Source organism: Grus americana, chromosome 22 (genome assembly GCF_028858705.1).
Source record: "Grus americana isolate bGruAme1 chromosome 22, bGruAme1.mat, whole genome shotgun sequence".
Lineage (NCBI taxonomy): Eukaryota > Metazoa > Chordata > Aves > Gruiformes > Gruidae > Grus > Grus americana.
The window spans coordinates 7713985-7782761 of record NC_072873.1 but is presented as its reverse complement, the minus strand read 5'-3'; the positions used below and the strand labels follow the sequence as shown (position 1 = coordinate 7782761).

The window sequence follows — 68777 nt, the reverse complement described above, 5'->3', positions numbered from 1 at the left end:
TGAGTGGCATTCCTCAGGGGTTGGTACTGGGACTGGCACTCTTTAACATCTTTGCTGGTGACATGGACTGTGGAATCAAGTGCACCCTCAGCAAGTTTGCCAATGACACCAAGCTGTGCGGTGCAGGTGACACGCTGGAGGGAAGGGATGCCATCCAGAGGGACCTTGGCAGGCTTGAGAGGTGGGCTTATGAGAACCACATGAAGTTCAACAAGGCCAAGTGCAAGGTCCTGCACATGGGTTGTCTTGATTGACGAAAAGGTCAACATGAGCTGGCAGTGTGCTCTTGCAGCCCAGAAAGCCAACCGTGTCCTGGGCTGCATCAAAAGAAGTGTGGCCAGCAGGTCAGTGGAGGTGACTCTGCCCCTCTACTCCATGCTCGTGAGACCCCACCTGGAGTACTGCATCCAGCTCTGGAGACCCTGCTACAAGAGAGACATTGAGCTGTTGTAACAAGTCCAGAGGAAGGCCATGAAGCTGATCAGAGGGCTGGAGCACCTCTCCTATGAGGACAGGCTGAGGGAGTTGGGCTGGTTCAGCCTGGAGAAAAGAAGGCTCCGGCGAGATCTGACTGCACCTTTCCAGTATCTGAAGGGGCCTACAGGAAAGATGGTGAGGGACTGTTTATCAGGGAGTGTAGTGATAGGACAAGGGGTAGTGGGTTTAAGCTGAAGGAGGGTCGATTTAGATTAGATGTTAGGAGGAAATTCTTCCCTGTGAGGGTGGTGAGGCACTGGCACAGGTTGCCCAGAGAGGTTGTGGATGCCCCATCCCTGGAAGTGTTGAAGGCCAGGTTGGATGAGGCTTTGGGCAACGTGGTCTAGTGAAGAGTGTCCCTGCCCATGTGTAAAAGAAATCTACCAGACATGAGTTACCCTAGGTTTGCTTTATTGCAGTGCTGGATGCACGGGGGAAACAGCTCCACCCAACGTGCATACAGGTGATTACCAACACACAGGTTATATAGAATCAGAACATACATATTCATCATTTTTCTCCGAAAAGGCAGTCCTAAGATGATAATTTCTTAGAATCCATCTCCATATTCTCCTCCCTGTCACGCATGCTCAGTGATTTGAGTTGGTGGTCCTCAAGGGGTCTCTGGTGGTCGTCAGTGGTCGCACACCTGTGTCCGCTGGATGACCCTCTTCTTGCAGGCATGCGCAGTATCCTTGCTGTGGATACACCCATCCATAACAACTCTCTTCAGATTAATATTACTTCAGATTAAGATTAATATTCCCAGGCCTATTTTCCGGTTGGGTAGGGACTGTACATGGAACGTAGCAGCGTTGTACATTGCCATGGTCAGTTAGCTTCATTACCTATTACCTTGGTTACAAACTCCTTTCCCATGATTATAGGCTTTGAAACAGTTCTAGGCCTTAAGCAGCATTCTAGTTAACATGAGTTTTCTTATAGCTAAGCTTCTATATTTTCTACACCATGGCAGAGGGGTTGGAACTAGATGATCTGGGAAGCAGCACTGCAGAGAAAGACCTGGGAGTCCTGGTGGACAAGAAGCTCTCCATCAGCCAGAAAAGTGCCCTTGTGGCCAAGAAGGCCAATGGTACCTGGGGAGCATTGAGAAGAGCGTGGCCAGCAGGTTGAGGGAGGTTATCCTCCCCCTCTACTCTGCCCTGGTGAGGTCACATCTGGAATATTGTGTCCAGTTCTGGGCTCCGCAGTTCAAGAAAGAGAAAGAACTACTGGAGAGAGTCCAGCGGAGTGCTACAAAGATGATTAAGGGACTTGAGTATCTCTCTTACGAGGAAAGGCTGAGAGAGCTGGGTCTGTTTAGCCTGGAGAAGAGAAGACGGAGAGGGGATCTTATTAATGCTTCTAAATACCTAAAGGGTGGATATCTAGAGGAAGGGGCCAGACTCTTCTCAATAGTGCCCAGGGACAGGACAAGGGGCAACAAGCACAAACTGGAACACAGTAAGTTCCATCTGAATATGAGGAAAAACTTTTTTACTTTGAGGGTGACTGAGCACTGGAACAGGCTGCCTAGCGAGGTTGTGGAGCCTCCTTCTTCTGGAGATATTCAAAACCTGCCTGAGCGCAAGCCTGTGCAATATGCTCTAAGTGATCCTGCTTTAGCAGGGGGGTTGGACTAGATTATCTCTAGACATCCCTCCCAAACCCTACCAATCTGTGAATCTGTGAATTTTTGAGATCCCTTCCAACCCAAACCATTCTATGATTCTATGATTCTATGAAAAAGAATTTGTAAATGCTATCAATAACAGGGAAGGCAAGTACCTTAACAGAGCATTGGTGAAACTGGATTGTAGAAATGAGGTAGGTGCAGCTGTAAAATGGTTTGAATCTGCTGTGTTATTGGTGGGGAAGCAGGGGGTCATGGGACCCTGGCCAGACCAAATTGCTGTGGGGATCTCTGTTTCTCACTGACATCAGCCCACCATCAACAATCTATAAAGCGTGAAGTGATGGTCCAAAATGACAACATTCCTGCACCTATTTGCAGTGAGCAGATGTTTTGGGATTCCAAAGAACTGCAAAGCACAGCTTATATGGTTACTGGGTGACCATCTAGAGCGCTAGCACTTGGGAGGATTTGGGTTTGATTTGTGGGTATTGAATTATTGATGGAGCCACAGAGATGACTCTGAATAGCCAGGTTCAAATTCAGAGAAATAATATGTAATATTATTTGTTTCCCCATGAATTACCTGATTCTACACACTTTGGGTGACATTACGATTAAACCTTTGGTTCCTGGAAGATCTGCGTGGCTTTGTGATTGTGTCTTGAGGGTCTGTTCACCATACTGCCCACAAACCCTGAGATACTTGGAACCGTTCTTCTGTCCTTCGTGCTGAGGTTAGACCTCTCTTGTTGTTTTCCAGTGGGACCTGACTCCAAGGTCTTAGTGGAGATCTCAAACTAGGAACGTACCATCAGGCAGATGTGGGCAGCTTCCCATGAGAAGGATGTTTCTACCACAGGAAGTTGCATCACTGAAGACTTTCCGTCCAGTATGGAGGACCAGGATAGGCTGAACAGACACATGTCCTGGCTGAACATAGTAACCACCCAATTACCCATGAGGAGAAAGTAATTTCCAAACCTGCAGATCTGATCTGTCACATTCTCCATCTGGAGCTTTTCCTTGAAATAACCCCCAACATGCTGGGGCCTATAAGACTAAGCCATAGGGAGAGTGGCCCTCCTGAAGCAAGAGCCGCCCACCAGGGAGGGCTGACAGGTGCTGATGGATGCAGAACCAGCTCCCAGTGCCACCACCACCAGCCAGAGGGGCCGAGAAGATGGACTCCTCGCTCGGGCAGTGATTGGGCTTCCCAAGCCCAAGCATGGCATGCTCAAAGGCTGAGGAGGGCATTAGTGTGCAGGGATGCAGCAAGACAGGCCCTGAGGGCTGCTGGCCCTGCAGGAGCCAGGGACATCTTCCTCAGTTGAGAGAGACAGTGTCTTGAAAGATGCCCACTGCCTGTGTCTCACCCTCCCCTTCCTCCAGGAATGCCAATGGCTCTCCTTTACGCCTGCAAGATCTCCCCAGAGCGACGCCTTTCTCTCGGGAAGAGAGAAGGACCACACAGAGGCCCAGGCTGGGATGCAGCAAAACTTTAATGAGTTGAAAGAGGGAAAGGAGGTCCTCTGAGTGGGGGCCACACTACAGGGAGCACCAGGGGTAGCTAGGAGTCTTTGCCCCTTGGCCGAGGAAGTGTTTGCACTGGGTGTCTCTCTGCCCACCTGCCTGCCTGCCCCCGAGAGGGAGAGAGGCAGCAGGTCCTTCCTCGGATGGTGCTTAGCAGGTGCTCACAGCCCAGGGGAGCAGAAGGCAGCACAGAAAGAAGAGAGAGAAAAGAGAGTGAGAAACAGGCAAGTTAGGCAAGGGCCATGATTTCAGAGAGCCCAGGCGTGCCTCTTCCTGCCTTTCTTTGCAGCTGGAGGCATGGAGGCTCAGTCCCTCTGAAAGTGATGGCCAGGATCTCCATGCTGAGTCCATTACCGTCCTCTGGGTTCCCGGGGGGCCTTCTGCAGCAGCTTTAGCAGGGGAGGCACGTTCTCCCGCAGTAGCGGCTGGAAATGCCAGAGAGGTCACAGCACCCAGAGTTGATGGGCACTCCCTGACAGCTGAGGATGCTGCCAACGGCAGCGGAGGTGGAGGACCCCACAACGGTGTTCTGCGGGAAGGAGCTGAGGATGGGTCCGGGCAGGGTCACCACCACGGGGGAGGGCTCAATGACAACGGTGGAGTTCTGGCACTGCCTGACACAGGGCTCGTTGCAGCTGTTGGCCAGCGGGGTCGGGCCGCAGGGCTGGCAGGGCAGGCACTGGCTGTAGCAGGACATGTTGCGGGGATGGAGGTGCACCTGGAGAGAGAGGGCGGGGAGGAGCATGAGGAGTGCGTGAGGAGCAGCCTGTCACCCCACCATGAGGGAGCCGAGGCACGTGCTGGGTGAGGACCTAGAGGCTGTGCAGGGGGACCCACGCGCCGCTTTGCCTGTCCCCTTGGGCACTGTGCAAAGAGAGCCAGGCCCAGGCAAGCTCTTTCCTAACCAAGAACCCCAGAGTCCCCTCAGCTCAGCCCAGCCCCAGCCCCTCTCCCCGCCAGACCTTCTCCCCGCCAGACCTTCTCCCCGCTTCCCCTCCCAGGACAGGCAGCCCCCAGCCCCGGTGTAGGACCGAGCTTCCAACTCACTTGCTTCCGAAGGAGAAGAAGAGGAGCGAAGCGAATGAGAGAGTGAAGAGCTGGGATGGCTTTTATACTGGTCCTGCACTGCCCCAGGTCCAGAGGAAGCCTCTGTGGAAGTAATAATTTTCTGAGAAGCTCATCTCAAATGCAAAACATCCCAGCTAATGATACGGGCTGTGTTTTGGTTTCCTGATGCCTTTTCATTTCCTGACCCACTCCCCCTTGAAGGCTCCTTTTCAGTGCTGAGGTGGGAGGCCCAAGGATTCCCGGGACAGGAGCACATTGGTGCCAGCAGAAGATGAGTCCCAAGTGCCTGAGGGGTCGCGTGCAGGACATTGGCCCGGGGCACTTGTGTGGCCTTGTTTGCAGCCCCACTGGCGGGAAGGGCCCTGCTGCTCTTGGCCCTGCAATCCTCACCTGGATGCCAAAGGGCTGCTGGGCGGGATGATGTGTCGCGTCCTCTTGCTCCCACCCTCCAAGCTCTCTTGAAGATCACTGCTCATTGCTTCTACAGGTGGGTGGTCAATGATGCTGCTTTTGACTCTTTTTCTCCCTAAGGTGCATTAAGAAGAGTGTTGCCAGCAGGTTGAGTGAGGTTATATGGCCGTAGTGAGGCCATATCTGCAGTAATGTGTACAATTCTGGGTTCCTCAGTTCAAGAAAGAAAAAGAACTACTGGAGAGGGTCCAGTGGAAGGCTACAAAGATGAACTGGAGTTCTGGAGCACCTCTCTTGTGAGGAAAGGCTGAGAGAGCTTGGTCTGTTAAGCCTAAGGAAGACAGAGAGGGGATCTGATCAATGCTTATAAATATCTAAATATTAGACCCATGGGAAGGATGAATAAACAGATGAGTAGCAGATGCCGTTGATTTCTTATGAGCTTTAAAGATGGGCTTCTGAATATGCTCTTTTTAGCCCAGATCTGGTTTTGTCCCAACTAAAGACATGCATTTAAATGAAGCGACTCAGTTCAGAGTGTAATTATGTAACCTTCTACAACCTGGAGTCAGGTGAGATGGGTCAGGTCCTCTGGTGTGGCCTCTCATGATTCCTTTCATTTTTCCAGCTTTCCAAGGGCTTAATCCTCCTTCAGGGTCCCAATGCAGTTCCCTTCTGCAGTGTTCATTCAGTTCTATGCTCATTTAACTTCAGAAAACAAAGCAGGGGTGAACCTTCAGGATGTCTGACTTGCTGCCCCTGGACCATTTCTCCACCACTATCCTAGGAGACTGAGTACACCCGCCCCACCCCTTTGCGTCCCACCCAGCACGCGGAAATACGCCTTGAGCACCAAGCTACAGAAACCTCTCTCTGATAGGCACTGCACATGACCAAAGGAAAATGCTTCATGCTACATCCTCTGGAGGGTGTTCTCCACCCACTAACAAGTCCTTTCCTGTGGTTGGGGGCTGGAATAGGTAGTTCCTGGAAGGAAAATGTTCTCCTTCCACCCCCAACCTAGATGCAGTGCCTTAGTCATCAGGTCCAACTTGTGATGACTGCTACTAGAAAGAATCCCAGCTAAAGAAGAATGGGGAATTGTTGAGACCACTTCTGGGGCAGGATCTCCAAAATGGTGAGGTAAAGGAAAGTTCCAGCTGACACGCTTTCCAGGATGACTCCTCCTAGCACGCTGATGTCCTTGTCAGATCAAGTGACCCTAGCGACCACAAAAATGCAGGTGGGGGACATGAAGACAAACAGTGCTGTGTAGAGGAGTTATCTCTGTGATCTAGTTCCCCTCTGGCTTAGCTTGAAGGCCAAGCTGGACGTGACCTACGTGGCTAAGATCCCTTGAAGAGCTGCAACACTTGCTGTTAAGGGGTACCAAATCTGGTAGCCCAGTAGAAATTCTTCTATCGTTCCATGTGTCTACAGCCAACCAGTAAGAAGGCTCAGAATGTATTCCAAGTAAGCACACGCGCGCACGCGCACATGCACACACAAGAAAACCACATGGCTGAACACAGGCAGGCACACTTAGCATTCATATTAAAAGAAAAGAGTACTAAGGGCATAATCCTGTTCCTCTCTCTGGCTGATAAGAGGTTCCTTTAGTGGGAACTATGTCTCTGTATATCTGGAGTAGCTTAGCTTAGACACTCAGTCTACCCACTAGCTGTCCTTTGGATCCACCAGCAGACGCAAACACCCCAGACATGTGCGCCCTCTTACCCAAGGTCACACTCCAGTTGCTGGCACCTAGACCTCCATACATATGAACTTACACAGAACAGAGAGTTCCTTATGGTGAGAAATAAGTAGAATTTTAATTAATAAGAAGATAGGAGACACTGCAATTATCAGGCTCAGGTGGTGGCCAGACAAGTTTACTGAGGATCCACCTGTTCACATGTGACTGGTCCTGTACATCCCTTTATTCCTCTGTTTTGCCACATTTAGTCCTGTCCAAATCACCTGGATCTTTCCCTTTCCCCACCTTTGGTCCCTTCCATAAACATCCCATTGTAAGTCTTGAGCAATCCCCACATGCTTTCACAGTGCATCCCATAATGTGTCCCATATTGCTGAGGAGTAATCCCCCTTCAATTTGAGCCAACCCCACTAAATCATCTTGCCTCGCTTTCCCCTCCCTTCCCTTCCCTTCCCTTCCCTTCCCTTCCCTTCCCTTCCCTTCCCTTCCCTTCCCTTCCCTTCCCTTCCCTTCCCTTCCCTTCCCTTCCCTTCCCTTCCCTTCCCTTCCCTTCCCTTCCCTTCCCTTCCCTTCCCTTCCCTTCCCTTCCCTTCCCTTCCCTTCCCCTCCCTTCCCCTCCCTTCCCCTCCCTTCCCCTCCCTTCCCCTCCCTTCCCTTCCCTTCCCTTCCCTTCCCTTCCCTTCCCTTCCCTTCCCTTCCCTTCCCTTCCCTTCCCTTCCCTTCCCTTCCCTTCCCTTCCCTTCCCTTCCCTTCCCTTCCCTTCCCTTCCCTTCCCTTCCCTTCCCTTCCCTTCCCTCCTCTGCATGTTTCCCATCCAGTGTGTGGATCCTTCTCCAGTGTTGTTGCAACATCTCCTTCTCCATCCCACTTCTCCTGCTCCAGAAAGCAGCTTGCCCCGCTTCGATGCTCCCAGTCCTTCACCGTCCTTGCACATCGTGGTGAATAGCACTCTCTTTCCAACTTTCTCACCGCTTCCCTCATCTTGTGTTTCTTTGGGCTCTAGATCAGTGACTTGAGGAGAGGCAGCACCAGCACTGTTGAAGACGGACACTCCTCTGTCCCAGGTGAGGCTGGTAGTGAGGCGGGTGAAGATCAGGGACCATGGACTGGAGCACAGCACAACCACAGCTGGGTGGCAAGTGCCTTGCGTCTCTCTTCCCATCTCTGCTGCCATGGAGGAGAGCTGAATCGGCCCACAGGAGCCCAACAAGGAGAGGAAGCACATGAGGGAATTGGTGCCACATTTGGAGACGAGGAGCACACTAGTCCAGCAGCTCTCAGCACAGGCCAGCACGGGTGGTGCCTCAGAGAAGAAGCAGTCAATGACACTGGGCATGCGGCTGGGCAAACAAAAGTGAGTGCCGCTGGTGCCAACAAGGGGAGAGTGACCCCAGTCCTCAGGCCTGCCGCTGCAATGGCACAGGTCTTCCCTGGCATGGGCTACGACATGGCCACAGTTCAGTCGTAGGCCATGACTGTGAGCTGGAAGAGCTGGGACACACAGCTGCCCAAGAAGATTTTCCTCTGCACAGATAGGAAGTTCAGTGGCTTCTTGAGCATCATGGCCAATGAGTAGCCAATCACCGAGGCCCTGAATCCCACAGTTGTTGAGATTGGAAGGTGCCTCTGGAGATGATCAGGGTCAGAGCAGGGTCAGCAAGAGCAGGTGGATCAGAACCCTGCCCCATGTGGTCCTGATGGTCTCCAGGGATGGACAGTTCACAAGCAGCCTGTGGAACATCTCCTGGGCTTGGCCCCGCTCACAGCAGGAGAGTTTTTCCTCATGCCTGTGTGGAATTTCCTTGCACACTGCACCACGATGCACACAAGGGCAAGTCAGCAAGCACCCCTACCTACGCATGAGCAACTGTGAAGTCACCGAGGATCCACAGGGGAGGTCCTTGGCAAGGCAGGACTGGAGGACCCTGGGGCAGAACGAGACCCCAGACACACTGGTGGTGGTGGTGGTGGTGGTACGGAACACCCAGAGAGAGCCCAGAGAGCGGAGGAGGCCCAAGAGATGCACCAAGGCCTCCCCAGAGCAGTATTAGGAGGAAGAGAGTCAAAAGCAGCATCATTGACCACCCACCTGTAGAAGCAATGAGCAGTGATCTTCAAGAGAGCTTGGAGGGTGGGAGCAAGAGGACGCGACACATCATCCCGCCCAGCAGCCCTTTGGCATCCAGGTGAGGATTGCAGGGCCAAGAGCAGCAGGGCCCTTCCCGCCAGTGGGGCTGCAAACAAGGCCACACAAGTGCCCCGGGCCAATGTCCTGCACGTGACCCCTCAGGCACTTGGGACTCATCTTCTGCTGGCACCAATGTGCTCCTGTCCCGGGAATCCTTGGGCCTCCCACCTCAGCACTGAAAAGGAGCCTTCAAGGGGGAGTGGGTCAGGAAATGAAAAGGCATCAGGAAACCAAAACACAGCCCGTATCATTAGCTGGGATGTTTTGCATTTGAGATGAGCTTCTCAGAAAATTATTACTTCCACAGAGGCTTCCTCTGGACCTGGGGCAGTGCAGGACCAGTATAAAAGCCATCCCAGCTCTTCACTCTCTCATTCGCTTCGCTCCTCTTCTTCTCCTTCGGAAGCAAGTGAGTTGGAAGCTCGGTCCTACACCGGGGCTGGGGGCTGCCTGTCCTGGGAGGGGAAGCGGGGAGAAGGTCTGGTGGGGAGAAGGTCTGGCGGGGAGAGGGGCTGGGGCTGGGCTGAGCTGAGGGGACTCTGGGGTTCTTGGTTAGGAAAGAGCTTGCCTGGGCCTGGCTCTCTTTGCACAGTGCCCAAGGGGACAGGCAAAGCGGCGCGTGGGTCCCCCTGCACAGCCTCTAGGTCCTCACCCAGCACGTGCCTCGGCTCCCTCATGGTGGGGTGACAGGCTGCTCCTCACGCACTCCTCATGCTCCTCCCCGCCCTCTCTCTCCAGGTGCACCTCCATCCCCGCAACATGTCCTGCTACAGCCAGTGCCTGCCCTGCCAGCCCTGCGGCCCGACCCCGCTGGCCAACAGCTGCAACGAGCCCTGTGTCAGGCAGTGCCAGAACTCCACCGTCGTCATTGAGCCCTCCCCCGTGGTGGTGACCCTGCCCGGACCCATCCTCAGCTCCTTCCCGCAGAACACCGTTGTGGGGTCCTCCACCTCCGCTGCCGTTGGCAGCATCCTCAGCTGTCAGGGAGTGCCCATCAACTCTGGGTGCTGTGACCTCTCTGGCATTTCCAGCCGCTACTGCGGGAGAACGTGCCTCCCCTGCTAAAGCTGCTGCAGAAGGCCCCCCGGGAACCCAGAGGACGGTAATGGACTCAGCATGGAGATCCTGGCCATCACTTTCAGAGGGACTGAGCCTCCATGCCTCCAGCTGCAAAGAAAGGCAGGAAGAGGCACGCCTGGGCTCTCTGAAATCATGGCCCTTGCCTAACTTGCCTGTTTCTCACTCTCTTTTCTCTCTCTTCTTTCTGTGCTGCCTTCTGCTCCCCTGGGCTGTGAGCACCTGCTAAGCACCATCCGAGGAAGGACCTGCTGCCTCTCTCCCTCTCGGGGGCAGGCAGGCAGGTGGGCAGAGAGACACCCAGTGCAAACACTTCCTCGGCCAAGGGGCAAAGACTCCTAGCTACCCCTGGTGCTCCCTGTAGTGTGGCCCCCACTCAGAGGACCTCCTTTCCCTCTTTCAACTCATTAAAGTTTTGCTGCATCCCAGCCTGGGCCTCTGTGTGGTCCTTCTCTCTTCCCGAGAGAAAGGCGTCGCTCTGGGGAGATCTTGCAGGCGTAAAGGAGAGCCATTGGCATTCCTGGAGGAAGGGGAGGGTGAGACACAGGCAGTGGGCATCTTTCAAGACACTGTCTCTCTCAACTGAGGAAGATGTCCCTGGCTCCTGCAGGGCCAGCAGCCCTCAGGGCCTGTCTTGCTGCATCCCTGCACACTAATGCCCTCCTCAGCCTTTGAGCATGCCGTGCTTGGGCTTGGGAAGCCCAATCACTGCCCGAGCGAGGAGTCCATCTTCTCGGCCCCTCTGGCTGGTGGTGGTGGCACTGGGAGCTGGTTCTGCATCCATCAGCACCTGTCAGCCCTCCCTGGTGGGCGGCTCTTGCTTCAGGAGGGCCACTCTCCCTGTGGCAGGTGTGGTAGCGGTTGTGTGACGGGTTTCTCCTCACATGCCCCTGTGCTCCTCCCTGCCATCTCTCCCCAGTGCACTTCTGGCCATAAGACATCTCTAGCTCCAATCTCTCTGTCTCTCAACCGATGAAGAGAGGTGGACTATTCCTCGCCCACCTCCCTTTGTGGTTTCCAGCTACAAGCCGGTGCTTCTGCAGCGTTTCAGTTCTCCTTGCATTGACTTAGCCTTCCTTGTAGGTCTTGCAGGGATCTTGTGTATCCCCAGACAGGCAGCCAGCATTTCCTCCAGCACAACTAGAAAAGGCAGACTAATTTTTCTTGATGTGTCTGACATCTACACAATGGGAATGAGGCCTAGAGTATCCATTCCTCTCAGTACCTTATTTTGTGTTCGCCACCTGCCATTGTGCCTCTGGGCTTCTGGAGCCTTTAATGGGCTGACCACTGTCCTGTTATGGTCCTGGAACTAACTGGCTGAGGGCATTAATAGGGTTTCCCCACTTGTCATTGTCTCTTTTTTTTCTTTGTGGGTGTGCAGCCTGGGATTTTACTACATAATCTAACACCTCCAATTCTACTCCGTTGCATCCCCATTTGCCAATCCTTCAAAGCCTGTTTGGAGGAAGGGGAAGAGCACAAAGTCCCGGAATAAGTTGGACAAAGTTGTCTAGTCTCCCCTTGATGGAGGCTTTCTGGGAGCATGTATCCAAGGGGCAGAAGGAAGCCTTGGCTTCAGTTTTAGCTGCCAGCTGGGTTAAACCACTAGAGTCTCACCAGAGCAGAATAGAGGGGGAGAATCACCTCACTTCAGGTGGGGAGAAATTGTGCTGTTCATCAGTTGTTTTGTCTATTTTTTATTATTATTATTATTATTATCCTTTTCTGTCCTATTAAACTGTCTTTATCTCAACCCATGAGTTTTAATTTTGTTTCCTTTTTGATTCTGTCCCCATCCCACTAGGAGGGGGGGAGTAAGCAAATGGCTCTGTGGTTGTTTCAGCTGCCAGACAGGTTAAACTACAACAGAGCAGAACAGAGGGGGAGAATTACCTCATCCAGCCAATTCCTTATCCACTGAGTGGTCCATCCATCAAATCCATGTCTCTTCAATTTGGAGATAAAGATGTTGTACGGGACAGCGTCAAATTCTTATGTGGTGAGTTGACCCCTGCCGGCTAGAGGCCAGGTGCCCACCAGAGCCGCTCTATCACTCCCCCTCCTTAACTAGACAGGGGAGAAAAGGTATAATGAAAGGCTCGTGGGTCGAGATAAGGACAGGGAGAGATCACTCAACAATCATTGTCATGGGCAAAACAGACTTAACTTAAAGAAAAATTCATCTAATATATTACCAAGCAAAACAGAGCAGAGCAATGAGAAATAAAATCAAATCTCAGAACACCCCCCACACACCCCTCCCATCTTCCCAGGCTTAACTTCACTCCCGGTTTTCAACCTACTCCCCCCTCAGTGGCACAGGGGGACAGGGAATAGGGGTTGCGGTCAGTTGATCACACATTGTTTCTGCCGCTCCTTCCTCCTCAGGGGGAGGACTCCTCACATTCTTCCCCTGCTCCAGCGTGGGGTCCCTCTCACACAAGACAGTCCTCCACTAACTTCTCCAATCTGAGTCCTTCCCAGGGGCTACAGTTCTTCACGAACCGCTCCCGCGTGGGTCTCTCCCATGGGGTACAGACCTTCAGGAGCAAACTGCTCCAGCGTGGGTCCCCCATGGGGTCACAAGTCCTGCCAGCAAACCTGCTCCAGCGTGGGCTCCTCTCTCCATGGGCCCACAGGTCCTGCCAGGAGCTTGCTCCAGCGTGGGCTTCCCACGGGCCACAGCGTCCTTCAGGTGTCTCCACCTGCTCTGGCGTGGGGTCCTCCACGGGCTGCAGGTGGAATCTCTACACCCCCTCATCCTTCCTCCATGGGCTGCAGGGGGACAGCCTGCTTCACCATGGTCTTCACCACGGGCTGCAGGGGGATCTCTGCTCTGGCGCCTGGAGCACCTCCTCCCCCTCCTTCTGCACTGACCTTGGTGTCTGCAGAGTTTCTCACATCTTCTCACTCCTCTTTCCGGCTGCAAAAAGCTCTCTCTCTAACTTGTTTTTTCCCTTCTTAAATATGTTATCACAGAGGCGCCGATTGGCTTGGCCTTGGCCAGCGGTGGGTCTGTCTTGGAGCCGGCTGGAATTGGCTTTGTTGGACATGGAGGAAGCTTCTAGCAGCTTCTCGCAGAAACCACTCCTGTAGTCCCCCACTACCAAAATCTTGCCACACAAACCAAATACATCTTTGCACAATCCAGCTAGATGACATAATTTGCTCTCCCCTTATAGAATTATAGAATCACAGAATCACAGAATGGTTTGGGTTGGAAGGGACCTCAAAGATCACCTAGTTCCAACCCCCTGCCATGGGCAGGGACACCCCCACTAGCCCAGGTTGCCCGAAGTCCCATCCAACCTGGCCTTCAACACTTCCAGGGAGGGGGGAATTCACAACTCTAGGCAACCTGTTCCAGTGCCTCAACACCCTCACAGTAAAGAATTTCTTTCTAACATCTAATCTAAATCGACCCTCCTTCAGCTTAAACCCTCTACCCCTTGTCCTGTCACTACACTCCCTGATAAACAGTCCCTCACCATCTTTCCTGTAGGCCCCCTTCAGATACTGGAAAGGCGCAGTCAGATCTCCCCGGAACCTTCTTTTCTCCAGGCTGAACCAGCCCAACTCTCTCAGCCTGTCCTCACAGGAGAGGTGCTCCAGCCCTCTGATCAGCTTCATGGCCTCCTCTGGACTCACTCCAACAGCTCAATGTCTCTCCTGTACTGGGGCCCCCAGAGCTGGACACAGTACTCCAGGTGGGGTCTCGCAAGAGCGGAGTCGAGGGGCAGGATCACCTCCTTCAACCTGCTGGTCATACCTCTTTTGATGCAGCCCAGGACACGGTTGGCTTTCTGGGCTGCAAGCGCACACTGCCGGCTCATGTTGAGCTTCTCATCAATCAATACCCCCAAGTCCTTCTTCTCAGGGCTGCTTTCAATCCATTCCCCGCCTAGCCTATAGTCGTGCTTGGGATTGCGCTCACCCACGTGCAGGACCTTGCACTTGGCCTTGTTGAACTTCATGCGGTTCACACGGGCCCACCTCTCCAGCCTGTCAAGGTCCCTCTGGATGGCATCCCTTCCCTCCACCGTGTCGACCACACCACACAGCTTAGTGTTGTTGGCAAATTTGCTGAGGGTGCACTCATTAATTGTGATGCACTCAACCTCTACTGTGTGGGAACAGCTTGGTTGTTCCATTTTTATTTAAAACCAGTATGTTTTAAAACTAAGACTAGTGCAGTACCAGAATTAGGGCATGGACATAGCTTTTTAGCTACCTGTTCTACCCCTTATGCGTTCATTTCTCTTTCCTTTATGGTAAACCTCCCCTGCCATACCTAATTCAGGGTTCTCCTCTCTTTGTTAACATGTCAGACTGCAAAGATGCTGTTGCATGACTTTGTCAAATATTTCCCATCCATGATCAGTAGTCCTCATACATCAAAGACAGTTCTCTGGCAATCAAAACCAAAGATCTGCCTGCAACACAAAGCATGCAGCCAGGTGTTGAACCACTGGATGAGTTCTTTTCTACTCAAGCCTTTCCAGTTTGGGCCCTCACACCCTTACTTCACCCCAGAGCTCTGTAATCACTCTAGAAACACTTTGGGCATTATCATTGGTGCCCACATCAAAGAACAGCAAAGGGCAATATTCCAAAGGCAGGGCAAGCCCGGTAGTCCCTCTGCAATCTGTTGCATCTGCGCTCTGGCAAACAAGAAACCTCCTGAGACATCAGGTCAGGTTAGCAGACTGGTGCTTAAGATTACTAAGGGAAGGAGTCTCCTAAAGATGTCACAGGTCTTTTCTCCATGGAGGAAAAATGATTTGAGCACAGCTCGCTCTGATGAATTCCCTAATGCATCTTTTTGTACTCACCAGTTTCCAGATGACAGCACCTGGTCTGAAGTTAAAGTCTGCTAGTGTAGCAGGAGCCTTTTTTCTATTACCACAAGCAACCAACTTCCAGCCTTGGCTTCCCACCTTGACTGCCTCCCTCTGATACATGGATGGCCATGGTGTCCATCTGTCCTACCTTCCCTACTCTGTGTAGCTTAGTGTCTTGTCTCCACAGAGACAGGCACCACCAACATAGCACCAGAAGCAGATCCACTAAAGGTTTCCCTGCACAAGGTGGGCAGGATTTCTTGGCATTTCTCCCTGGACACAAAGCTACTGTTCTTTTGAGCTCCTTAACACTGAGGAGGGGAGAGGCAACCTAGCCTGCAGGGACAGGCAGTGCTGAGGAGCTCCAAACATTGGTATGTTGCATTATACAGAATTTTCAAACTGGAGTGAAACAGCCCTTTTTGGTCTCTGAAATCTGCAGTAGCAGAGCATGATCTTTTGAGGGTCAGGAAACAAAGGGCACAGGAAACAGGATCCCAGTGCCTGCTGTGGGGCACCTCTCCACCTGGAAGCTGTCACTGCTCTCCTGAAGTTAGGCCCTTTCTGGCCTGAGGAATCTGCAGTTCTATGATGCTCATGGACAGAGAAGTGGAAAGGGCCTCTGCCATGACCACCACATCTTGTTGTGATCAGACCCAGATATGTACAGACTTGTTCATGCTCACCTGCATGGAATTGCATGCAAATTTGTCCACACCATACATTCGAAGAAATTTATCATACACTTAAGTGAACCCATCAAACAAAAATGCCTACATATGATCACTTACAGATTCAACTAGGCACAATCCTGGCATGGCTGGAGCACCCCAGGGCACTTCAAAGCCCAAGACATGGATTGGCTGGCAATCCCCAGACATGGCCTAGAGAGTGGAGGAAGCCAAGCAGCCTGGAAAATCCCTCCCAAGGTTGGTGTTAGAAGGAGAAATATTGAAACTCATCAGTGCAGTGCACCGGCCTGGGAAGAGAAAGACCAGAAACAATTAGAAAGGGCTGGGAGTGAGAGAGGGAAAAGGACAGGTCAATGATTGCAGGGCTGAGAGGAGCTTGGTCTTTCCTGCCAATGGGGCTGAAAATAATCCCCCTAGGAATGCCCCAGGCCAGTGTCCCTAGTAGGTACAGGACACTTCCAGCAATTGGTATGAGTGTTCAGTCTTCAATCACATGTTCCTGTCCCAGAAATTTTAGGAACTCTCATTCCAACATTCAAAACAAACATCCATGAGGGAATGAGCATGACATAAACAAGGGAATGAAAAGGCACCAGGAAAGTGAAACACAGCCTGTATCATTAGCTGGGATGTCTTACATTTCAGAAGAGCTTGTCAGAAAATTATTAATCATGCTAAGGCTACCTCTGGGCGTGGGGCAGTGCAGGACCAGTATAAAAGCCAACGCAGGTCCTTGGTCTCTCATCCACTTCACTATTCTTCTTCTTGAGAACCAGGTGAGGCTGAAGTCCCTTCTCCTTCTCCTGTTCCTAAAGAATGAAGCCATGTCTCAGTGGATATGTGAGATAATTCCTGTCCTCTGCTGTGGGCTACCTGTCCTGGGAGGGGAAGCGGGGAGAAGGTCTGGCGGGGAGAAGGTCTGGCGGGGAGAGGGGCTGGGGCTGGGCTGAGCTGAGGGGACTCTGGGGTTCTTGGTTAGGAAAGAGCTTGCCTGGGCCTGGCTCTCTTTGCACAGTGCCCAAGGGGACAGGCAAAGCGGCGCGTGGGTCCCCCTGCACAGCCTCTAGGTCCTCACCCAGCACGTGCCTCGGCTCCCTCATGGTGGGGTGACAGGCTGCTCCTCACGCACTCCTCATGCTCCTCCCCGCCCTCTCTCTCCAGGTGCACCTCCATCCCCGCAACATGTCCTGCTACAGCCAGTGCCTGCCCTGCCAGCCCTGCGGCCCGACCCCGCTGGCCAACAGCTGCAACGAGCCCTGTGTCAGGCAGTGCCAGAACTCCACCGTTGTCATTGAGCCCTCCCCCGTGGTGGTGACCCTGCCCGGACCCATCCTCAGCTCCTTCCCGCAGAACACCGTTGTGGGGTCCTCCACCTCCGCTGCCGTTGGCAGCATCCTCAGCTGTCAGGGAGTGCCCATCAACTCTGGGTGCTGTGACCTCTCTGGCATTTCCAGCCGCTACTGCGGGAGAACGTGCCTCCCCTGCTAAAGCTGCTGCAGAAGGCCCCCCGGGAACCCAGAGGACGGTAATGGACTCAGCATGGAGATCCTGGCCATCACTTTCAGAGGGACTGAGCCTCCATGCCTCCAGCTGCAAAGAAAGGCAGGAAGAGGCACGCCTGGGCTCTCTGAAAACACGGCCCATGTGTAACTTGCTTTCTTCTTACTCTTCTTTCTCTCTCTTCTCTCTGTTTTCTGCTACCCAAGGCCATGGGGTTTTACAAAGCCAGACCTGGAGCAATCTGCTGCCCCCCTCCCTTTGTGGTGTAGGCAGTTGGACACTTTTTGGGAATTCCACCTTGGCCTCAGGGCACAGGCTCTTGGATGATCTGGCACTCCTTGCATCAAATTCTCCGCTTGTTTATCTCATTTCCCTCTTTTAAATCATTAAAATTCTGCTGCAACCCGACCTGTGGTTCTGTGTGGTTCTTACCTCTCAAGATATTCTCACAAGCTACCTAGGAACAAAAGCATTGTTCTGGTCAAATCAACATGATGTAAGAGTACATGGGCGCCCTTTACTCTTCTGGGGTACACTACACTGGGAAGCTTTGTGCAGTGTCTCTTGGACCTGAAGAAGATGTTGCCAGGTGCCCAAATAACAGTGGCCACCAGGGAATGCCTTACTGCATCTCTGCCCAGGTATGTTTCCTCAGGCTTGGAGTATGTCCTGCAGATGAGAAGCCTGTCTTCGGCTGACCTCTAGTGGGGATCTGGGGGCCTGCAGGAGGCCATGGAGTAGATCAGCAGCTACACCAGCTGTTGGGGAAGAAAGTTCCTCCTGCTCTGAGTGGAGTTGTATTGGAGGAGTAAGCTCAGAAAAGTAGCCCTGAAGTACAGCAGGAATGGAATTGAGTGAACAGCCTCAGGAACAGCCCCCAGGTACGAGCATGGCCAATTCCTGTGGGCACAGATAGTAGGGACAAGGCCCCCATGGAACACCATGACTACTTGGAGCAGTGCCTGGCTTCACCCAGCCATTGCACAGACAGGCAGGGCTGAGGTAAGTCACAAGTTAGTTATGGCCAGGCTACAGTAAACAACACTCTCAAGTCCCAATTCCATGTGAACCCAACAACCCCATGGGTCAGGGCAGATACAGGACCACAACCAGCTCCCAAACTCCCACAGTTGCTCTGTGGTACCTGATGCTCCCCAAGTATAGACTAGCTCTCCTTAGGAACAGGACCTCTAAGGCTTCCTCAGTACCAGGACTTAGTTCTGATCCTGAAAGGCTCTATGTGAGAGTAGATGCCCCTACCTCACCTTGGGATGTGATGGTTACACTGGGACATTCTTTTGCACTCAGCAGCATCTGTGAGCTATCTCTTTCGGGCAGCTCTAGGTTCAAAAGTGGTCTCACTAGCTTTGACTGATATTCTTGGGCACTGTTTGGAACAGCAGCCCTAGCACATCAGAGTAATTGAACTGGAGGAGTCTCAGAGGGAAGACTGTACCTACCCAGGTCTGGGACTGTGGAAATCAACTTACCCCAGACAGAAAGTTGATACCAAGCCAGAAGGTCTTTTCCTCTGCATGAAGGTCCCTTATCTACATCCTGGCCTATCCTGTGGACAGCAAGTTGTTTCTCACTGCCCAAGGACAAAGAGTTAATGACCCTCTCGGGGGCACAAAGTTGCCAGCGGTTCCCATTCTGCTTCCTATCTACCCTTTTTCAATACTATGCCTTTCCTTGGCAGAGCTGTGCCTCACTCCACAACACATTCAAGGCCAACGGCAGGAGTGATTCCTACAGCTGAGCCTGGTAATGTGCACATCCAATGTCTCCTGTCTGTCCACAGCACCAGCAAATCAACCTATGGTCAGGGGCTGCAGGATGAGTCCAAACATTACCGTAAAATGTTCCATCTGGTTAATTCATAAGGAGTAACATGGCCAGCAATAGATGTTTTTTTCTCTGAATTTGAATTTCATAGAATCATAGAAAGGTTTGGGTCAGAAAGGACTTTAACGATAACCTAGTCCCAACCCCCTTTCCATGGGCAGGGACACCCTCCACTAGATCAGGTTGCCCAAAGCCCCATCTAACCCGGTCTTGAACACTACCAGGGATGGAGCATCTACAGCCTGTCTGGGCAATCTATTTCAGTGTCTCACCTCCCTCACAGGAAAGAATTTTTCCTTATATCTGATCTAAATCTACCCTCTTTTATTTTAAAGCCTTTCCCCCTTGTCCTTGTCTCACTTCTGTTGTTCAGGTTCATGTCACTCTATCTGGCTCACTTCTGTTTTTCATGTCCACTGAGTTTGTGGTAAGTTCATATGGCTTCATTATTAATCCCAACATATAGGTATTCTTTCATATAATACTTGAAAATTTCTTTCTAGACCTGCCCCCTCATCTCACAGAGATGATTAAAATGCTGGCACTCCTGAAGCATCCACAGTCCTGTGGGTGTAGACAAAGAACTCCTGAAGACACAGTTGTGTTTGAAATAGGGGCTCAGGAACACCAGGGCCCATTGGACCAGATGACATTCCCCTCACACCATCTCCATTGCCCTGCCACTTAATACCCTTTTGCCTTCAAGTCACAAATGTGAAAAATGGGCATGAAAGGGGGAAGAAGACTCTACACATCCATTTTGCAGATAACACAAATCCTCCTATGCACTGCTTCTACATGCATGCCCAGGGAGACAGAGAGTGAGCTGTCAGGAAACAGACCACATCTGCACTTCGAAACTCCACCTCTTCTAGTTGTGCTGGAGGAAATGTTGGCTGCCTGTCTGGGGATACACAAGATCCCTGCAAGACCTACAAGGAAGGCTAAGTCAATGCAAGGAGAGCTGAAACGCTGCAGAAGCACCGGCTTGTAGCTGGAAACCACAAAGGGAGGTGGGCGAGGAATAGTCCACCTCTCTTCATCGGTTGAGAGACAGAGAGATTGGAGCTAGAGATGTCTTATGGCCAGAAGTGCACTGGGGAGAGATGGCAGGGAGGAGCACAGGGGCATGTGAGGAGAAACCCGTCACACAACCGCTACCACACCTGCCACAGGGAGAGTGGCCCTCCTGAAGCAAGAGCCGCCCACCAGGGAGGGCTGACAGGTGCTGATGGATGCAGAACCAGCTCCCAGTGCCACCACCACCAGCCAGAGGGGCCGAGAAGATGGACTCCTCGCTCGGGCAGTGATTGGGCTTCCCAAGCCCAAGCACGGCATGCTCAAAGGCTGAGGAGGGCATTAGTGTGCAGGGATGCAGCAAGACAGGCCCTGAGGGCTGCTGGCCCTGCAGGAGCCAGGGACATCTTCCTCAGTTGAGAGAGACAGTGTCTTGAAAGATGCCCACTGCCTGTGTCTCACCCTCCCCTTCCTCCAGGAATGCCAATGGCTCTCCTTTACGCCTGCAAGATCTCCCCAGAGCGACGCCTTTCTCTCGGGAAGAGAGAAGGACCACACAGAGGCCCAGGCTGGGATGCAGCAAAACTTTAATGAGTTGAAAGAGGGAAAGGAGGTCCTCTGAGTGGGGGCCACACTACAGGGAGCACCAGGGGTAGCTAGGAGTCTTTGCCCCTTGGCCGAGGAAGTGTTTGCACTGGGTGTCTCTCTGCCCACCTGCCTGCCTGCCCCCGAGAGGGAGAGAGGCAGCAGGTCCTTCCTCGGATGGTGCTTAGCAGGTGCTCACAGCCCAGGGGAGCAGAAGGCAGCACAGAAAGAAGAGAGAGAAAAGAGAGTGAGAAACAGGCAAGTTAGGCAAGGGCCATGATTTCAGAGAGCCCAGGCGTGCCTCTTCCTGCCTTTCTTTGCAGCTGGAGGCATGGAGGCTCAGTCCCTCTGAAAGTGATGGCCAGGATCTCCATGCTGAGTCCATTACCGTCCTCTGGGTTCCCGGGGGGCCTTCTGCAGCAGCTTTAGCAGGGGAGGCACGTTCTCCCGCAGTAGCGGCTGGAAATGCCAGAGAGGTCACAGCACCCAGAGTTGATGGGCACTCCCTGACAGCTGAGGATGCTGCCAACGGCAGCGGAGGTGGAGGACCCCACAACGGTGTTCTGCGGGAAGGAGCTGAGGATGGGTCCGGGCAGGGTCACCACCACGGGGGAGGGCTCAATGACAACGGTGGAGTTCTGGCACTGCCTGACACAGGGCTCGTTGCAGCTGTTGGCCAGCGGGGTCGGGCCGCAGGGCTGGCAGGGCAGGCACTGGCTGTAGCAGGACATGTTGCGGGGATGGAGGTGCACCTGGAGAGAGAGGGCGGGGAGGAGCATGAGGAGTGCGTGAGGAGCAGCCTGTCACCCCACCATGAGGGAGCCGAGGCACGTGCTGGGTGAGGACCTAGAGGCTGTGCAGGGGGACCCACGCGCCGCTTTGCCTGTCCCCTTGGGCACTGTGCAAAGAGAGCCAGGCCCAGGCAAGCTCTTTCCTAACCAAGAACCCCAGAGTCCCCTCAGCTCAGCCCAGCCCCAGCCCCTCTCCCCGCCAGACCTTCTCCCCGCCAGACCTTCTCCCCGCTTCCCCTCCCAGGACAGGCAGCCCCCAGCCCCGGTGTAGGACCGAGCTTCCAACTCACTTGCTTCCGAAGGAGAAGAAGAGGAGCGAAGCGAATGAGAGAGTGAAGAGCTGGGATGGCTTTTATACTGGTCCTGCACTGCCCCAGGTCCAGAGGAAGCCTCTGTGGAAGTAATAATTTTCTGAGAAGCTCATCTCAAATGCAAAACATCCCAGCTAATGATACGGGCTGTGTTTTGGTTTCCTGATGCCTTTTCATTTCCTGACCCACTCCCCCTTGAAGGCTCCTTTTCAGTGCTGAGGTGGGAGGCCCAAGGATTCCCGGGACAGGAGCACATTGGTGCCAGCAGAAGATGAGTCCCAAGTGCCTGAGGGGTCGCGTGCAGGACATTGGCCCGGGGCACTTGTGTGGCCTTGTTTGCAGCCCCACTGGTGGGAAGGGCCCTGCTGCTCTTGGCCCTGCAATCCTCACCTGGATGCCAAAGGGCTGCTGGGCGGGACGATGTGTCGCGTCCTCTTGCTCCCACCCTCCAAGCTCTCTTGAAGATCACTGCTCATTGCTTCTACAGGTGGGTGGTCAATGATGCTGCTTTTGACTCTCTTCCTCCTAATACTGCTCTGGGGAGGCCTTGGTGCATCTCTTGGGCCTCCTCCGCTCTCCGGGCTCTCTCTGGGTGTTCCGTACCACCACCACCAGTGTGTCTGGGGTCTTGTTCTGCCCCAGGGTCCTCCAGTCCTGCCTTGCCAAGGACCTCCCCTGTGGATCCTCGGTGACTTCACAGTTGCTCATGCGTAGGTAGGGGTGCTTGCTGACTTGCCCTTGTGTGCATCGTGGTGCAGTGTGCAAGGAAATTCCACACAGGCATGAGGAAAAACTCTCCTGCTGTGAGCGGGGCCAAGCCCAGGAGATGTTCCACAGGCTGCTTGTGAACTGTCCATCCCTGGAGACCATCAGGACCACATGGGGCAGGGTTCTGATCCACCTGCTCTTGCTGACCCTGCTCTGACCCTGATCATCTCCAGAGGCACCTTCCAATCTCAACAACTGTGGGATTCAGGGCCTCGGTGATTGGCTACTCATTGGCCATGATGCTCAAGAAGCCACTGAACTTCCTATCTGTGCAGAGGAAAATCTTCTTGGGCAGCTGTGTGTCCCAGCTCTTCCAGCTCACAGTCATGGCCTACGACTGAACTGTGGCCATGTCGTAGCCCATGCCAGGGAAGACCTGTGCCATTGCAGCGGCAGGCCTGAGGACTGGGGTCACTCTCCCCTTGTTGGCACCAGCGGCACTCACTTTTGTTTGCCCAGCCGCATGCCCAGTGTCATTGACTGCTTCTTCTCTGAGGCACCACCCGTGCTGGCCTGTGCTGAGAGCTGCTGGACTAGTGTGCTCCTCGTCTCCAAATGTGGCACCGATTCCCTCATGTGCTTCCTCTCCTTGTTGGGCTCCTATGGGCCGATTCAGCTCTCCTCCATGGCAGCAGAGATGGGAAGAGAGACGCAAGGCACTTGCCACCCAGCTGTGGTTGTGCTGTGCTTCAGTCCATGGTCCCTGATCTTCACCCGCCTCACTACCAGCCTCACCTGGGACAGAGGAGTGTCCGTCTTCAACAGTGCTGGTGCTGCCTCTCCTCAAGTCACTGATCTAGAGCCCAAAGAAACACAAGATGAGGGAAGCGGTGAGAAAGTTGGAAAGAGAGTGCTATTCACCACGATGTGCAAGGACGGTGAAGGACTGGGAGCATCGAAGCGGGGCAAGCTGCTTTCTGGAGCAGAAGTGGGATGGAGAAGGAGATGTTGCAACAACACTGGAGAAGGATCCACACACTGGATGGGAAACATGCAGAGGAGGGAAGGGAAGGGAAGGGAAGGGAAGGGAAGGGAAGGGAAGGGAAGGGAAGGGAAGGGAAGGGAAGGGAAAGCGAGGCAAGATGATTTAGTGGGGTTGGCTCAAATTGAAGGGGGATTACTCCTCAGCAATATGGGACACATTATGGGATGCACTGTGAAAGCATGTGGGGATTGCTCAAGACTTACAATGGGATGTTTATGGAAGGGACCAAAGGTGGGGAAAGGGAAAGATCCAGGTGATTTGGACAGGACTAAATGTGGCAAAACAGAGGAATAAAGGGATGTACAGGACCAGTCACATGTGAACAGGTGGATCCTCAGTAAACTTGTCTGGCCACCGCCTGAGCCTGATAATTGCAGTGTCTCCTATCTTCTTATTAATTAAAATTCTACTTATTTCTCACCATAAGGAACTCTCTGTTCTGTGTAAGTTCATATGTATGGAGGTCTAGGTGCCAGCAACTGGAGTGTGACCTTGGGTAAGAGGGCGCACATGTCTGGGGTGTTTGCGTCTGCTGGTGGATCCAAAGGACAGCTAGTGGGTAGACTGAGTGTCTAAGCTAAGCTACTCCAGATATACAGAGACATAGTTCCCACTAAAGGAACCTCTTATCAGCCAGAGAGAGGAACAGGATTATGCCCTTAGTACTCTTTTCTTTTAATATGAATGCTAAGTGTGCCTGCCTGTGTTCAGCCATGTGGTTTTCTTGTGTGTGCATGTGCGCGTGCGCGCGTGTGCTTACTTGGAATACATTCTGAGCCTTCTTACTGGTTGGCTGTAGACACATGGAACGATAGAAGAATTTCTACTGGGCTACCAGATTTGGTACCCCTTAACAGCAAGTGTTGCAGCTCTTCAAGGGATCTTAGCCACATAGGTCACGTCCAGCTTGGCCTTCAAGCTAAGCCAGAGGGGAACTAGATCACAGAGGTAACTCCTCTACACAGCACTGTTTGTCTTCATGTCCCCCACCTGCATTTTTGTGGTCGCTAGGGTCACTTGATCTGACAAGGATATCAGCGTGCTAGGAGGAGTCATCCTGGAAAGCGTGTCAGCTGGAACTTTCCTTTACCTCACCATTTTGGAGATCCTGCCCCAGAAGTGGTCTCAACAATTCCCCATTCTTCTTTAGCTGGGATTCTTTCTAGTAGCAGTCATCACAAGTTGGACCTGATGACTAAGGCACTGCATCTAGGTTGGGGGTGGAAGGAGAACATTTTCCTTCCAGGAACTACCTATTCCAGCCCCCAACCACAGGAAAGGACTTGTTAGTGGGTGGAGAACACCCTCCAGAGGATGTAGCATGAAGCATTTTCCTTTGGTCATGTGCAGTGCCTATCAGAGAGAGGTTTCTGTAGCTTGGTGCTCAAGGCGTATTTCCGCGTGCTGGGTGGGACGCAAAGGGGTGGGGCGGGTGTACTCAGTCTCCTAGGATAGTGGTGGAGAAATGGTCCAGGGGCAGCAAGTCAGACATCCTGAAGGTTCACCCCTGCTTTGTTTTCTGAAGTTAAATGAGCATAGAACTGAATGAACACTGCAGAAGGGAACTGCATTGGGACCCTGAAGGAGGATTAAGCCCTTGGAAAGCTGGAAAAATGAAAGGAATCATGAGAGGCCACACCAGAGGACCTGACCCATCTCACCTGACTCCAGGTTGTAGAAGGCTACATAATTACACTCTGAACTGAGTCGCTTCATTTAAATGCATGTCTTTAGTTGGGACAAAACCAGATCTGGGCTAAAAAGAGCATATTCAGAAGCCCATCTTTAAAGCTCATAAGAAATCAACGGCATCTGCTACTCATCTGTTTATTCATCCTTCCCATGGGTCTAATATTGGTGTCGAATCTGTGCATCTCACTGGACTATTGAAGAGATGTTAGACAGAAATGGATCCCCTTGGCACGCACTGGGCCACGTAGAGTTCCTAGAGGAACAAGTTTTCCACAGTAGCATGAGACGAAGACTCAAGGCTCCTGCCGACCAGGTTGCACATAATGATTTAAAGACATGTGAGCAATCCCCTCAAGGAGACCTAAAGGCTGGCACACCCAGCCCTGCTCCTACTGAAGTGTGGAATGTTTTTTAGCACTCGTTAAGACTTGGAAGATAAGTCATTCCCATGCGGCTAATTAGGCAGCTGCTCCAGTTTTGTTGGTTGGTTTGTTTTTATTGGCAAGCGAGATGGTCAATGGGAGGATTTTAGTAAGCTCTCAAGACAATGGCATTTCTTTCTGTCGTCTTTGCTCTGAGCCTTTGCCTTTTGTTTCTAGTAAAGACAAGACATTCTGGTGTTGCAAATTCAGTGGAAGTAAATGGTGAAACAGAGATTTACGAGTGTCACAACAGTGAAAGGGCCTCCTCCACTCCACCTGATTCCCCCAAACTCCCAGGACGCGCTGCAGAAAGAATGAGGTGCTCTGAAGGCATACCTTGTGTGTGACCTGTGCTTAGCACTGATCTCAAGGTAGGTTTATGACAGACCTGTTGCCACAGGAGTCTCTGATGTAACAGGTGTGAATGCTGCTGGCCACAGTTAGGGCTAGGGGTTGTCTCAGATACCTTCACCTTCTTTCCTGCGTTCATTTCCTCGCCATATCCATACAGACCCCTGCATCATATCCCCAAATCTTCCTAACAGGAACACCTGGATGTGTGGGATGCTCAGTAGCATCTCAAACCAAAGGAGGCACCAGCAGGCATGTTAGCATCTGAGTTGAGCCAAGGATCTCCACTGAATAGAAGCGACACCAGAGTCATGGTCTGAATTACTTTATGACTGGAAAGGTGCATGGCCAAAGGAAGACAGTTCCCACCCCAGGATCTCGCCGTCAGAAAAAAATGGTGCCACGCTTGCCCCAAAACCAAGGTCACATTTCAACCCAGATTGCTTTATTCACTTCCCTGATAAAGAGAAGTTCAGCATTTGGTTTCAATTGCCAACATACAGTAGCCCCCACCATTCCATTGCCTCTAAGGAAAAAACAAGCCAGAGAAAGATATTACCTTCTCTTCTCAATTGGGCATGTGCTTCCCTAAGGCACTCTTCTCCCTCTGCCTCTTGCCATTGCACATCCTAGGTGAAAGCCAGATGCTTGCAGAGGTACCCCTGGGATGGAGCCCATTCCTTCCCATGGTCTCTTCATCAGTTTGCAGGAGAACCAGATTTGTGCCCTGAAACCCACACCTGGTTGGAGCTGTCAGTGCAGGCAGCAGGCCTCCTGAGCACTCTCCCCAGTGCCTCCTTGACCTCTCTGTTCCTCAGACTGTAGATGAGTGGATTGATGAGAGGTGTGAGGACTGTGTAAAAAAGGGAGACCGTTTTGTTGAGCTGTCTCAGTGGCACTGTTCTGGGCAGCATGTAGACTATGATGAGGGTCCCATAGAAAACAATGACCACAGTGAGGTGAGAGGAGCAGGTGGAAAAGGCCTTGTGCCTCCCCATGCTGGACGGGATCCTCAGGACGGCAGCTATGATGCAGACATAGGATGCCAGAGTGAACAGAAATGGGAAAACTACATCTGGGAAAGATAATATGATAATAAGAATTCTGATCATCCCAGTGTCACTGCAGGAGAGCTCTAGCAATGGAGCTTCTTCACAGAAGAAATGGTCAGTTGCACTGGGGCCACAGAACCTTTGGTGAGATATGAAAGATGTGATTCCTGTAGAAATTAGCGGTCCCGCAACCCATGATCCAGCCACCAGTTGGAGACATACCTTCCAGTTCATGAGGCTTGCATAAAGCAGGGGTTGACATATGGCCAGGTATCGATCATAGGACATGGCAGCCAGCAAGTAACACTCAGAAGTGGCAAAAGTGCCAAAGAAGAAAAACTGTGCCATACATCCCTGCACAGAGATGGTCGTGTCTCCAGTGAGGAAGCTGGCTAGCAGCCTGGGCGGGATGGTGGAGCTGTAGCAGGTCTTCAGGCCAGACAGATTCATCAGGAAGAAGTGCATGGGTGTGTGGAGATGCGGGTCTCTGACCACCAGCACAATGATGAGGATCTTCCCAACCATGGTCACTGTGTATGTGGCCAGACAGAGGAGAAAGAGAGGTGTCTGGAGCTCACGGGCATCCCCCAGTCCCAGCAAGAGGAACTCCATCAGCAGTGTCTGGCTGACCCATTTTCCTCTCTGCATGCTGTGTTGTAGATCTTTCTTCTTCCCACTCGCCAGGTAGGTGAGCTGCAAGATAGAGCTCTTGTTGATGTTGGATGTTCACACCCCCCTGAGAGTTTTCCTGTTGTCTGTAAGTAAAAAGGGGAAGGGGAATCACACCAACTGCATGACAGCTGTCTCCTGGGCTGGGAAGAGCTGCTCTGTGAGGTAGTCCTCTTGAGAGAGGGCCCCAAAATAAGTGCTGTACCTGGAGAGTAGCGTGCAGTCTAATGTGAGAAAGCTGAAGATGAGAAACTGATCCCTGAGACAAAAGTAAGATAGAGAGAGACATAAAGATGATAAAGATGATAAAGGTAAAGGTAAAGAAAAAGTGGAATTTCACTGCGAGAGATGAACTGACATGTGCAAGCACCCTGAACCCACACACCTCAGCTCAGCTGAGGTATGGCAGTGCCCCCAGGCTGGCTTCTGCACAGCAGCAGCACGGCTCCAACTGAGCAGTAACAGTCTCACTGCCTGAGAGCTCAGCAATGGCAAGGACACAGAGGCAATATCTGGAGGAAGGAGTGAGCTCTGGAAGTGACCTAGGAAAGGACAAGACAGAGGCACAGGTCTTGTATAACTGACACCACGCAAACTCCCATGAGCTAAGTAACAACACTAAATTTGCCTGTGCAAATACAGTGTCTACCTGTAACCCTCGGCATGAAGAACTGACTTCTCTGATGGTACCTTTGAACAAAACCCAGGGACTAGCTCTTACTCTCAATTTCTTCCTGTGCACTTCCTTCCCTTCCTTCTTATCTCTCCAGACCTCAACTCCTTCCACACAGGCAGCTACACTTCTGTCCTCTGCTTCCAGCAGTTTCTGCTGTGAGTTATCAACAGCACCTGAATGTACCTGCTCTCCAAAGTCTCCCACGGCTTACAGAAGGAATCAGGATCCTGAAGGGTCCTGCTGCATCTCCTCTCTCCTTGGGACTACAGGGAGCGAGCTCTGTGTAACTAGTCCCTGGGGAAAGTGAGCTGGTGGAAAGTGTGTCAACAACTCCAGCAAGGGCTACCCCTCCCCAGACCTCTGTGGTAATTCAGCCTGCTCTGAGGGAGAGCAAATCTGAGGCAGAATAATAAGCAATGACTTCTGTAAACACTGCAGCAAAGACAAGGGAGACCCCAGGAAGGGGATTCAGATCTCCCCCGACAGAAGACTACATTGGAAATGACTCCTTCAGAATGAGGCAGCTGTGGCTCGTGACAGCCCATATGTCCCCATAGCTTTGAATCATCTTTTCAGAATGAGAAGTCCAAAGTGCCTTAACTGGTTTGTCTCTCCACTTCCTGGCAAGACAGGAAAGGGTGGCCCCAGTGTAAATGGATTTTTGTGCCCTGGCTCTTCAGGACAGGTGAAATGAATCTCAAAGTAAAGGGTGAGTTTCTGCTGAGAGTTCACACTCTGAACTGTGAGCACCAGCATGGAGATGCCCACGTCCGGACTCCACATGTGTGATCCTCATCTGGTTAGTAGTGGCTGAAGGAGGGAGACTGTCACCTGTGCATTAGAGCGTTTCCACTGCCTAGCGGGCTTCTTTGGCCTCCCACTGGCAATCCAAGAGGGGCAGAGTTGCCTCCAACTCTTGTGTTGTAGCTCTCTGCCCCATATGGATGCCTCAAACAGTCCACGGGCAATAGAACTGCTTCCAGGGTCTCGTGTTCAGGCAATCCCACCCTAGTACTGCATGTGGATGCTCAGCTGGAGGGTGCTGACTTTCCTTCTGGATCACGTCCTATGGATTTGGGCCTATGTCTCAGGAAGGATATCCAGTTCACTTTAGAGGGCCTAGGGTACCCCGTTGGCATTACGCTGCTGGGCCAGGTCAACCTGCCTCTCCTAGAGGTCCTGGGCCCTCACTGCCAGCCCTAAGCAGGGCCTTGCATAACCCAGGTTATGTCAGAGGACTACCGATTAAACTGATGCGGAATTGTCTGCAGCCCTCAGTGTCCTGCACTCATCTGTGCCTCAGGCCCCTTAGACGTCTGAGGTCCTGCTTTTGGTTGCTCTCCGGGGCTGAAGAGGGCTCTAACACTCAATAGGTAGAATTCACCCCCAAATGAAACATCATCCCACCCAGCAAAGGAAGCAGTTACAGACACCCCAGCGCGGGTATGGTCCAACCTCAGCAGGCTTTCTAAAGCATTTCCACAACTACCATCAAGGACAGCAGAGCTGATGAGGTTGGTCATTGCCACGTCCTTGGGCACAGGTACATGGGCCCCGCTGCAGATCTCATATCCAAGTGCCTGGAGCCCTGTCCATGGTGACCCAGCTGGCTTCCTGGCAGCCTGGAGCCAGACCAGGAGCCAGCTTGGGGAAAGGAGGTACTGAATGTGAGACCAAGAAAAATTACAGCAGGGCAGACCCCAGCAGGACATATGGATGCTCAGCTAAAAGTTACTGACTCCGCAAGTGGAGTCTGTCTATCGATTTGAGTCTGTTGCCCAGTAAGCATTACCCAGTTCCTTTAAGACAGCCTGCACTACTCTATTAGTCCTCCCTTACCTTCCTACCCTGAGAAGGTAAGATCAACTTTTACAGATGTCCTCTGCAAGAAGCAAGAACACAAAGGACAGAATTTGCCTTGGAGGCTTGGTTCAATTGCCCCACATTGCTGCTGATATGTAGATGCCCTGGAGTCTTCAGAACACGCACGAATCAGCACATGTGCATGAAAATCGGTACGTTTAGAGAGAAATTTCTCCCATGTCAGAACACATGTACAGAGGACATACATGAGTCATCTCCAGAAGTACTGCTGCTTCTAGAGGGGAGGAGCACACAATCAGTTCTGACTCAAGTGTCTCACCTGGAGACCTCTATGGTTAGGTGAAATGAAAGCTATAGTGGTTTGGGTTTTTTCCCCCAGCTGCCATGGTGATGTCTCCACCTGACATGCTCACATGGACTCGTTTGATCATCCCTGTGCAGAGGGAAGAACTTTGAAAGCATGATTCCTCTTGTTCTGAAATAAAATTCCTAAGGAGGTTGAAATCAACTGCTCTTTTGAAGAGCTAATCTCCTTCCATTGAGTGTAAAGAATGACTTGTTACCCATTTTCCATTTCAGGGGTCTACATTTGGAGAGAGAAATTCCTTTTTTTTTTTTTTGGTGACTTTGCCAAATGCATTGAAATGTTTCTACAACCAAGCCAATGGAATAGTTGAATGATGGACTGCTAATGGGCAGAAGTTCGGAGGGAATTAATATGCTTGCTCACACCGAGGCACTTTGAAAAACTACCTTACTTCTTCTGGGAAATCCTCCCTGGACTTTTCGCTTCACTTTCTTGTTTCTGAGTTTGTAAATCTGACTCTTTCTTTCTTTCTTTCTTTCTTTCTTTCTTTCTTTCTTTCTTTCTTTCTCTCTCTCTCTCTCTCTGTCTCTCTTTTTCTCTCTCTCTCTCTTTCTCTCTCTCTCTCTTTCTCTCTCTTTCTCGCTCTCTTTCTCTCTCTCTCTTTCTCTCTCTCTCTTTCTTTCTGTCAGTTCTGCACTGACAGTTTGATATCAAGGAACATGTTGGAGCTGTACCAGACAAGTGAGATAGACAGAGCTGTATCATGCAAGTGAGATAGAGCACTGTGTCAGTGCAGGAGAGGGCTAGGCAGGAATCTTTATCACAGAGGAAATGATTGATGACTTTTGGACCACAGAATGACATCATGTCTAGATGTCAGGAAGGCCAACAGAAAGAAAGCCTGCTTGCCGGGAGCTGAAGGCCAACTGAGCAGAAAAGACACGCTGAGACTGTTAGCATCAGGCATCAGCTACACAAAGGAGAAGATACTCTGTTTAACCTCTCCCTCTTACACCCTGCACCCCCTTCACCACTGTTCTACTCCTTGTAGTATCTCCTCTCCAGTACTGGAGAATGGCCAGTGTGGCAGAAAGTGGAGCCCGTCTGTTCATTAAGTCCTGGTAGATTCCTGTATCTGTGGACTGTTTTCTTCCTCTGTGCACCGTGCTTTGGGCCATTTCTCTCTGGTGGCCCTGGAGAGCAGCTGTGCTGGAAGACAACCAAAGCAGCCATGGTGACCAAAAGGAGTAATTAGCTGGATTTTCTTTCCTGAAGGAGTAAACATGCAAGAGTTTGCAGTGAGGTCTTCTGAGGTGACACACAAAACTCAGTCTTTGTGCCAAGGCGGGAGTGGGTTGGTTCAGAAGGAGAGACAGGAGAATCAGAGTTAGGCAAAGACAATGAGGAACCTGGAGAAAAGAGGTGGTCTATGTCTGTGGGAAACTGGAAGGTGAATGAGTAGGTTCATTTGCAGACAAAAACAGGGTAAGAAAATTGTGGTCTGGGTCCCAGTAGGAGAATGATTCTCGTTCTGTTCATGCCTAGTAAAAACTCAAAGATGCGTGAGGGAGGGTTCAGGGTTTCATGAGAAAAGGGAACTTGAGAGACAAAATAGTGACTATGTCACAATACGTGGGCACTACTAGCTAATGCTAGAATGCATTTTTCTGTCCCTTGTACATCTGATTCTGGTTCTGTTCATGGGAAAAGTCTTTCCCAGTGCCTTTATGTTCATAACCTCCCGGGTGGCCCGTAAAGCAAATTTAAGCAAACTTGAGGTTTTAAAGGAAGACTTTTGCAAGACCGAGCAGTCACTGAGAAGTGCAGACAGAAGACACGAGCTCAGTCAACATGCTCATGCCTTTTGTGTCTCTTTGGCCGCCTATGGGGCCAGAGCTGGAAAAACATTGTGGCTGTAGGGAGCTCCAGGACCATCTTCCACATGGCCATGGGCAAGTTTCTTGTGTTACCTCCTGCCGTGGATGACTCATCTTCTTCAATGGCTGACCCCTTAAGAGCAGAGAAAATTCCTGGTCACTTGTTCCTCCTGTCCAGATCCCAGGGCAGGAAGGGGGAGACTGGTTACCAGAAGATTTCTGCCCCTAAGGCTTGACTCAGGAGACATAATTTCCTGTGGGGTCAGGAGCTTTTTGCTTTCTTGAGGTACTGTGGGTTCTGTGGTTAGTGACTTGTTTGCCCCTGAGAGGCAGACATGCTCTGTGGTAGGCTTGAGTTGTGCTGGAGTAACTGGATGATCTTTGAAAGTGTCAGTGAGCTCTGCCTATGGAGCAATTGATGGGAGGTGACTTCTTCCACACCGGGTAAGGGATTCAGTCTTCCCATGGAACTATTCTTGGGCCTGAATGTCTGTCCTCTTCTTATTGTAGGACACTGCTTGCCTGACCCTGAATAAGGGAAGGCAACATAGAAGTCTTCACTTTCAAGCTCTGCTTCTCTAAGTGTTGGACCACACACTTCAGGAAAGCAGAGAGGAATGGGAGTGTGGGGGTCTATAAGCAATTGGCCTCACCCTTCCTTGTGAGACTTGACAATTTGACCAAGGCACTATGACTCCCAGCAGTGCTTGCTCTAACCACTGGGACACACCTTTCCTCCAGACATGGACGATCAAGTCCACCCCTTTGAAGTGGAGCTCAACAGCCACCCGTCCCTACCGAAAACCCAAAAGGTCAAACTGCAGTCCTCCAGTGTTCTCTAGACTGTGGCATTCTAGGCTTTGCCCGGACATGTGATCAAACATCAGAGCTGGATCCACAACGTGCAGTTCCCTCCTCCTCCAGCTCTCAGGAATGTAGACAGTCTGCAATTCTATAGAAAGCAATGTCTTATTCTGCTTTGGCACATCTTTGTCATGCCTAAAGAAAATGACTGCCCAGACAAAAACAGGGAGTCCAAGCAGTGGCAGGGTAAATCCATTGTCTCTGTTGGCATCAGAGGGCCAAAACACCCCCACTGTCATAAACGATGATAACCAGTTTATCCCAAATGAAGGTCTGACTCTGCTTTGCCTGAGCAACAAGTCAAAGTAAAGGTGACCTTACAGAGCTCTGACAAACATTCCCTGTCACAAAATCTCAGGGTCCTATGGCAACTCATTATGGACATGGTAATTTCAGAGTGCATTAATTTCCGAATTGCTTACCTGGCTACGTCCTTGCAAGGTGAATCATCTCATTGGGAAGAGCTAATAACGCAAACCCACGTTGCCTCTTTGCCATAGTTCAAAACCTTTTGTGGCAAACTCAGAGCGTGTGGTTGGAAAGAGGAGGGAAGGCTCCAAGTGCCATCTTGTCAGTTCTCCCAGGAATAGCTGGCTTTGCTCCTATGCTGGTGCAGCTACCTGTGCTCCAAGGTGTGGGCCATGGACTTTGTGCTAGCTAGGGAGAGAGGGCTGACCCTGGTTATCATCTGGCTGGGACAGCATTGGCCCGCTCTTCTGCCCTTGCTAGGTGCAGTAGAGAAAACCCCGCTGGGAACCAGGAGTCCTAGGGCCGGCTCCCAGCTCCTCTGGGCACTGTTAGCAAGTTGCTGAATGCCCACTGTTGCAAAGCAGAAAGAGGTACTGGTCAGCCCTGCCTGGCTGCTCCTAACTGAGTTTTTTGACAGATTCAGGGGATCGTTATCTCCTAAAGGAAAGAAAGAAACTGCATTGGAGTTGAAGGTGCCAGGTCAGCTCCAGACATTCAGCCAGACCACATCTGTCTGCATGTAAGGAAAAAATATAAGACCTGTAGAACTGCTCCTCTTGACAAAGACTCAAGAATTCCTATGTTTGCAAAACATAAACGCACAAATGAATACATGAAACCTCGCAGCTCCCTGGTGACTGTAAACATGTGGGTCTGGAACAAGCCAGAGCCTCTGTGCAGGAACCCATGCTGCAGCAGTGGGTTGTGAGTGTGGGACAAGCCTGACTTCCCACAAGCTGCAAATGCTGAGGTGAAGAAATAGAAATGAAGTTGAGCTGATGAAGTTACTTCCAGCATTAATTACTGACGAATATACTCTCTTCAACAGGCAAAAAATGGTGAATTAGCAGGTGGAAATTTTTTATCAGCATTATCAGCACGTCACTTCACATCTGTGGTTACCCGTCCTCTCAACAGTTTTTCCTTTCTCCCCCCTTCAGCTTTGTCTGTGAGGGGCTGCAAGGTGTGCTGGGTCAGAGCACGGGTTTAATTCCTGCTGCAGAGATCTTCAAGCAGGACTTTGAGTGGATGCGTGTCAGCATGCTCAGCAGTCTCCTGCAAGCAGTTCAGGGCCTTCCCTTCCTCAGGTAGATTACATCCTCTAATGGCTTCTGTTGGTGAAAACAATAATTTGGTAAGCCTCTGGCCACCCTTGGGACATGTAGGCAACACCCCATCCTCTCTTCCTGCGATGCAACTCTTTCCCTTCCCTCTTCCCACAGTACAGGAAAATGTGCCATCCTTAACCACCACCTTCTGTCCGAGCCACCTCCCCAGCAGAGCAAGAGGACCACAAGAGCCTGTAGGGATGCTGCCCTCTAAGGGCCTCCTGTGGGCCCCAGGCTCCTCACCAGAGCCCAGCACTGGTCAGGGTCCACACCTGCAGGACATATTCTGAGGCTGCAAAGACATTTCTCAGGAGAGACAAAGCAAGGCAGGGCCTCATGGCCATTGGCTCTGGAGAAACCTTCCTTAGCTCCAAGGGACAGGTCCTGAATGGGGTCTACTCAGTATCTCCCACTCTACCTTTCCTCTGGGAATGGTGAGGGGTCACCACGTGACAGAGCCTTCGCTAGCAGCTTTAGGAGGGGAAGCACCTTCTGCTGCAGTAGCAGCTGGACAAGTTGGAGAGACCACAGCCCCCATGGTGTGCTAGAATGACAAGCACAAGGATTTCAAGGACAGGAGTGTGTTAATACACAGGCAGAAGATGTGGACCAAAGTGCCAGAAAGGTCCCATCCCCAGGTGATTGTGGCCTGGACCTAACTACTTGCATCTGCACAATCCTCAGCCAGACACCCAAAGGCTTCTGTGTGAGAGGGCATGTTATACCCTTGTTTCTTCCTCCATCCCTTCCTCCCAACTTGCTCCCTCCCAGCTTGCCAGACAGGCATTTGTTGTCACTTCCTCAGGTGAGTGGGCGGTGTTGCTGGGATTTGATTTGAGAATATCTGAGAATACTGCCAGCCTGTTTGTCCTCCTGCCCGGTCTCGGAAGTCTCTGGGAGTCCTATTGCATTGATGTGTCCGGAGCTTTATTCTACCTCGAGGTGCTCCAGACCTTCCCTGCTGGGGTGAGATCCAGCATCCCCTCATTTAAGTCCACAGTTAACTTCTGTTAATGCATGTGTGCTTCTTGTGTGGACACTTGCGCATATGGATCTCTGTGAATGCATGTGGGTGCGCAAAATTGTGCATGACTCCACATAGATCTGCATGATCACGGGTATTTGAGTGTCCTTGTGCGCCACTCATCATGAGGGAGCGTGCCGCCCAACGCAGGGGCGCTCTCCACTGCTCTGGCCATGAGCATCACAGAGCAGCAGGTTCCCCAGGCCAGAAGGAGCAGCTGAACGGTGATGGCACTGACCCGGCAGAGATCTGCCAAGTGCACAGGCTCTGTCTCCTGAGCCCTCCTTTTCCTGCCTCTCCAAATTTCACACTCTGCCCCAGCAAATTTCAAGCCTCAGCAAGGACAGGTTCACACTAGCATGGAATCTTAGTTTAATTCAACATAATAATAATTGGAGTCTTTCAGCTCTGCTGGTAAACACCTTTGCATCTTCCTCCAGGCCAGGATATGTCCCCTCTCCCCAGTGCTAAGGAGACTGAAGGAGTGGGATTAACTTTATGTACAGGGAGACGGACTGAGGAATCCTGCCCGCCAGGCCATCCCTGAGCAGATGCTTCTGATGGAGTGTCATTAATGTTTGCGACTGGACACAGGCCTCTCATGATCAAGCCAATGCCAAGTACACTCAGCAGCTCATTGACTTGGTTCTGAGTCAGGCAGGGTCTGAGACCAAGGGACGGAGGTCCTGATGTTGCTGTCCTGAGAGAGGAAGAATGGTCCCTGTAGGTAGCACAGGGAGAGCCAAAGGAGTTGACGACTGCTTTTGTTTTCAGCCACCAAGATCTTGAAATCTCAGTTTGAGTCTCAGTAACTGGACCCTGGGGGAAAATGGACATCTAATTGAAGGCCACACACCCCAAAGCCTGCTGCTATTCCCCGGGTGGATGAGGAAAATACCCTTTTCCCCTCGGGGACTTCTGGCAGTGGAAGAAAGGACACTTTAGGAGATGGTGAAATGTTGGCCCCTTTTGGGAAGGAAGTCCTCTTTTGTGCTTCTCCTTGGGCTATTCCTCTTGGTGACTTGCTTCCCTTCTTCCAGACAGACTTTCCACATCTGTAGTTATTGCACAGTCGTGCTTGCTGATGGGAAATAGAGGATACCACAGCAGCAGGGCCCTCTCTTCCCTCCCTATCCCCCACACGTGCACGGGTCCAACTGTCCCCATGCCCCCTTCCACCTCTGCAAGAGTCTCAGGCATTGGCTTTGGGCTGCAGAAAGGCATCGGGAGGGAGAATCTCACCCTGCTCATTGTCATCCCCAGGAAATCAGGGGACGCCGTATCTAGCCCCTGAGCTCTTAGACTGGGATGCCTGCCATCTCTGGAGGCCAAGACCACTCAGCTGTCCCAGGACAGGGCTGGTGGAGTGCTTGTTTACTCTTACTGGGTACTCTCCAGGTGGTCTGTTATGTTGTTCTGAGCTGAAGGAGTCGTCTCAGTTTTTCCCCACATGTCCTTCTTTTGCTCCTGTCTCCTGGGCTGGGATGGAGGAAGGGGAGGGTCCAATTCCCAAGTGTCACCACTCCTGCTTCTTAGCAAAGAGGTCTGCAAGCAGAGGGGCTGTTATCCAGATAACATCCATTAGAAATGGTGCAGCAGGCATGGGCGAACCGGGACAGTCACAGCATCTTGCCCCTGTGGGATGTCCGAGTCAGACCACAGTTTCACTGAAGGTTTCACTTGGACCCTTTGTCTTCATCCTGACCTCACCTATTGACTTATAAGCAAATGAAAGGAATTTCACAACCACATACACCAAAGTGCATGTAAAAACGTGCTCACATGCACACACAAAGAGTGCGCATATATACGTGGTTATTTGGACACACCTTCATGTATTGCCCCAAGCATGTGCACATAGATGTGTGTGCACATCTCTCACACATATACATAGGTGAAAACACACACAGTGTACCTCCACCAACACAAACGCTTACTCAAATGTGAGCACACAGGTGTTGTCCCAAAACTGGGGGGTTGTTTACCTAGTGTGCGATACGCCAATAAACACACAGAGCAGAGGTATTTTATTGCGTATTCGCACAGATATGGGTGACTGCCCCAAGCCAGCACACCGACTCTACAAATCAACAGTCATTTACACACTTAATATTAACATATTCATGTTTCTACTACATATGTATTATTTATCATTATATGATTGGTTAATGAACCTTAGCCTCCTGTGTAAATTAGTTCGCATGCCTAGTAGTTCTTTCTTTTGAGTCGGTGGTGTAATTAGGGTGGGTGGTCCGTGAAGTCGGTGGTTGGGGTCTCCCCCCGTTGGAATTACCTTTCCCCTAGTTTTCTACTTCTTTGGCAATCCTCAGCAATTCTTCAAGGTTTTTTGGTAAAACTAGCAGTATATCAGTTACGCTTCTGCCTTTTGACAATCTCATCTTAATTAACAGAAGAAGAGCACATTGTTTGGATAAACATTAACTGTCACAGGGGTAGGGCTATACGATAGATGTCTTTAGCAGCAACTGTCTTGGTTTGAATTGCATGCTACATTTGATTTTGCTGTAACACAGGTATTGGGTCTGTTTGGGATGGAGTTAGCTGCCCCCACAGCAGCCCTCATAGTGCTTTGCTTCATATTTGTAGCTAGAATGGTGTTGATGCACCAGCAAAGTTTTGGCTATTGCTGAGCAGTGCTTGCACAGCAGCAAAGGTGTCTCTCCAACCCCACCTCCTAAAGGCCAGTAGGCTGGCTGTGGGCAAGAGGTTGGGAGGGGACATAACCAGGACAGCAGACCCAGACTGACCAAAGGCATATTCCATACCATATGATGTCAGGCTCAGCAATAAAATGCAGGAGAAAGGGGAGGGGGGCATTTGTTTTCAGGACGTTTGTCTTCTGAAGGCACCACTACACGTACTCTGGCCCTGTTGTGCAGGAAGGGGCTGAAAATCGTTTGCCGATGGCAAGTAGCGAATAAATCTTTTTGCTTTGCTTCTGCATGCAACCTTTGCTTTTATTCATGAAACTGCCTTTATCTCAACCCATGACTTTTTAGTCTTATTTCCCACTGAGTAGGGGGAGTGAGAGAGTGTCACGATGGGCACCGGGAGGCCAGACAAGGGCAACTCACTCCAGTCTTTCGCCTTCGACATGGGGCTCGAGACAACGGCAGTTTTGAATTGAGTGTGCTATGGCTGTAGTAGTTTCTAACTGGCAGGCCTTTGTGTGGGTCAGGGAGTTTGCTTGCTGCACTGCTTATCTCTTTATTTGGCTGAACTTGGAGCAGGCTAATAGAAGCAAAAGCTATGTGCTTTGCCCTGGCATTGAGGCCCTTACTGTGCTGGGGAGCTGTCTTGTGGAGAGGATGAGGGAGTACACCTGCCTTTTCCCACCTGGGTTGTTTTGTTGTGCAGGCTTCGAGGACCCTGTTCACCCTTGAGCTGTTTAAGTAACAGCTCTACTAAGTAACACTGCTGACTTATTGTGGGGTTTGCGGAATCTGGTGTCATGCTGGCATAACAAGAGACAACTTTTGGGTGCGGCAACAGTGAAACGTGCCCTGAGAGGTGGCCGGTCCCTGGGTGGCAGGGTGTGTGGAAGGATTTGGGCAAATGCCAAGGACAGTCATCACCTCCCATAGTCTGGGATTTTACACTTGAACAAGGTAGCATTCCTGGTAAATTGACATGCCACCTAATAAAAGGATGCCTTGCCTACCCCAGTGAAAACCAGCAGCTTTTAGCACTGCATTGAGGCTTGGCCTGTGCCTGTCAAGCTACAATTCAGTTCTATCAGAGGACCGTGATTAAGACAGGGACCAAAACACAGCTGAGAATGCCTTGATTGAGCCAGGGATCCAAACTACATCAAAGAACACGATGGTTGAGACAGAGACCCAAGCCGCATATGAGGACACCATGATTAAGATAGGGACCCAGACACTAACTACAGTAATCGTCCCTTCCAACCCAGTGCATGATGATCTATGATTCTATTATTCTATTACTTTAGCATTGAGTTGTCTTCTGTGGAAACATCCATTTCCACTCCTGATGGCATTCCGGGCAGACTCAAGACACAGAATAGGCATCGTCTATGACTGTGGAAGACTTTCTGGTGATAGTCCCTTAATATTAGTGTATTCACACCCACACGCACCCCCATACACACACCCACACACACCCCCACACACCCCAATTTAAAATCTTAACTTTCTATGAAATACTCTCTCTTGTAAGGCTAGAGAAGCAGTAATTTTATCCTAGAATGTGTTTCTGAGAAATGAAGCTCATACTCACTGAGATCTGAGAACTGCTGGATCCAAGTCCTTTCTGGAACTGAAATTCCTTTGAGAAGTTGACTGTCCAATTAGAATTATTAGAATTATTAGAATCTTTAAGGTTGGAAGAGACCTCTAGGATCATCAAGTCCAACCATCAACCCAATACCACCATGTCTACTAGACCACGTCCCAAAGTGCCATGTCTACACGCTTCTTGAACACCTCCGGGGACGGTGACTCCACCACCTCTCTGGGGAGCCTGTTCCAATGTCTGACCACCCTTTCGGTGAAGAAATTTTTCCTACTATGCAACCTAACCCTCCCCTGGAGCAATATGAGGCCATTTCCTCTTGTCCTATCACTTGTTGCTTGGGAGAAGAGACCAACACCCGCCTCACCACGACCTCCTTTCAGGTAGTTGTAGAGAGTGATAAGGTCTCCCCTCAGCCTCCTCTTCTCCAGACTAAACAACCCCAGTTCCCTCAGCCGCTCCTCATAAGACTTGTGCTCCAGACCCTTCACCAGCTTTGTTGCCCTTCTCTGGACATGCTCCAGCACCTCAATGTCCTTCTTGTAGTGAAGAGAATGTCCAGGTGGTCCATGCTGCACTGTCATCACTTCAGGGTACAGCGCTCACAGTCCGTCAGCCCCCTCCCAGTGGCCTCATTGTTTCACTGCTTAATTGTGGAACTGCAAGTGCCATTTGCATGAAGGCAAAACAGTCCAGCTGATGACAGCTGAACGACGTAATTTCAGTCTTTCTTTTAAGAAGGTGAACTGATAGAGAAGTTAGATTTCTTTTCCCCCACTTGCCAATGAAGTTTAGCTCTTCTCACTCTTTCTGACCTCTGAAGGACAGTGATGGCAGCAGAGTGACACACTGGATTGTGTTGCTGTGGTGGGTCGACCTTGGCTGGGTGCCACGTGCCCACCAAGCCACTCTATTACTCCCCTCGTCAGCAGGACAGGGCAGGAGAGAGGCACCCTGGAGGTGCCTTTCCTCTGAGTAGGGCGGACATGCATGGTGGAGCCATGGCCTAGTGACTCTTGGTGGTCAAGGGGAGACCTGTTTAACCTGAGGAGGGAGTCTGGCACAACTCAGCCCACACCAGTGGCAAGTACCTCCTGTCACAAAGATCTGAGTTACCGCCTGCCCGTGCACAACTCGGAACTCTCTTGTAGCTCTTGTGGAGTGCAAGGAGCAATTCAAAGGAGGGACCTGACTCATCTCCCCCATGCTGGGGCACAGGGCTAGCCAAGCTCTGGCCTTGGTGTTCATGGAGATGCTCCAAGTAGACTGGCAATCTCTGCTCTGGGGAGCTTCCCCAGAGACACTGCCCCATCCTGGCCATCATTCCCAGACCTGAGATGCTAAACACTGAATGGCAGCCCCATCCCTTCTTCCACAGATTCCTTGTGTGGATCCCTACTCCTTTCCCCGTGTCTTTCTGAATGGATAGAGTGAACATAAGCTTCGGCTCCATCCAGCTCCCGAGAACATCCAAGATGTGCAAAGGCCAGTTGGTGGGGGCACCAGCCTCAGTGAGAGGGTGGTGATCTTTCTTGGCACGATCATCACTATCACCCGTTTCACCTCCATCCCCACCTCCTACGTCTGCGTCATCTTGTCTGTCCTGAGAGTCCACTCTGTCTTGGGCAAGTGTCATATCTTCTCCATCTGCGCTGCCTACCTCAATGTAGTGGCCACCAATTATTTGCCCATGGTCTCAAGTACCCGAGGACAGAGTGGTCTTCTGACTTCTGCACCACAAAGATGCCCCTGTTGAATCCCCTCATGTTCAGCCTGAGGAATCAGGAGGTAAAAGCTGACCTCCCCAGGTTGTCTTGAGGGAGGGGACTGGGCCAGAGTCAGTAGGAATTTTCCCTCCACATGAGTCACCTGAAAACTAAGGAAGAGGAGGGAGGATCATGGACTTGTGAGTCATGATGCCAGCTAGGGAGAGAAGCTGCCTGGAAGATCACCATGACACACAAGATACTGGAAGGCTCCTGGCAGCCTTCTGTTGCCTGGCAGTGGCCTGCATGATCTGTTCCTTAATCTACAACACGACTTTTCAGGTGCCCAAGGCCCCTTTGTCCCATGTGACCTGGAGTTTGGAGGCAGCAGTTCTACAGCAGGCATGTCTGCCTGAGAGGATGCTCAAATACCTTCTGACTTAGAGGTCTGTGAAAAGCCCAGCTGCTGCCTCACTGCTCAAGTAAGAATCTCCAAGTGCTGAAAGACCTGGCCCTGGCCCTAGGGAACCTGTGACATAGCAAAGATTGCAACTTGATTCCTTTCCTTGGGACGAGCACCAGTCTATCATGTCTCTAGAGAGCCTCCCTGGGTCAGCAGTGTGGGGGTGTAAGGAGGTCTGTCTGCAGCAGCAGTTAAAGAGATTTTCTCTACTCTCCACAGTGAGGTTTGGAGACAGAGGAAGAAGATGTGAACCTGCAAGCACCAACTCCCTCTTTCTTGAAACTCTGTGGTCAACCTGTGAAAGGGAAAGCATGACATAGTCCTGTTTTTTTTCTGGCAAACCTGATGGGACTTGCAGTCTTTGGTGAGATGTGTCTTTCAGGCTAGAAGGATTGGAGCAAGAGGGGTCGCTGACCCAGGTCTCTCAGATCCTGCTGTGGATGGATAAATCCAAACCTTGTGTATATTCAGAGAGGTTCTCCTCTGTGCTTTCTGTGGAGAAATCCCCGGTGTTTTTCCATGTGCAGGATGCCAAGCTGCAGGACAGCACCACCTGTCTCTCCACTGAGCCCACACTGGTAACCACAGCATGCGCGATCACACAGAAAAAGTGTGTCTGTGTGTGTCTGTGTGTGTTCCCTGTGCAGTGTCTCCCTCCCCAGCACTGCGTGCTTGTAGACCTAAGCTTGTCCAGCAGTGGCATGCCGGGGTTGTGGTGAGGCTGGGTCTCTGCCTCCCCAGCCTGTGTAGCAAAGACAAAGGTCAGCAACAGCATGCTGGTGTGACTTTTTGGTCTGAGTTCAGATCCAGGGTCTTGGGAAAAAAAGCAAAATAGCCCAATAAAACCGTCAAGTTCAAGGAGTGCCTGGACTTGGGGGAGAGCTATTGAGGGATGCCGTATGAACCACAACAGGCTCCATCAAACCCCCTGAGATGAAACTAACTGAGGCATGGGAATGAGTATTAAGAAGATGTATCTGACTGGCTTTTCCCACTCTCATTCTGAAGCACACTCTTGCAGAAAGGAGCCCTTGTGGTGAGACACGACTGCTCTTGTGGGTGTATTCCTAGCCAAAATAGCCCGAGGAAGGAAAAATCCCTTCCTAGCCACGCACCTGGACATCAGCCAAACCCTCGGCATGTGAAAAAGACCCATTATCCAGAGACTGGGGAAGACTGTCTGTTCTACTGGATTCCCACCCATGCCCCAAGCCAATCCATTGCTTTTCATGTCTCTCCTCCATCTCAGGGGAATCACCGTTGTTTTGCTGGCGAGAATCCCGGTGCCCCCATTTCCTGACAAAAGCCAGCTGTTCAGTCCATTTCTAGGAATGAGTTTGTCCCTCTGTGCACCGTGTCATGCTAAATCCATTTGGTGGAGCAAAGAGCTGACCTTGGAGAGCAACTGTGTGGGAAGGTGACAAAACCAGCCCTGGTGGCTACAAAGATGGTTTAGCTGAGTTTTCCTTTCTGAGACAGTAAAAGTGTATGTGTAAGCAGTGAAGCCTTCTGGAGTGACAGGCAGAACTTAGTCTGTATCAAATTGGGATGTGTGAGAAGGAGAGACAGAACAGGGACAATCAGGAGGCAAAGAGAATGAGGCACGTGAAGAAAAGAGGTGTCATGTGCCTGAGAGGGACGGAAAGGTGGATGGCCACTGAGAAGCAAAGACAGGTTCTGCATTAACCTGCTCAGTTAACATGTTCACATCTTCTGTGCTTCCTCGCCTACACCTACAGTTAGAAAACTGGATGCACGTTGTGTCTGTGGAGAGCTCAGGGGATGATTCTTCCACATGGCCGTCTGTAGGATCGCCCCCAGGATGTCCTCCCGGAGGTGGTTTTCTGACTTTCTCACACACAAACAGGAGTGTTGGTCTCAGAATGCCCCTCAGCTCGGTGTGGATCCCACATAAACATAAGCAAGAAGTAAGAAGGTGGAGGACAGGACAAGGAACACAGTCAGGAAAGAACATGGACAAGACTCCCATTTGACATCTTTCTGAGAACTGGGAAATTGCAATTATTCTCTGAAAGAATAAAATCACACAAGGGAGAATAGCATGGCTCAGAGTCAAAAAGGAGTACATTTAAAAAAAAAATTCTCATTATCGTCTTCAAACTGTTGAGAGCTACATGTCAGGAGTAGCTGAACTGGAAAAAAACCCACTGCACTTTGCTATTTTTATAGCATCCTTAAATTCCATTTATGTTCACTTTTGGTTTAAGAGAACGCATTCCTCCGGGGACAGAATTGGCTTAATGTGGATGATCATGCAGGTGATTATTTGCAATCTCGAGCTGAAATTTGTACTGGTTAGGGCCTACCTTCACATTATTTTTTTTTTTTTCTTTTTTTTTTCTTTTTTTTTTATTTTTTTTTTTTTGTACTTTGAGATAACCTCCTTTGTAATTTTTAGAGCCATGGCAAAGGAGAACAAGTTACACCTGTAACTGATGTCATTCCTCTGGGCTTCCCGACCTCTCTAGGTGAGCACATGGTCCCGTGTGCCATTATCTTCTCCATGTATCTTCTAACCTTGCTGGGGAATGACATCCTCATTGTCACTGCATGGAGCAAGCGTAGAAGCCAGAATTACATCTCCTGGGACTATCCTCTTTCAGTTACTAGGGCATATGTCAATCTCTGCATAGGTTAAAAGCCTTTCCAGATAAACCAAACTGCATATTGAGCTATCAGCTGTGGAACACTGAAAGCGTCCAAACTGTGTTGGGTTTGCGTGGCAAGGTTTTGGTAGCGGAGGCGGGGGGGCTACAGGGGTGGCTTCTGTGAGAAGCTGCTAGAAGCTCCCCCTGTGTCTGACAGAGCCAATGCCAGCCGGCTCCAAGATGGACCCGCCCCTGGCCAAGGCCTAGCCAATCAGCGCCTCTGTGATAATATATTTAAGAAGGAAAACAAAACAGTTGGAGGAGCTTTTGCAACCGGAGAGAGGAGTGAGAAGGTGTAAGAAACTCTGCAGACACCAAGGTCAGTGAAGAAGGAGGGGGAGGAGGTGCTCCAGACACCGGAGCAGAGATCCCCCCTGCAGCCCGTGGTGAAGGCCATGGTGAAGCAGGCTGTCCCCCTGCAGCCCATGGAGGAAGGATGAGGGGGTGTAGACATTCCACCTGCAGCCTGTGGAGGACCCCACGCTGGAGCAGTTTGCTCCTGAAGGTCTGCACCCCGTGGGAGAGACCACGCTGGAGCAGTTTGTGAAGGACCTTGGAGAGAGACTCCATGTTGGAGCAGGGGAATGTTGAGAGGAGTCCTCCCCCTGAGGACAAAGAAGCGGCAGAGACAACGTGTGCTGAACTGACCGCAACCCCCATTCCCCGCCCCCCCTGTGCTGCTGAGGGGGGAGGAAGTGGAAGCCGGGAGTGAAGTTGAGCCCAGGAAGATGGGAGGGGTGGGGGGAGGTGTTTTAAGATTTTATTTCTCATTCCTCTGCTCTGTTTTGCTTAGTAATAAATTAGATGAATCTCCTCTCTACGTTCAGTCTGTTTTGCTCGTGACGATAATTAGTGAGTGATCTCTCCCTGTCCTTATCTCGACCCAAGCCTTTTGTTATACTTCTCCTCCCCATCCCGCTGGGGGAGGGGTGAGTGAGCGGCCGCGTGGCGCTCAGCTGCCGGCTGGGCCTAAACCACGACACAAACTAACTGGTGGATGTGCTTGCGATCAGGGCCATGCTTGTAGTAGTCATCTGGAACTTCTTCCTGTGTGAGAGGATGAGATTTTTCCTCAAAAACATCCAGTCATCTCTCTGAATCTCTGTTCTTTATACAGTAGAATATTGCTAATGATGCACTTTATCGTGCTTCCAAGATCAGATTGATTGACTGCACGGTCATCTATGACTATTGTTGAGCATGAGCTGTATATTTTTTAAGCTGCCCAGGAGAAACACGGTCAGTGTGGTTACTCCTCCTCTTCTCTTGCACATCTATTTGAGACTTGCTCAGGAATATTGTGTTTGATCTGGGATGATCAGGTAGATTAGGTTCCAGAGCTAAACCACCTAGGAAAGCCTGGTCACTAATGTGCTGGAGATGGGAGCTGCCACTGCTGGGATCTGAGTCCCCTGACTTGGCCTCCACTGATCCTGATCTGCCGCCTGCTGCTATCACCTTGTATGTGTCAAAGATGACCAAAGGGCTAGAGAACCTATCCTATGAGGAAAGACTGAAGGAGGAAAATCTTTTCTCCCTGGAGAACAGAAGGCTCGAGGGAGACCTCATCACAGTAGTCTCCTACTTAAAGGGTGGCTACAAAGAGGACGGAGGCTCTGTCATCACAAGAAGCCACATGGAGCAGACAAGGGGTAATGACAGATCTCCAACAGCCAGGGACTGCAGCGCTGGGAAAACCTTGGCCTGCATGTGAGGAGCAGTGGCGATGTGAGCAGAGTTCAGGCTGTCCCTGCCTCAGAGCACTTGGGGAGCCAGGGAAGCTGAGTACAGACAGGGTCATCCCCCCTGTTTGTGCTATGGTTGGGTTGGTGCCTGTCCTGTACCACCGTGTCCCCAGGGCACGACCAATTCTCAACCTGTGGGGCTACCCGTGGGGGCCATGCCCACAGTGGGGAGGAACTGGAGATGCCTGGGTGCTGGCAACAGACCCCAGTGCAGGGGCGGCAGGTCTCATGAAGGAGGAGGTGAAGCCTTGGTTTCTGGGCACAGAAAGAAGGTGCCCAGCACCCAGAGGGATGGACAAAGATGGCGCCTCTGCCCCAAACTGTAGGCAGGAGGAGCGTGAGTAGAACCTCATGTGGTCCATGGGGCACTGTACGCCTGAGATGTTATTTTGAGCCATAAGTGCCTTCAGGAGTTCCTTTTCTGCACCCAGGAGACCATGGATACCTGAGGGATGCCAGGATTTAGACCACTACCTGGGACTGAAGTCTGACATCTAAAAAATCTTCAAGTATCACTGAAAAGCATACCTAAATGTTGGCATTAACAGCGAAGCCACAAGTAGTTCACCCAGGCTCAGGGAAGATGAACACCTGAAACAAGCCATGAGAAGGTAGGGAATCACTGGGCTGCGGAGAGCTCATGTTACTGTGGGGACACTCTGCGCACTGCTGCCATCTGCCCAGTCACCGTCTGCCTGTAAATGGTGGGATGGTGGCCAGAGAGCAGGGATTTCCTGCAGGGATATGCAGGGAGCAGATGCTTTGTGGACTTAGGGCCTGCTGAGCTGGGCTTACACAGACCTCGATAACAGGGAAGATGGGGTCAGTGCCTCAACGCCTTCATCGCTTTGCTTCACAGTTGGGTGGCTAGGAGGCAGATGAAGGATCTCATAACTGAGCCTCCAGGCAGAAAGCCCCTCTGCTGGAATTTCACCTTTTGCTGCGGGGAAGGCAGTCCACAGAGCTCCCGATGTGCATGGCCACCCTTCTGCCTTGGCACCTCCTCCTGGCCAAGGCCTCTGATATGCCAAGGTTTTTGGTCCAGCTGGTGCCTGAGAATATAAGCCAACACAGGAGACATGCGAATGGCCCAGCAGAGACAGATCAGAGAAGCTTCTGAGCTCAGAAATGTGTCCCACTGTTGCCGCAGTGGCCCAGTGGGGATGGAGGGGGTAACTGCTCTTGCACAGAGCCTTTCCAGAGCAGAGCTGGGATCTGGCAGTGGTACAACCTTAAAGGCTCAGGAAAGCTGCCCTAGGCTTAAAGGAGACAAGAAACCACAGAGCAGCCACGGGTATTTGGGCACTGGGTGCTCTCCCAGAGCTGCAGCGGCCCATGGGGGTGCTGGGTTCACAGAGAGTGGGGACTCCGTTGTGTGGTTGCTACCAATCCTAACTTGTGCATTACCTCAGCCCTGCGTGCCTGGACAGCACCTGGGCCATGCCAGGTGCTGAAGGACTGTATGAGGCGCCTGTCAGCCTGTGCCCATGTGTGCTGGCCATGGACCTTAGACTGGGTAATGGAGGGGAGGGGAAGGTGGGGATGAAATTGTGGTATTGTTGACTCCATATGCCCACTCCTCAATGCTTTGGAGCCATCCTCTATTCGAGCCTCATCCCCCAGCACAGCTCAATCCAGAGCTAGAGGAGATCCCTTCCCAGAGTGCCAGAGGGGCTGCTGACCTCATCCATTGGCAGCCATGGGCTCCTCACACAGGGCTTGGTCTCCCCATTCACAGAATGTGATCCAGGAAGCAGTGCTTCAGGCCCATCTAGGAAGATATACAGCAAGGCTGGAAGGAATGGTGGCCATCTGCTGTGAAGTAGCCAAGAATATCTTCCTCAACTCCAAGGACAGGGCAAAAAAGACAACCCAGGGCAGTGAGTCCTACCCTTCCCATCTTCTGGGAATGAGGAAGGGTCCTCTTTTGCGCCCAAGCTAATTCTCCCCAAGAAGCCACCTTTTGTCATAACCAGACTGGAAGACTTGCCACAGAAGGAAGGAGGACTCGGAGGCCCAGGCTTGAATGCAGCACAACTTTAATGAGTCTAAAGAAGAGAAGGAGGTGGCTCACAGGGAGCACCTGAAGGCACGACTGTCTGCCTGCCCACTCTGCAGAGGGAGAGATGCCAACAGGTCCCCGCCAGGCTGGTGTTGAGAGACAGCAACAGGAAAGGAAAGAGAGAGAGGAGAGTGGAAGAAGGAAACAATGGCCCAAAGCTCTACATAGAATGCCCTGAATCTCTGCCTCCTCTCCAGCAGCATGTTCTGAGGTCTTGGGAGGATCTTGCCAGGGGAAGCTGCCAGCAGATTTAGCAGGGTTGACACCTGTTGCCACAGTAGCGGCTGGTGATGCAGGAGAGGTCACAGCACCCAGAGGTGATGGGCACTCCATCACAGCTGAGGATGCTGCCAACAGCAGCGGAGGTGGAGGAGCCCACAACGGTGTTCTGTGGGAAGGAGCTGAGGATGGGGCCAGGCAGGGTCACCACCACGGGGGAGGGCTCAATGACGACTATGGAGTTCTGGCACTGCCTGACGCAGGGCTCATTGCAGCTGTTGGCCAGCGGGGTTGGGCCACAGGGCTGGCAGGGCAGGCAAGGCTGGCAGGGCTGGCACTTGTCGGAGCAGGACATGTCTCTGGGCCAGAGGTTCACCTGGGAGAGAGGGTAGGGAGAGGTAGAAAACAGGGGCACCTGAGAAGCAGCACTGCACCCAACCACACGGGAGGCAGGACACCTCCTGGCCCAGCAGACGCTGCCCAGCTCACAGCCCAGGAGCTGCCTCACCTAAGTCCCAGCCCCTCTCTGTGGAAGACCTTCTCTGCCCTTGCCTCTCCCATGAGAAGCAGCTCCCAGCCCTGGGCTAGGGCAGTCCGTATCAGCGGAGACATGCATCGAGGAAAGACCTGATCTCGAAGGAGGAGGAGAAGAGGCTTCCCACTCACCTGATTCCCAAGGAGAAGGAGGCGAGAGAAGTGGATGAGAGAGCAGAGACTTGGGCTGCCTTTTATAGGAGTCTCGTGCTGCCTCAGGCCCGGAGGCACCCCTTGTGGAAGTAATAATGTTCTGACAAGCTCATGCCTAATGCAAAGCATCCCAGCTAATGGCATGGGCTGTGTCCTGGTTTCCTGCACTGCTGCCTTTTCATTTCCTGGCTTATGCCACGTGCTTCCCCACGTGAAGGCTTCTGTAAGTGCCGGGACGAGAGGCCCCAGGATTTCCAGGGCAGAAACACGTCAGCGCAGGCAGAAGACTCAGCTCCAGTGCTGATGGCATCCTGTGCAGGCAACTGATGTGCACCTGGGTCATTCCTGTGGGCTTGTTTGTGGTTAGGATGTGGGCACCGGATGCCCAAGGACTGCCATTTGAGAGGACATGGCACATCTCTCTGACGGTCGCTCATTGTTGCACACCAGTGGGCTTCTGCTGGGAGGGTTTGACCCTATTGCAACACTAACAGTGCTGTCAGGACGCGTTTGCTGGGCTCCTTGGCCTCATCCCCTCTCTGTGCAGACTCTACAGGTCCTCAGGCAACACCGTGAGCATGTCTGGGGCCCGGTCCTTCCCCGGGGTACTTGAGTCGTGTCCTGCCAGCAGGCTCCCCAGCATCTCCTCAGCAGAGGCCACAGCTGCTGATGTTTTCTTGGCTTTATGTGAGCGTACAGATTTTGGCATGGCTCCATGCAGGCGTGCACGAGCACACGTGTGTCGGTCTGTACTTGTGTGACCCTCATCACGAGGGCATACGCAGGTCATAGCAGGGGGACTCTCCCCTGGTGTGTCCATGAGCACCGCAGAGTAGCGGGTTGCCCTTGCCAGCTGAAATGCAGTCTCTGCCTCCCGTGCCCTCCACTTCTTGCTTTATGTACAGGGAGAAAGGCCAAGAAAGCCAAGAGCTTTGATTCAAACACCTTTGGAGGTCAAGCACCAGGAATTCCATATCCCCCATAAAATCCTGAGTCACTGTTCTCCACTTGGACATTGAGCCGTTGACCACAACTCTTTGAGTGCGACCATTCAGCCAATTCCTTGTAGACCGAGTGGTCCATCCATCGAATGCATATCTCTCCAATTTAGAGACAAGGATTCAAGGATCACGTCCTCCAAGCTCAGGAACGATGCATCCCAACAAAGAGGAAGGCAGGCAAAAACGGCAGGAGGCCTGCGGGGATCAGCAAGGAGCTCCCGGACAAACTCAAACACAATGAGGATGCCTACAGAGGGTGGAAGCAAGGGCAGGTAGGCTGGGAGGAATAGAGAGAAATTGTCCAAGCACACAGGGATCAGGTTAGGAAAGGCTAAAGCCCTGACAGAATTAAAACTGGCCAGGGATGTCAAGGACAACAAGAAAATCTTACATAGGTACGTCAGTGATAAAAGGAAGACTAGGGAAAATGTGGAACCCCTCCCGTATGAAATGGGAGACCTGGTTACCTGGGACAAGGAGAAGACTGAGGTACTCAACAACTTTTTGCCTCAGTCTTCACTGGCAAGTGCTCTAGCCACACCACCCAAGAGTCAGAAAGCAAAGGCAGGGACTGGGAGAATGAAGAACCAGCCACTGTCAGAGGAGATCACGTTCGAGACCATCTAAGGAACCTGAAGACGCACAAGTCCATGAGACCTGATGAGATGCCTCCACACATCCTGAGGGAATTCATGGATGAAGCGGCTAAGCAACTCTACACCGTATTTGAGAAGCTGTGCCAGTGTGGTGAAGTTCCCACTGACTGGAAAAGGGGAAACACAATCCCCATTTTTAAAAAGGGGAAGAAAGGAAGAGCCGGGGAGCTACAGGCCAGTCAGTCTTACCGGTGCCTGGCAAGGTCATGGAGGAGATCCTCCTGGAAACTCTGCTAAGGCACATGGAAATTAAGGAGGCGATTGGTGACAGCCAACATGGCTTCACTAAGGGCAAATCGTGCCTGACAAATTTGGTGGCCTTCTACGATGGGGTTACAGCGTTAGTGGATAAGGGAAGAGCAACTGGTGCTGTACACCTGGACTTGTGCAAAGCATTTGACTTTGTGCCACGTGACATCCTTGGGACAGGCCCAGAGAACTTGTGGATGGCCCATCCCTGGAAGTGCTCAAGGCCAGGCTGGGTGGGGCTTTGGGCAACGTGGTCTAGTGGAGGGTGTCCCTGCCCATGGCAGGGGGTTTGGAACTAGATGGGCTTTGAGGTCCCTTCCAGCCCAAACCACTCCAGGATTCTAGGATATCCCCTGCAGGAAGTGTGGCCTGTGCAGGGCCTGTGCTGAAGCAGGCTGCTGGCAGAACTGTGGCCCCTGGAGGACCCACGCTGGAGCAGTCTTATCTGGAAGGACTGCAGCCTGTGGACAGGACCCATGCTGGAGCTGGTTTTGACAGACTGCAACCTATGGGAAGTGCTCACACGGGAGCAGGGAAAAATGTGCAGAGGAAACTGCGGCAGAAAGGACTGACTGTGTACTGACTACAACCCCCCATGCCGCATCCCACTGTGCTGCTTGGGGGTGGAGGAAATAGAAGAGCCGTGAATGAAGGAGGGAGGCTGAGTCTGTGAAAAGGAGGAGAGGATGCAGTGAAGGTATTTGAAGGATTTTTCACTCTTTCTCACCATCCGGCTCTATGTTTCACTAGTAATAAGTTAAAGGAATCTGTCCCATAGAGGAAGGAGAGTGAGAGAGCAGCTGGCTGGGTGTCTGGAAGCCAGCCAAGGTCCCTGTTGTTTTGCACCATCTATGGCAATTAGAAGTGCCATGAGCGTTTATCATTTATGTGGGGTTTTTTGCTGTGCATCTGTGCCGTCAGGAGCAGTCTCTCTCTCCCACTGCTGTTCCCCTCAGAGGATGGTGGGCAGTGATGTCAACTGGCCTTTGTGCTTGTGTACCTGGGAAGTTAGTGGCAGGTTTACAGCCACGGGCAGAGCACAGCCCGCCAACTCTCCTGCCACAAGGCTGACACGAACAAGGAGATCGCGAAGGCCGTGTGGGAGGAAAGCTGTGAATGGGAGCTTCTGTGCTTGCTTCATCTCTTTCTGAGTCTGCTAGCAAAGGTCCTGCATCAGAACTGATGACAGAGAAGAAACACCTGCTCCCTTGGTTGTCCCAGACCCCCCTTCACCTGCATTCCTTTCCCCAACCATCCAGCCCGCATTGCCTCTCCTTTCCAACCCATGCACTCTCAGTGTTTCACAGACAGGTCAGTGCAGAAGATCTCGGCTGTCTTTGTAGTCCCAAGTTTCTGAGGTTCAAGCACCAAAGGCTGTTCCCCATGATCGGTCGGCTTTGGGAGAGGTGGGAGCTGGGAGGAGGGGCACAGTACAGTTCTCCTCTCTTGGCATCCTGGTAGGAGGCCCTTCTGTGCAAGGCTGAGCTCTGGGGAAAGCGCTCTCGCTTCTCCCTTGGCACCCCTATTTCCACGAGGCACCCAGAGATCTGCAAACAAAGATCCTCTTCCTGTCAGGGGCTGGGACTAGTGGCCGCAGAGAAGAGGAGAAGGTGGTGAGAGAGCTTCTGCCATGCAACTGTTCTTCCCCTGCACCCCAGGATGGGATTGCACTTGCCATGAGCTGCAAAGAGCGAGCGTGGGCTATTCTGATCGGCGCTCTCTCTGCAGTACCATGGGAGGAACTGTCAGTTGCTCCTCTGTGTCATCTTGCAGGCCCATGCAAAAAACCTTGCTGCCTGTGGAGGAGGCAGAGATGTGGTTCTGAGCTGCAAGGGACAGGGAGTGAAGCAGGCCCACAGAGAGTGTGTCCTGCCCTCCCAGTCCTCTAGGAATGAGAAGAGCTCCACCGGCTCACCCGTTTGTTCCCTCCCAGCAGATCTCCTGTCTCCCTGGACAGCTTTAGAGAGCATCCAGAGAGCAAAGGACCACACAGAGCCCGAGGCTGGGATGCAGCAGGGTTTAATGAGTCCAAAGAGGGAAACAAGATGTCTCCAAGAGGAGCCCGCAGTGGAAGGATCACCACGGGCAGCCAAGAGTCAGTGCCCCACAGAGGGAGAGGGGCAGGCAGGTGCCCCCAAGCTGCCTTTGGCTGGCCTCATGGCCCAGGGGAGCAGAAAATGACAAAGGAAAAGGAGGGAAAGGAGAGAGTGGAGGAAGGGAACGAGAGGCATCGGCCATGTTTTCAGAGAGCCCAGGCTGGCCCCTTCCAAAGGGCTGACACCCTTTGCCGGAGGAGCGGGACATGCCCAGCCCCTCTCCAAGCAATGGCCACGATTTCCGTCCTTCAGTCTGGCATCATCTTCTGCGTTCACAGGGCTCCTTGTCTGGGCTGTCACCGGGCGCTTTAGCAAGGGGGGCACCTTCTGCTGCCACAGTAGCGGCTGGTGATGCAGGAGAGGTCACAGCACCCAGAGTTGATGGGCACTCCGTCACGGCTGAGGATGCTGCCAACAGCAGCGGAGGTGGAGGAGCCCACGGCAGTGCTCTGTGGGAAGGAGCTGAGGATGGGGCCAGGAAGAATCACCACCACGGGGGAGGGCTCAATGACAACGGTGGAGTTCTGGCACTGCCTGACGCAGGGCTCATTGCAGCTGTTGGCCAGCGGGGTCGGGCCGCAGGGCTGGCATGGCAGGCACTGGTTGTAGCAGGACATGTCTCAAAGGTGGAGGTGAACCTGGGAGAGAGGACAGGGGGAAGCAGAGCACAGGGGTAACTGAGGAAGAGCCTGCGACCCCACCAACAGGAAGCCAAGGCACCTGCTGGGTGGGGAGGTAGAGGCTGTGCAGGGGGGAAGAAGGGCTTCTGTGCCTGAGCCCAGCAGGGTTCTTCAGACAGCAGCCAGGCCCAGGGATCCTCCTGCCTAGCCTATAGCCAAGAAGCTACCCCAGCCCAGCCCCAGCCTATCTCCATGACAGACCATCTCGCCTCTGCTCTCTCCCACGATCATGATCGCAGAACACTAACAGAAGACCAAGGAGCAGGTATCACCTGGGATGTCGTGGAAGGCAAGAGTCCGTCCTAGAGGAGGAGGTGGAGGAGAAAAGGGGGTTCCAACTCACCTGTTTCCCAAGGAGGAGGCGGTGATGGAAGTAGTTGAGAGAGCGACCAGTTGGTCTGGCTTTTATACTGGCCTCTAGACTGCCTGAGGCCCAAAGGCAGTGCTGCATAAGCTACAATTTTCCTGCCTGCTCCGAATGAACGGAAACATCCCAGGGATGTGTTGCTGTGTCCCTCTATGCTGCCTTTGCATTTCCTGGTTATGTCATGCCCATTCCTGCATGGATGCTCCTCATGAGTGCTGGGATGAGAGGCCCCAGGATTTCCGGGACAAGCATGCCTCAGAGTGGGCAGAAGACATGGACTAAGTGCCAGAGGGGTCCAGTGGAGGCAGGTGATGTCTGCCTGGGGCACTCTGGTGGGTTTCTTTTTTCATCCTGCTGACAGGAAGAGCCCCAGTGCGCCCAGCCCTGCAATCCTTGGCTTGTCCCCCAAGGGCTCCTGTGAGCATGTGCCCTGTGCTCCTCTTTCCTTCCCTCATGGCTCATGCCAACAGTCAGGTGATGTCTCCACCTGAGATGCTCACATGGACTCGTTTGATCATCCCTGTGCAGAGGGAAGAACTTTGAAACCTCTTTGGGGTTGACAGCCTTGAGGGTTCATTGATTGTGGGGAGAGGCCCAAATGCCCTCCAGCTCAGTTAGACCATGTTGTCTACAACTACGTCCAGACAGGTTTTGTCTGTCTCCACAGAGGAAGACTCCATGACTTCTCTGAACAACCTGTTCCGGTGTTTGACATCCCTCACAGCAAAAAGTTTTTTCTTTGTGTTCAGATGGAATGTTATTTGGGTTGTTTTTTGCCCATTGCCTCTCATCCTGCCAGTGGGCACTACTGAGAAGAGTCTGGACACATAAACAAAACAAAAGGTCTCCGCTTCATGGTGCCCCTGGAGCAGGGGATGCACTCTGCTGTCCTTGGATGACCTGCTGCCTGGGAAGGAAGGGAAACCAGCAGTAACAATGGAAAGCTTGGGATGGCAGACTGAAGGCATCAGGGAGGAATCTGATGGGCACTTCAGCTTTTCAACTCTCTTTTACCTTAATCTGTCGTCAGGAGGAAGCTGCCAACCTCTTTGGCCTCCTCCTCTCTGTGGACGGTCTCTGTCCAGACTTAACAGAGTCTCTGTTAAGACTTGTCTTAACAATGTTGCCTGTGCATCTGTCCTGCTTAGATTGCCCCATCCCTGCTCTGGCAGGGAGGTCCCCAGCAGTTCCTCAGTCACACTCTCAGCCCCTCGTTGTCTATGGGGACGCAGACAGGGACACAGCACTCAGGTCTCACTGGACCTCGAACCCTGGCCAACTCTTTCCATGCTGCCTTCAGGCAGCCTCGAGGGGCTGAGCTGTTTCCCAGGGTCATGACTCATGTAAAAGCTTTGAGGTTACAGGGGACAACAAATGTGGTAGCGGTGTTTCCAGGAAAGTAAGCATCCTGGGAAAGGGAGACTGGGGGCAGCCTGGAAAGACTGACAACAGCCAACTGGACCTGTCAGGAATCACATTAGAGCAGTCAGAGCATGCGGCTGCAGCTTCTCCAGATGAAAGACTTCATTGGGCAAATGCCAAATCATTTTGCAAGGATGCTTGCTTTTAAGGAAAAGCTTTTCAGAGCCGAACCGGTGGCGGTTTCCCCTGTGTGGTGATGCCAGCTGATGCGGGAGTTCCCCTCGCCTTCCCCAGACCATGGGGCCCTGAAGCTAAGTCTCCTGCATCTCATCCAAGGCCAAAAGGCTGGGAACAGCTTTTCCCAGGCACTCCCTCTGGATGGCATCCCTTTCCTCCACCGTGTCGACTGCACCACACAGCTTGGTGTCGTTGGCAAACTTGCTGAGGGTGCACTCGATCCCACTGTCCGTGCCGTCGACAAAGATGTTAAACAGCGCCGGTCCCAGTACCGACCCCTGAGGAATGCCACTCGTCACTGATCTCCACTTGGACATTGAGCTGTTGACCACAACTCTTTGAGTGCGACCGTCCAGCCAATTCCTTGTCCACCGAGTGGTCCATCTGTGGAATCCATGTCTCTCCAATTTAGAGACAAGGATGTCATGTGGGATAGTGTCAAATGCTTTGCACACGTCCAGGTAGATGACATCTGTCACTCAGATCGATCCCTCAGTGCCTCAAAATTGGTCTTCCCTCTGTTTGTTGCATTTAGAGCGGTGCCTTTAACTTCTAAATTACACTTTTCTCTAGACTGCAAGAAGCTGATATTATTATAAAGCTCTAGGTGTGCATATGCTGTTTTGAAGCAAGCTACGTAAATGTTAGTGTTGTACCCCAGGGTACGTGTGCTCAATGGAAGCACATGGTGGACTGCTGCTTCCTCTGCCCCAGCTGTGTTTGAGGGAGGGAAAGAGAAAGACACAGCATGTCCTCACGCAAGGAAAGCCCTTGGGCGACCAGCCAGGAATTGCAGGGCTGGGAGCAGCTGGGCCCCTTCCTGTCAATGCAGCCACAGGCAACCCCACGAGTGTGCCCCAGGCCAACATCACTTGCCTGCCCTGCACCTATCCGGCACCTGAGCTGAGTCTTTTGCCGGCACTGACACATTCTTGCCCCGGAAATCCTGGGGCCTCTCAATCCCAGCACTCAGAAGCCGCCTCTGTGAGGGAATGGGTATGGCAAGAGCCAGGAAATGAATAGGCAGTGTTGGGGAAAACAACCACCCAGCCCATGTCATTAGCTGAGATGATTTCTGTTCGTCACGAGCACCTTAGAAGATTGCCACTTCGGTAGAAGCTGCCTCTGGGCCTGGGGCAGGTCAGGGCCACCATAAAAGCCAGCGCGACTCCTCGCTCTCTCATCCACTTCTCTTGTCTCCTTCTCCTTGGGAAGCAGGTGAGTCTGAAGCCCTTTTCCCACGCCCTTTTTCTGGTCATGCAGATGCATGCTCCTCCATCCTGTGCTGGGTTGTGGCGCTGCTTGTCATGGGAGGGGGGAGAAGGGCAACAGCGAGTGTCTGGGACTTGCCTGAGGAGGCTCTTCTTTTAAGAGATAGTCATCAGCCACCGTGGGGCTGGTGGCACTTGGCAGTACCATGTCCGGATGAGGCCAAGAAACCCTCTTCCCTCACTGCAGGCGCCTTTCACATGCTCACAGTGGGGTGTTGGACTCGCGACAAACTGCTCCTCACATGTACCTGTGCTCTGATTAGTCTCTACCCTCTCTCCCAGGTGTACTTTTGCCCAGAGAAATGTCCTGCTACAACCAGTGCCAGCCCTGCCAGTCCTGCGGCCCAACCCCACTGGCCAACAGCTGCAATGAGCCCTGTGTCAGGCAGTGCCAGAACTCCATAGTCGTCATTGAGCCCTCCCCCGTGGTGGTGACCCTGCCCGGCCCCATCCTCAGCTCCTTCCCACAGAACACCGTTGTGGGCTCCTCCACCTCCGCTGCTGTTGGCAGCATCCTCAGCCGTGACGGAGTGCCCATCAACTCTGGGTGCTGTGACCTCTCCTGCATCACCAGCCGCTACTGTGGCAACAGGTGTCAACCCTGCTAAATCTGCTGGCAGCTTCCCCTGGCAAGATCCTCCAAAGACCTCAGAACATGCTGCTGGAGAGGAGGCAGAGATTCAGGGCATTCTATGTAGAGCTTTGGGCCATTGTTTCCTTCTTCCACTCTCCTCTCTCTCTTTCCTTTCCTGTTGCTGTCTCTCAACACCAGCCTGGCGGGGACCTGTTGGCATCTCTCCCTCTGCAGGGCAGGCCGACAGACAACACCCTGCAAGAGCTCTTCTGCTTCTTAGTGGCTGACCCTGGTGCTCCCTGTGAGCCACCTCCTTCTCTTCTTTAGACTCATTAAAGCTGTGCTGCATTCAAGCCTGGGCCTCCGAATCCTCCTTCCTTCTGTGGCAAGTCTTCCGGTCTGCTCAGGGGAAAAGGTGGGAGAAGGGGAGAAGAAAAACTGTGCCATACATCCCTGCACAGAGATGGTCGTGTCTCCAGTGAGGAAGCTGGCTAGCAGCCTGGGCGGGATGGTGGAGCTGTAGCAGGTCTCCAGGCCAGACAGATTCATCAGGAAGAAGTGCATGGGTGTGTGGAGATGCGGGTCTCTGACCACCAGCACAATGATGAGGATCTTCCCAACCATGGTCACTGTGTATGTGGCCAGACAGAGGAGAAAGAGAGGTGTCTGGAGCTCACGGGCATCCCCCAGTCCCAGCAAGAGGAACTCCATCAGCAGTGTCTGGCTGACCCATTTTCCTCTCTGCATGCTGTGTTGTAGATCTTTCTTCTTCCCACTCGCCAGGTAGGTGAGCTGCAAGATAGAGCTCTTGTTGATGTTGGATGTTCACACCCCCCTGAGAGTTTTCCTGTTGTCTGTAAGTAAAAAGGGGAAGGGGAATCACACCAACTGCATGACAGCTGTCTCCTGGGCTGGGAAGAGCTGCTCTGTGAGGTAGCCCTCTTGAGAGAGGGCCCCAAAATAAGTGCTGTACCTGGAGAGTAGCGTGCAGTCTAATGTGAGAAAGCTGAAGATGAGAAACTGATCCCTGAGACAAAAGTAAGATAGAGAGAGACATAAAGATGATAAAGATGATAAAGGTAAAGGTAAAGAAAAAGTGGAATTTCAGTGTGAGAGATGAACTGACATGTGCAAGCACCCTGAACCCACACACCTACAGCTCAGCTGAGGTATGGCAGTGCCCCCAGGCTGGCTTCTGCACAGCAGCAGCACGGCTCCAACTGAGCAGTAACAGCCTCACTGCCCGAGAGCTCAGCAATGGCAAGGACACAGAGGCAATATCTGGAGGAAGGAGTGAGCTCTGGACGTGACCTAGGAAAGGACAAGACAGAGGCACAGGTCTTGTATAACTGACACCACGCAAACTCCCATGAGCTAAGTAACAACACTAAATTTGCCTGTGCAAATACAGTGTCTACCTGTAACCCTCGGCATGAAGAACTGACTTCTCTGATGGTACCTTTGAACAAAACCCAGGGACTAGCTCTTACTCTCAATTTCTTCCTGTGCACTTCCTTCCCTTCCTTCTTATCTCTCCAGACCCCAACTCCTTCCACACAGGCAGCTACACTCCTGTCCTCTGCTTCCAGCAGTTTCTGCTGTGAGTTATCAACAGCACCTGAATGTACCTGCTCTCCAAAGTCTCCCACGGCTTACAGAAGGAATCAGGATCCTGAAGGGTCCTGCTGCATCTCCTCTCTCCTTGGGACTACAGGGAGCGAGCTCTGTGTAACTAGTCCCTGGGGATAGTGAGCTGGTGGAAAGTGTGTCAACAGCTCCAGCAAGGGCTACCCCTCCCCAGACCTCTGTGGTAATTCAGCCTGCTCTGAGGGAGAGCAAATCTGAGGCAGAATAATAAGCAATGACTTCTGTAAACACTGCAGCAAAGACAAGGGAGACCCCAGGAAGGGGATTCAGATCTCCCCCGACAGAAGACTACATTGGAAATGACTCCTTCAGAATGAGGCAGCTGTGGCTCGTGACAGCCCATATGTCCCCATAGCTTTGAATCATCTTTTCAGAATGAGAAGTCCAAAGTGCCTTAACTGGTTTGTCTCTCCACTTCCTGGCAAGACAGGAAAGGGTGGCCCCAGTGTAAATGGATTTTTGTGCCCTGGCTCTTCAGGACAGGTGAAATGAATCTCAAAGTAAAGGGTGAGTTTCTGCTGAGAGTTCACACTCTGAACTGTGAGCACCAGCATGGAGATGCCCACGTCCGGACTCCACATGTGTGATCCTCATCTGGTTAGTAGTGGCTGAAGGAGGGAGACTGTCACCTGTGCACTAGAGCGTTTCCACTGCCTAGCGGGCTTCTTTGGCCTCCCACTGGCAATCCAAGAGGGGCAGAGTTGCCTCCAACTCTTGTGTTGTAGCTCTCTGCCCCATATGGATGCCTCAAACAGTCCACGGGCAATAGAACTGCTTCCAGGGTCTCGTGTTCAGGCAATCCCACCCTAGTACTGCATGTGGATGCTCAGCTGGAGGGTGCTGACTTTCCTTCTGGATCACGTCCTATGGATTTGGGCCTGTGTCTCAGGAAGGATATCCAGTTCACTTTAGAGGGCCTAGGGTACCCTGTTGGCATTACGCTGCTGGGCCAGGTCAACCTGCCTCTCCTAGAGGTCCTGGGTCCTCACTGCCAGCCCTAAGCAGGGCCTTGCATAACCCAGGTTATGTCAGGGGACTACCGATTAAACTGATGCGGAATTGTCTGCAGCCCTCAGTGTCCTGCACTCATCTGTGCCTCAGGCCCCTTAGACGTCTGAGGTCCTGCTTTTGGTTGCTCTCCGGGGCTGAAGAGGGCTCTAACACTCAATAGGTAGAATTCACCCCCAAATGAAACATCATCCCACCCAGCAAAGGAAGCAGTTACAGACACCCCAGCGCGGGTATGGTCCAACCTCAGCAGGCTTTCTAAAGCATTTCCACAACTACCATCAAGGACAGCAGAGCTGATGAGGTTGGTCATTGCCACGTCCTTGGGCACAGGTACATGGGCCCCGCTGCAGATCTCATATCCAAGTGCCTGGAGCCCTGTCCATGGTGACCCAGCTGGCTTCCTGGCAGCCTGGAGCCAGACCAGGAGCCAGCTTGGGGAAAGGAGGTACTGAATGTGAGACCAAGAAAAATTACAGCAGGGCAGACCCCAGCAGGACATATGGATGCTCAGCTAAAAGTTACTGACTCCGCAAGTGGAGTCTGTCTATCGATTTGAGTCTGTTGCCCAGTAAGCATTACCCAGTTCCTTTAAGACAGCCTGCACTACTCTATTAGTCCTCCCTTACCTTCCTACCCTGAGAAGGTAAGATCAACTTTTACAGATGTCCTCTGCAAGAAGCAAGAACACAAAGGACAGAATTTGCCTTGGAGGCTTGGTTCAATTGCCCCACATTGCTGCTGATATGTAGATGCCCTGGAGTCTTCAGAACACGCACGAATCAGCACATGTGCATGAAAATCGGTACGTTTAGAGAGAAATTTCTCCCATGTCAGAACACATGCACAGAGGACTGTGTTGGGTTTGCGTGGCAAGGTTTTGGTAGCGGAGGCGGGGGGGCTACAGGGGTGGCTTCTTTGAGAAGCTGCTAGAAGCTCCCCCTGTGTCTGACAGAGCCAATGCCAGCCGGCTCTAAGACGGGCCCACCACTGGCCAAGGCCAAGCCAATCAGCGCCTCTGTGATAACATATTTAAGAAGAAGAAAAACACTTAGAGAGAGAGAGCTTTTGCAGCCGGAGAGAGGAGTGAGAAGATGTAAGAAACTCTGCAGACACCAAGGTCAGTGCAGATGGAGGGGGAGGAGGTGCTCCAGGCGCCGGAGCAGAGATCCCCCTGCAGCCCGTGGTGAAGACCATGGTGAAGCAGGCTGTCCCCCTGCAGCCCATGGAGGAAGGATGAGGGGGTGTAGAGATTCCACCTGCAGCCCGTGGAGGACCCCACGCCGGAGCAGGTGGAGGCACCTGAAGGAGGCTGCGGCCCGTGGGAAGCCCACGCTGGAGCAAGTTCCTGGCCGGACCGGTGGACCTGTGAAGAGGGGAGCCCACGCCAGGGCAGGTTTGCTGGCAGGCCTTGTGACCTCGTGGGGGACCCCACGCTGGAGCAGTTTGCTCCTGAGGGTCTGCACCCCGTGAGAGGGACTCCATGCTGGAGCAGGGGAACGATGAGAGGAGTCTTCCCCATGAGGATGAAGAAGCGGCAGAAACACCATGTGATGAACTGACCGTAACCCCCACTCCCTGTCCCCCTGTGCCGCTGAGGGGGGGGAAGGTTGAAGCCGGGAGTGAAGTTGAGCCCGGGAAGATGGGAGGGGTGGGGGGAAGTGTTTTAAGAGTTGATTTTATTTCTCATTCCACTACTCTATTTTGCCTAGTAATAAATCAGATGAATTCCCTCTCTAAGTTCGGTCTGTTTTGCTCGTGACAACAATTAGTGAGTGATCTCTCCCTGTCCTTATCTCGACCTACAAGCATTTCGTTATGCCTTTTCTCCCCTGTTTAGTGAATGAGGGGAGTGAGAGAGCGGGTCTGGTGGGCACCTGGCCTCCAGCCAGGGTCAACCCACCACAAGGACATACATGAATCATCTCCAGAAGTACTGCTGCTTCTAGAGGGGAGGAGCACACAATCAGTTCTGACTCAAGTGTCTCACCTGGAGACCTCTATGGTTAGGTGAAATGAAAGCTATAGTGGTTTGGGTTTTTTTCCCCCAACTGCCATGGTGATGTCTCCACCTGACATGCTTACATGGACTCGTTTGATCATCCCTGTGCAGAGGGAAGAACTTTGAAAGCATGATTCCTCTTGTTCTGAAATAAAATTCCTAAGGAGGTTGAAATCAACTGCTCTTTTGAAGAGCTAATCTCCTTCCATTGAGTGTAAAGAATGACTTGTTACCCATTTTCCATTTCAGGGGTCTACATTTGGAGAGAGAAATTCCTTTTTTTTTTTTTGGTGACTTTGCCAAATGCATTGAAATGTTTCTACAACCAAGCCAATGGAATAGTTGAATGATGGACTGCTAATGGGCAGAAGTTCGGAGGGAATTAATATGCTTGCTCACACCGAGGCACTTTGAAAAACTACCTTACTTCTTCTGGGAAATCCTCCCTGGACTTTTCGCTTCACTTTCTTGTTTCTGAGTTTGTAAATCTGACTTTTCTTTTTCTTTCTTTCTTTCTCTTTCTTTCTTTCTTTCTTTCTTTCTTTCTTTCTTTCTTTCTTTCTTTCTCTCTCTCTCTCTTTCTCTCTTTCTCTCTCTTTCTCTCTCTCTCTTTCTCTCTCTCTCTTTCTCTCTCTCTCTTTCTCGCTCTCTCTCTTTCTCTCTTTCTTTCTGTCAGTTCTGCACTGACAGTTTGATATCAAGGAACATGTTGGAGCTGTACCAGGCAAGTGAGATAGACAGAGCTGTATCATGCAAGTGAGATAGAGCGCTGTGTCAGTGCAGGAGAGGGCTAGGCAGGAGTCTTTATCACAGAGGAAATGATTGATGACTTTTGGACCACAGAATGACATCATGTCTAGATGTCAGGAAGGCCAACAGAAGCTGAAGGCCAGCTGAGCAGAAAAGACACGCTGAGACTGTTAGCATCAGGCATCAGCTACACAAAGGAGAAGATACTCTGTTTAACCTCTCCCTCTTACACCCTGCACCCCCTTCACCACTGTGAGCTGTTCTACTCCTTGTAGTATCTCCTCTCCAGTACTGGAGAATGACCAGTGTGGCAGAAAGTGGAGCCCGTCTGTTCATTAAGTCCTGGTAGATTCCTGTATCTGTGGACTGTTTTCTTCCTCTGTGCACCATGCTTTGGGCTATTTCTCTCTGGTGGCCCTGGAGAGCAGCTGTGCTGGAAGACAACCAAAGCAGCCATGGTGACCAAAAGGAGTAATTAGCTGGATTTTCTTTCCTGAAGGAGTAAACATGCAAGAGTTTGCAGTGAGGTCTTCTGAGGTGACACACAAAACTCAGTCTTTGTGCCAAGGCGGGAGTGGGTTGGTTCAGAAGGAGAGACAGGAGAATCAGAGTTAGGCAAAGACAATGAGGAACCTGGAGAAAAGAGGTGGTCTATGTCTGTGGGAAACTGGAAGGTGAATGAGTAGGTTCATTTGCAGACAAAAACAGGGTAAGAAAATTGTGGTCTGGGTCCCAGTAGGAGAATGATTCTCGTTCTGTTCATGCCTAGTAAAAACTCAAAGATGCGTGAGGGAGGGTTCAGGGTTTCATGAGAAAAGGGAACTTGAGAGACAAAATAGTGACTATGTCACAATACGTGGGCACTACTAGCTAATGCTAGAATGCATTTTTCTGTCCCTTGTACATCTGATTCTGGTTCTGTTCATGGGAAAAGTCTTTCCCAGTGCCTTTATGTTCATAACCTCCCGGGTGGCCCGTAAAGCAAATTTAAGCAAACTTGAGGTTTTAAAGGAAGACTTTTGCAAGACCGAGCAGTCACTGAGAAGTGCAGACAGAAGACACGAGCTCAGTCAACATGCTCATGCCTTTTGTGTCTCTTTGGCCGCCTATGGGGCCAGAGCTGGAAAAACATTGTGGCTGTAGGGAGCTCCAGGACCATCTTCCACATGGCCATGGGCAAGTTTCTTGTGTTACCTCCTGCCGTGGATGACTCATCTTCTTCAATGGCTGACCCCTTAAGAGCAGAGAAAATTCCTGGTCACTTGTTCTTCCTGTCCAGATCCCAGGGCAGGAAGGGGGAGACTGGTTACCAGAAGATTTCTGCCCCTAAGGCTTGACTCAGGAGACATAATTTCCTGTGGGGTCAGGAGCTTTTTGCTTTCTTGAGGTACTGTGGGTTCTGTGGTTAGTGACTTGTTTGCCCCTGAGAGGCAGACATGCTCTGTGGTAGGCTTGAGTTGTGCTGGAGTAACTGGATGATCTTTGAAAGTGTCAGTGAGCTCTGCCTATGGAGCAATTGATGGGAGGTGACTTCTTCCACACCGGGTAAGGGATTCAGTCTTCCCATGGAACTATTCTTGGGCCTGAATGTCTGTCCTCTTCTTATTGTAGGACACTGCTTGCCTGACCCTGAATAAGGGAAGGCAACATAGAAGTCTTCACTTTCAAGCTCTGCTTCTCTAAGTGTTGGACCACACACTTCAGGAAAGCAGAGAGGAATGGGAGTGTGGGGGTCTATAAGCAATTGGCCTCACCCTTCCTTGTGAGACTTGACAATTTGACCAAGGCACTATGACTCCCAGCAGTGCTTGCTCTAACCACTGGGACACACCTTTCCTCCAGACATGGACGATCAAGTCCACCCCTTTGAAGTGGAGCTCAACAGCCACCCGTCCCTACCGAAAACCCAAAAGGTCAAACTGCAGTCCTCCAGTGTTCTCTAGACTGTGGCATTCTAGGCTTTGCCCGGACATGTGATCAAACATCAGAGCTGGATCCACAACGTGCAGTTCCCTCCTCCTCCAGCTCTCAGGAATGTAGACAGTCTGCAATTCTATAGAAAGCAATGTCTTATTCTGCTTTGGCACATCTTTGTCATGCCTAAAGAAAATGACTGCCCAGACAAAAACAGGGAGTCCAAGCAGTGGCAGGGTGAATCCATTGTCTCTGTTGGCATCAGAGGGCCAAAACACCCCCACTGTCATAAACGATGATAACCAGTTTATCCCAAATGAAGGTCTGACTCTGCTTTGCCTGAGCAACAAGTCAAAGTAAAGGTGACCTTACAGAGCTCTGACAAACATTCCCTGTCACAAAATCTCAGGGTCCTATGGCAACTCATTATGGACATGGTAATTTCAGAGTGCATTAATTTCCGAATTGCTTACCTGGCTACGTCCTTGCAAGGTGAATCATCTCATTGGGAAGAGCTAATAACGCAAACCCACGTTGCCTCTTTGCCATAGTTCAAAACCTTTTGTGGCAAACTCAGAGCGTGTGGTTGGAAAGAGGAGGGAAGGCTCCAAGTGCCATCTTGTCAGTTCTCCCAGGAATAGCTGGCTTTGCTCCTATGCTGGTGCAGCTACCCGTGCTCCAAAGTGTGGGCCATGGACTTTGTGCTAGCTAGGGAGAGAGGGCTGACCCTGGTTATCATCTGGCTGGGACAGCATTGGCCCGCTCTTCTGCCCTTGCTAGGTGCAGTAGAGAAAACCCCGCTGGGAACCAGGAGTCCTAGGGCCGGCTCCCAGCTCCTCTGGGCACTGTTAGCAAGTTGCTGAATGCCCACTGTTGCAAAGCAGAAAGAGGTACTGGTCAGCCCTGCCTGGCTGCTCCTAACTGAGTTTTTTGACAGATTCAGGGGATCGTTATCTCCTAAAGGAAAGAAAGAAACTGCATTGGAGTTGAAGGTGCCAGGTCAGCTCCAGACATTCAGCCAGACCACATCTGTCTGCATGTAAGGAAAAAATATAAGACCTGTAGAACTGCTCCTCTTGACAAAGACTCAAGAATTCCTCATGTTTGCAAAACATAAACGCACAAATGAATACATGAAACCTCGCAGCTCCCTGGTGACTGTAAACATGTGGGTCTGGAACAAGCCAGAGCCTCTGTGCAGGAACCCATGCTGCAGCAGTGGGTTGTGAGTGTGGGACAAGCTTGACTTCCCACAAGCTGCAAATGCTGAGGTGAAGAAATAGAAATGAAGTTGAGCTGATGAAGTTACTTCCAGCATTAATTACTGACGAATATACTCTCTTCAACAGGCAAAAAATGGTGAATTAGCAGGTGGAAATTTTTTATCAGCATTATCAGCACGTCACTTCACATCTGTGGTTACCCGTCCTCTCAACAGTTTTTCCTTTCTCCCCCCTTCAGCTTTGTCTGTGAGGGGCTGCAAGGTGTGCTGGGTCAGAGCACGGGTTTAATTCCTGCTGCAGAGATCTTCAAGCAGGACTTTGAGTGGATGCGTGTCAGCATGCTCAGCAGTCTCCTGCAAGCAGTTCAGGGCCTTCCCTTCCTCAGGTAGATTACATCCTCTAATGGCTTCTGTTGGTGAAAACAATAATTTGGTAAGCCTCTGGCCACCCTTGGGACATGTAGGCAACACCCCATCCTCTCTTCCTGCGATGCAACTCTTTCCCTTCCCTCTTCCCACAGTACAGGAAAATGTGCCATCCTTAACCACCACCTTCTGTCCGAGCCACCTCCCCAGCAGAGCAAGAGGACCACAAGAGCCTGTAGGGATGCTGCCCTCTAAGGGCCTCCTGTGGGCCCCAGGCTCCTCACCAGAGCCCAGCACTGGTCAGGGTCCACACCTGCAGGACATATTCTGAGGCTGCAAAGACATTTCTCAGGAGAGACAAAGCAAGGCAGGGCCTCATGGCCATTGGCTCTGGAGAAACCTTCCTTAGCTCCAAGGGACAGGTCCTGAATGGGGTCTACTCAGTATCTCCCACTCTACCTTTCCTCTGGGAATGGTGAGGGGTCACCACGTGACAGAGCCTTCGCTAGCAGCTTTAGGAGGGGAAGCACCTTCTGCTGCAGTAGCAGCTGGACAAGTTGGAGAGACCACAGCCCCCACGGTGTGCTAGAATGACAAGCACAAGGATTTCAAGGACAGGAGTGTGTTAATACACAGGCAGAAGATGTGGACCAAAGTGCCAGAAAGGTCCCATCCCCAGGTGATTGTGGCCTGGACCTAACTACTTGCATCTGCACAATCCTCAGCCAGACACCCAAAGGCTTCTGTGTGAGAGGGCATGTTATACCCTTGTTTCTTCCTCCATCCCTTCCTCCCAACTTGCTCCCTCCCAGCTTGCCAGACAGGCATTTGTTGTCACTTCCTCAGGTGAGTGGGCGGTGTTGCTGGGATTTGATTTGAGAATATCTGAGAATACTGCCAGCCTGTTTGTCCTCCTGCCCGGTCTCGGAAGTCTCTGGGAGTCCTATTGCATTGATGTGTCCGGAGCTTTATTCTACCTCGAGGTGCTCCAGACCTTCCCTGCTGGGGTGAGATCCAGCATCCCCTCATTTAAGTCCACAGTTAACTTCTGTTAATGCATGTGTGCTTCTTGTGTGGACACTTGCGCATATGGATCTCTGTGAATGCATGTGGGTGCGCAAAATTGTGCATGACTCCACATAGATCTGCATGATCACGGGTATTTGAGTGTCCTTGTGCGCCACTCATCATGAGGGAGCGTGCCGCCCAACGCAGGGGCGCTCTCCACTGCTCTGGCCATGAGCATCACAGAGCAGCAGGTTCCCCAGGCCAGAAGGAGCAGCTGAACGGTGATGGCACTGACCCGGCAGAGATCTGCCAAGTGCACAGGCTCTGTCTCCTGAGCCCTCCTTTTCCTGCCTCTCCAAATTTCACACTCTGCCCCAGCAAATTTCAAGCCTCAGCAAGGACAGGTTCACACTAGCATGGAATCTTAGTTTAATTCAACATAATAATAATTGGAGTCTTTCAGCTCTGCTGGTAAACACCTTTGCATCTTCCTCCAGGCCAGGATATGTCCCCTCTCCCCAGTGCTAAGGAGACTGAAGGAGTGGGATTAACTTTATGTACAGGGAGACGGACTGAGGAATCCTGCCTGCCAGGCCATCCCTGAGCAGATGCTTCTGATGGAGTGTCATTAATGTTTGCGACTGGACACAGGCCTCTCATGATCAAGCCAATGCCAAGTACACTCAGCAGCTCATTGACTTGGTTCTGAGTCAGGCAGGGTCTGAGACCAAGGGACGGAGGTCCTGATGTTGCTGTCCTGA

At 51.8% G+C, this 68777-nt stretch overlaps 6 protein-coding genes and 2 pseudogenes across 6 annotated transcripts; 3 read left to right on the top strand and 5 right to left on the bottom strand.

Moving 5' to 3' along the window:
* The first annotated feature begins 8698 nt into the window (after positions 1-8698).
* On the top strand, positions 8699-10092 carry LOC129195283 (feather keratin Cos2-3-like). The gene is made up of 3 exons (XM_054801089.1): positions 8699-8812; positions 9335-9436; positions 9766-10092. Exons 1-3 carry the CDS (start codon positions 8699-8701, stop codon positions 10090-10092), a joined length of 543 nt encoding a protein of 180 aa, XP_054657064.1.
* A 6219-nt stretch (positions 10093-16311) lies between these two features.
* LOC129195282 (feather keratin Cos2-3-like) lies at positions 16312-17128 on the top strand. The gene is made up of 2 exons (XM_054801088.1): positions 16312-16416; positions 16802-17128. The coding sequence occupies exons 1-2, from the start codon at positions 16312-16314 to the stop codon at positions 17126-17128; spliced, it is 432 nt and encodes a 143-aa protein (XP_054657063.1).
* A 3884-nt stretch (positions 17129-21012) lies between these two features.
* Positions 21013-22397, bottom strand: LOC129195281 (feather keratin Cos2-3-like). Its single transcript, XM_054801086.1, has 3 exons — positions 22293-22397; positions 21669-21770; positions 21013-21339 (listed from the first exon to the last, which is right to left on the bottom strand). The coding sequence occupies exons 1-3, from the start codon at positions 22395-22397 to the stop codon at positions 21013-21015; spliced, it is 534 nt and encodes a 177-aa protein (XP_054657061.1).
* A 4208-nt stretch (positions 22398-26605) lies between these two features.
* On the bottom strand, positions 26606-27607 carry LOC129195280 (olfactory receptor 1020-like). Its single transcript, XM_054801085.1, has one exon. The coding sequence runs from the start codon at positions 27605-27607 to the stop codon at positions 26606-26608; it is 1002 nt and encodes a 333-aa protein (XP_054657060.1).
* Positions 27608-44757: 17150 nt separating this feature from the next.
* Positions 44758-46694, bottom strand: LOC129195279 (cyclin-Y-like protein 1; annotated as a pseudogene).
* A 2256-nt stretch (positions 46695-48950) lies between these two features.
* LOC129195536 (feather keratin Cos1-1/Cos1-3/Cos2-1-like) lies at positions 48951-49719 on the bottom strand (annotated as a pseudogene).
* Positions 49720-53916: 4197 nt separating this feature from the next.
* Positions 53917-54225, bottom strand: LOC129195199 (feather keratin Cos2-3-like). The gene has a single exon (XM_054801038.1). It carries the CDS (start codon positions 54223-54225, stop codon positions 53917-53919), a length of 309 nt encoding a protein of 102 aa, XP_054657013.1.
* A 3602-nt stretch (positions 54226-57827) lies between these two features.
* LOC129195555 (feather keratin Cos2-3-like) lies at positions 57828-58133 on the top strand. Its single transcript, XM_054801721.1, has one exon. It carries the CDS (start codon positions 57828-57830, stop codon positions 58131-58133), a length of 306 nt encoding a protein of 101 aa, XP_054657696.1.
* The last annotated feature ends 10644 nt before the right edge of the window (positions 58134-68777 follow it).

Coding starts and splice junctions, on each gene's coding strand:
- LOC129195555 (XM_054801721.1), top strand. CDS start 57,828: ATGTCCTGCTACAACCAGTGCCAGCCCTGCCAGTCCTGCGGCCCAACC.
- LOC129195283 (XM_054801089.1), top strand. CDS start 8,699: ATGAGCAACTGTGAAGTCACCGAGGATCCACAGGGGAGGTCCTTGGCA. Junction 8,813..9,334: donor TGGTGGTGGTGGTGGTGGTG/GTACGGAACACC, acceptor TTACTTCCACAG/AGGCTTCCTCTGGACCTGGG. Junction 9,437..9,765: donor TTCTTCTCCTTCGGAAGCAA/GTGAGTTGGAAG, acceptor CTCTCTCTCCAG/GTGCACCTCCATCCCCGCAA.
- LOC129195282 (XM_054801088.1), top strand. CDS start 16,312: ATGCTAAGGCTACCTCTGGGCGTGGGGCAGTGCAGGACCAGTATAAAA. Junction 16,417..16,801: donor TTCTTCTTCTTGAGAACCAG/GTGAGGCTGAAG, acceptor CTCTCTCTCCAG/GTGCACCTCCATCCCCGCAA.
- LOC129195281 (XM_054801086.1), bottom strand. CDS start 22,397: ATGAGCAACTGTGAAGTCACCGAGGATCCACAGGGGAGGTCCTTGGCA. Junction 21,771..22,292: donor CAGACACACTGGTGGTGGTG/GTACGGAACACC, acceptor TTACTTCCACAG/AGGCTTCCTCTGGACCTGGG. Junction 21,340..21,668: donor TTCTTCTCCTTCGGAAGCAA/GTGAGTTGGAAG, acceptor CTCTCTCTCCAG/GTGCACCTCCATCCCCGCAA.
- LOC129195199 (XM_054801038.1), bottom strand. CDS start 54,225: ATGTCCTGCTACAACCAGTGCCTGCCATGCCAGCCCTGCGGCCCGACC.
- LOC129195280 (XM_054801085.1), bottom strand. CDS start 27,607: ATGCAGAGAGGAAAATGGGTCAGCCAGACACTGCTGATGGAGTTCCTC.